This window comes from Ischnura elegans, chromosome 4 (genome assembly GCF_921293095.1).
Source record: "Ischnura elegans chromosome 4, ioIscEleg1.1, whole genome shotgun sequence".
NCBI lineage: Eukaryota > Metazoa > Arthropoda > Insecta > Odonata > Coenagrionidae > Ischnura > Ischnura elegans.
The window spans coordinates 18062833-18121236 of record NC_060249.1 but is presented as its reverse complement, the minus strand read 5'-3'; the positions used below and the strand labels follow the sequence as shown (position 1 = coordinate 18121236).

General features: G+C 39.5%; 1 protein-coding gene and 2 long non-coding RNA genes across 4 annotated transcripts; 2 read left to right on the top strand and 1 right to left on the bottom strand.

Annotated features, from left to right (window-relative positions):
- Positions 1 to 17749: 17749 nt before the first annotated feature.
- LOC124156836 lies at positions 17750 to 18878 on the bottom strand. Its single transcript, XR_006864399.1, has 3 exons — positions 18758 to 18878; positions 17944 to 18015; positions 17750 to 17783 (listed from the first exon to the last, which is right to left on the bottom strand). It is a non-coding gene; the product is annotated as an uncharacterized LOC124156836 (long non-coding RNA).
- A 50-nt stretch (positions 18879 to 18928) lies between these two features.
- LOC124156837 lies at positions 18929 to 19707 on the top strand. Its single transcript, XR_006864400.1, has 3 exons — positions 18929 to 19299; positions 19415 to 19486; positions 19647 to 19707. It is a non-coding gene; the product is annotated as an uncharacterized LOC124156837 (long non-coding RNA).
- A 5882-nt stretch (positions 19708 to 25589) lies between these two features.
- Positions 25590 to 55927, top strand: LOC124157109 (mitochondrial basic amino acids transporter-like). Of its 2 annotated transcripts, none has more exons than XM_046531603.1 (6): positions 25590 to 26011; positions 38469 to 38659; positions 52073 to 52116; positions 53213 to 53296; positions 53548 to 53856; positions 54558 to 55927. In XM_046531603.1, exons 2-6 carry the CDS (start codon positions 38626 to 38628, stop codon positions 55488 to 55490), a joined length of 1404 nt encoding a protein of 467 aa, XP_046387559.1. In that variant the 5' UTR covers positions 25590 to 26011; positions 38469 to 38625; the 3' UTR covers positions 55491 to 55927. The 2 variants fall into 2 exon arrangements, with proteins under 2 accessions (XP_046387559.1, XP_046387560.1); XM_046531604.1 differs by lacking the exon at positions 25590 to 26011 and adding an exon at positions 35146 to 35438.
- The last annotated feature ends 2477 nt before the right edge of the window (positions 55928 to 58404 follow it).

The window sequence follows — 58404 nt, the reverse complement described above, 5'->3', positions numbered from 1 at the left end:
TTTGTACAACAAAACATCATACGTATGTTTGAAAAATTACCCTGATGTAAGGATAATTGCCTTTTGAAAGCGAAATTTCCACTTGCATAAGATTACTGAAAATTTTATTAAAGAATTTGCTCTGAAATGTTGGAAAGTGAAAATTTAACCTATGGAAATGGGAAAGCGAAAAAAATATCCGAAACTCTGATAGAATGGAAGTTTCTTGAGAATATTCTTGACCCGAAAATATTTAACAGCTGTATATCGTAGGGAAATTCAATTACTTGAACTAGAAATGGTCACCTACGTGTTCTGCACCCACGTTGATCTCACTGGACTACCGTTTTGTTACCTTGCAGCTTGTCATGACCCAATCATGAGAATCATTGCCCAATCGCGAGAATCATGGACAATTACGAGAAATGGTCACGGGGATTTGGGGGACATGAAATTAATTGTGGCATGCCAGTGCCTGGCTCTCCTTTGCTAGAGTTTTGCAAAGGAGAGTCACTGCAGTAGAGATGCAGAAATAAATTGTGGCTTGCCACTGTTTGTCTCCAGTGGCGAGGACTCCATGGGGCCTGAGGTGGCCCGAGCCCCCTCAAAAATTCGTTATGGGTGTGAGGAAAAAATGTTTCAGGCTTGTCGATTTTCCCCGGAGTCTCCAGATATCGAGATTCGAGTTATCAGGGTTCTAATGTTGATCATATGACTCTTCTAAAATGCTTAAAAAACTTAAAACTCACTACTTATAAAATTTCCCGTGGCAAGACCACCGGTTTGAGCCCCCCAATATATTTTGTAAGTCGGCATCCCTGTTTGTCTCCCGTTTTGTGGGCCGGCTGTTTTTGCATGTTTTTTGTCCACAATTTAACGCTATGTCGATCCACAGCGCGGGACAAAGTCTAAATTGTGCTCGCAGAAATTCTCCGTCGAACGCAAATGACGCGATGCATTTTCGAAATCATGCATCGTGTCATGCTAGAATAAAGTCGGTTCTCACACGACCTGCACCGATGGGGGAGAAGTTGAATTCAATGCCAGCGGACCACTTCGACTCCAACCACGAATCACCTTCCCGTCGCTGTGATGTGGTGAACGTCCGTCGCCCAGCCGTCGTTGTTTTATCTTCCTTCGGCGGACCGCATTTTATTTTCCCATTGAATTCGAGCGGACTACTTCGACTCCAATCCACGAATTCACTTCCTGCCGCTTTCGATACTCGCCATCGCGGGTGCGAGGCAGGAGGCCACAAAGTTTACCTTCAGCGCAGGCAGACTGAAACAATACAAAGTTAATACAGTGGATTTCGGTTAATTGTGACATATCGGGACTTGTGATTTATGCCCCAATTAGACGAACTCTCTTGTATATGGGTATAAAAAAACGTTGAAATGATAGAAAGAAGACTAAAGAATGTTTATAATGCAACATAAGTTTATTAAAATATTAATTTGATAAATAAATCAGCGAGTTTAGTTAATTTATTATCATTTTAAAGAATTTTAAAGAAGAAAAGAAAGAATAGTCTTATCCTCTTGCGGATAGTATAACAGCAAGAGCTTTCAAAATAGGGCAAGAATAGGAAAATTTGTGAAAAATAAGAGTAAATCAAAGGAGGAAAATATAAAAAATAGTATTCTGAAAACAAAAAAATTTAATTTCGTCGCTAGTATAGAGTCTATGTCGCAGACTCATGACCCATTAAAGCGGCATGCTGTCCCAATTAAGCGGAGAATACTCTGGGATATTCCTCTATTGGGTTCTGTTCTTCAAGATCTGCCCCAATTAAGCGGCTGCCCCAAGTAACCGGTGGACCCATTAAACGGAATCTTCTGTATTAATGGATTAATAGTCCTGCAATATTAAACATTCTATTTTCCGACTTCTGATGAGCTGATTACACACGGACACGAAAAAATAGACGAATGGGGATCGTTAGTGGAAAGAATCACTCTTATCACGTCCTCGGACAGGTAGAGATACATTTCCCTCCCCTATGATGGTTGCCTAACCAACAGAAAAACCGGCTTCGGAGATTTCTATTTTAATTGGCTTCATGTGACACTATTCTAAATTCAATTAAAATCGCTGCGCTACTTAATTTTGTGTAGGAATCGTAATCACCCGCGTGCCTAGGTGGCTCTAAATTCTGCTTTTACTTTGCTCTGCCTAACCTTATGGAAATGCCCCTGGAAAAGGAATAGGGCATCGTCGACGAAAAAAGGCTCATGAATAGAGTGCGGAAAAAAAGTCTCCAATTTTTCGAAAAAAGTCGCCTAAAAAGTCGTCAATATTTTAGAAAAAAGTCTCTTTAAAAGTCTGAGTTTTTTCCTAGAGAAAGTGACTGAATTTAACTTAATTGATGGAGAAAAGAGGGTAGAGAGGCGGATTCGTGGGTTTGCGTGTTATTTTATGGACTTTTAAGACAAGAGATCACCATAATTTACAAAATATTTTTTTAAATTCTGAATTACGCTTTCTTTGATGATCAGCAACTGTTTAAGAATATAGTTGACCCCTGTAATTATTTTAGCTGATCAATATCTATCTTTATTTTAAAATAGGGAAATTAAAGTCAAATTACAGGCTATGTATAACAGAATTTATTTATTAATTGCATGATATAAAATAAAGGAAAAAAACGTATTTTCATTCACTTTGAGTTGTATTGCCAAAAAATTATTTAAGTAGTGACAAATAAGGTATTTTTCTATGTTTTCCATGGTAAATGTTGTGTGACGTTCGGTCAAACAAGTTTATACGTCGAAAACGATCGCTCAACTTCACATGTTGTAATAGGAGCATATCGCAGTGTAGCCACTTCACTTACGGTGAGTTTTTGTAAAACATTAGATGTCTGCCCCTTGACCTCTCTGTTGAGAATCTGAGCTATACCAGTCATTAACTTGAAGCCTTCGTTTTTATCCAAAACTTTGCACAATTTGCCATTAACACTTACGGCTTGTTCGCACTTTACACATTCAAGTTTCTTCTTCACATCCATTATTGTCACACCGAATCACTGAGGCTCAGGATGGAAGATTCAAGATTTTTTGATTTTTTCTACCAAAAACCCGAAGGATGCTGAAATGCATATAATTTCCAGTGGGAGTGTGCTATCTTCTAAGAGTTCTCGAGCATTTTCTATATATTCTGCATCGTCTTCAGGGTCAATATTCTGTATAACCTGAAGTAAAAAATTAAAATACAGTTTTCCTCTTTAATTTAGAACGTGCAGTTATAGTTATTTTTAACTTTGCAAAATTGCAGGAATTCTATTTCATATAATGAAATTGATTCATCAGTTAAAATCATATCTGCAAATAATTACTTACATTCTTAATTTTCTCGAAATGTTGTGCATTGAACACGCAAGCTTCCGGCCATGTTCCAAATTTTGTGAGGACTGGATCCGGAGGCAATGGCAGATCACAGAAAAATGTTTTGTATATTTCCATGCGCGATGGTGCTTTCAAAAATACCTAGGAAAATATTAAATATTAGTTCTGCAGTAATATATTGGAAAATTTATTTTTAGTTTTATTAACGGCAAGTACCTACCTTCTTAATGGTAGATACCCGCTTATTTGCAGTGGGAAATCTTCTGCGAATTTCTTCGCATACTCTGTGAAGAGCCTGCACTGTCCTTCTTAAATATTTACCCATAAACGATGTGAATAGAGGGTGTTTTGATTTGTGAGTAGGAATGTTCAATGCCAAAAATATCTCGCACAAGTCCAAAGCAAACTCATCGCCGGTGGCTGCAAATGATAGCTGGCTCTGTCGTGAACTCTGTAAGCTCACGGTCTCCTTTAATTTCACTTGAGATAGATGCAATAAGCTGTCAATATGCTGTTTCTCATGTGACTTTTTGTCCGATGATATCTTGAAAAATAATGAGAAAGATAAATTATCATAAGAATTACTTTTAAAGTTAATTATTCAGCATAGCTCAAAAAAGGTCTTTGTATTTTTATAAAGAATTATACCTAATTAAAAACACACAAAATGTACAGTTAAAGGTTTATCTCACAATTTTGACTTATTCGGGAATGCCAAAAAATTCTTAAGATAATAATTATAATTATTAAAGTCGTCAGATACAAAAGTTGTATTGATACTCACGGTTTTTTCACAAGCATTGCAGTAAATACTGTTGCTCAGTACTTGCAGGTACTTGCATAGTGAAGCATACGCAGTCAGCTTGGCTTCTGAAGACGCCTGTCCTTTCACCTTGTAAATTTTCTTGGGCTGAGCTGCACAAACGAGCGGACGATGGTCTTGCGACGCTTGGGGACCACAGCAAATGACTGAAACTTACGCGGCTTACTCGAATATATAGAATTGTGTTCATGCAATGTGTATGCATTCACCAGTCCTTGTTGAGCCTTCATTTTTCCTCTTCGACCGAGTGCCAAGAGCGAATTGTTTGCCTCTCTACAATGTAGGCTCATTTCGTAACCATCTACACTCAACGTGAGACAGTCACTTCGTCGGAAATTCTAGATAACCTTTCATATATTTGTATCTTTTTTCCACTAATCTCCTGCAAAAAAGCAGAGTGCTAGCATAAGGTGTAGCGGGGTCCCCTTGTCAGCAGACCACTCGGGTTCAAATAAGTTGGTTCATAATGTCCCTTTGTGAAGTCTTTGGACACCCTTAGCAAAAAAGGGTGAGGTGGCCCAGGGAAAGAAACTATGTGAATTTAACATGCAATTGGATAAGTACGTGGTGAGCCCTCATATATCCAAACCACCTTCGAGTCGAAGCACTGCACTTTTTCTTCATGAACGGTGGAGTAATCGAAAGAATTCATTGCAGTTTCCGAAGATATTAATAACATTCCGCATTAGCAATTGTTAGTAGCTTACATTTTAGGGTAAATATCTACTCCGTGTATTCACCGCATAAAAAAAACAAGATTTGCCCGACACAAAGTTGAACAAGTGTGGTCACAACAGCCAAATATTAACTTAGGCAGGTATTTTCCATTAAAAGTCCCAGAAAAGTCGCTTATAATCGAAAAAGTCCCGCCACAGCAAAAAAGTCCCAAAAAGTCTCTAATTAAGTCATTAAAAACGGTTTTATTTTATGAGATTGGTGAAGATTTGTATTTAAAACCACTAAAGTCCCACTTTTACAAAAAGTCGAAAGACTTTTTTTCCGCGCTCTACTCATGAAGCTAAGAGTTTTGAGGACTGAATTGGGGCTGTCAGGACAGAGAACCCCATTCAAAGTGAGAAGTGGGAACAGGCGTAGTGCGAAAAACTTGGAGGAAGAACCAAGGCCGTAGCCAGGGGGGTATCAAGGGGGATTGATCCCCTCCCCGCCCCCCCCCCCGGAATTAAAAAAAAGAAATAGATACTTTATGCTCGCTTGGTGCTCACACGACGATATTAAATAGCGGCGCAGGGACATATAGTAGTCCAATGCGACTTAAGTCAAAAATTATTTTAGCGAATTTGTAGGTGCAGTGAGTGAAATAATAGTGCTGTGAATTAGTTGAGAGGTGAGTGACTTATGAGCCTCCTGAGGGACCGCAGAATTGACATCGACACCGAGGAGTTAATTCATTTGGTCGCTGCAAAGAAAGCTAGAAGGCTAAATTCAATTTTATAATAATATTTTTATATTTTACTTTAAGGGTTTATAATAAATCTGTATATTTAACCGTATACACTATTTTATTTATCTTATAAAAATAATTTTATGTTTGTCTACTATTCCATAAACCCGCCCCGCCCCGGAAATATTTCCTGGCTACGGCCTTGGGAAGAACCTACGATGGGGTATTTTGCAGGTCGTTTATACGTGGCGATGAATTTGAATGAACTTTAGTTTCACAAAAAAGTATAAAGTTTGAAATTACCAGCTGCATGTGAACCTTTCAAGAGCAAATTTTCTATTTTTCAACTTTTTCCTTAAGTTCCCATGCTCACCGTATTCAAACGCCATTGAGCTTCGAGCTAATTTTTTTTCCATCACGGTACTACTCTCCCGCAGGCCAGGCCGTCAGTCTAATCATGCGTCTGTGTCTTTCTTCGCTACAAACATAATGATGGCATTTCCCTCTGTTACTTCGATTGATCAGTTTTTGCACTGAAACATTCCGAGTACACATCATTAAAATTATTCTATGGTAAAGGAGATTGAATAATCGACATTTTCTTCAAAGTGAATCGGTGGCAAACTTGTTAAAGTCCATTGAAAAACGAGGTCTTTACGATAGGTTCCCCTGAACTGGTGATGTCCTCAGCAGAAGTATCGCGGGCAGTCGGCACAAAGGAATAACTTCCCCCAAAATGAAGCCCCCCAAAGCCTATCTACATGTCTCATTTTGACATTAACTTATATGAGTCAATGCACGACGTAACTTGAAATTAAAAGATAAATGGCAGTGAAAATAGTGTTACAAGTTCAATTTTAAATCCAGCCTTTTCTCACAGTTAGAGCCAGAAGTATTCGTGTTCCGTATTGATGCGTGGGACCGTCGATGTGTGGTTGAATAAAAGTTCCTCGATAAATTTGATGTAAACATTCTGCACGTGGCGCTGCGCATAAAGGGTCAATGGTATCGTAGCCGTGCGGGAATTGCGAATGTGGGAATAGCGAGGAAGAAATCAGTCGAAAGTAAACGTTGACTCGGCAAATAATAATACTATTTTGAGCACGAGGAGTGGGAATTGATGATGAGTGGAGGAAAATTCGAGGGAAGGGGGGGGGGGGTTTGAGTTTTGTCGCGCCAACTCAGCAGCGGATTCCAGCAAACAAATATGGCGAATTATTGCAATGGATTATGGACTCGATCCTTTGGGAGCAAATCCCTGTCTTACCGATGCCGGCGTCTTTTGAAGCTCTTCTCTCTTATCTCTCTGCTTTTCTGCATATGCGTCATCGCGGATGACTGACCTTCTAATTGAGTTGTGCGCATAAACGAAAAAGATAGTTTTGTAAGATTGAATGAGATGCTCAGGTTCCGGGAATGCCCTTAGCCGAATTTTTCGTTTTCTTCCCTCTAATTCACAGACTGTTTTTACGAAATTTAATTAATATTTCAGCTCAGCGAACGAATGATTACATTACAAGGAATTAAAAGGAAGGACTCTGTAATACATGGGAATTATTTAGAAATTCACAATGCATCATACATCTGAGCTTTAGTTTTTGCAGTCTGTTGTAAACAGTTTATTAATTATCATAGCCACAAAAGAGCAGAGTTCCAAGTGGGGAACACATCAATTATGTTCGAGGAAATTCATATTGGGTGCTTTCCATTCATCGACACACGTCGACACAATCGACTTTTGTCGCGGTTTTCGTGTTCCATTCTGTGTGTGTCGCCGACTGTTGTGACACAAGTCAACAAACGATTGCGCGCAGGAATTGGAGAGTTATAAACAGTTTTTGTGTGTCGACTCTAGTCGACGCGTGAGTCGCATGAATGAAAAGCAGCCATTGCAACCACAGGAATGGGTTACACTACAACTGCCAATAGGGATGAAAATTGAAGCCAAAATGCCGTGCGCACTTCCTGGAGCCGCCATTTTGAGTATCGATACAATGGTGATTGTTGGTGATTAGTAGTACCCATCATACGTGTGTATGCGCCGGTGATGGCTTTAATATTTTGCACTTAGATCTTTCTATTATTGATTTAAGTTATAGCTGTGTAAAAGGCATCTCCAGAATACTTCACAGTACAGGTAATGCTTAAATCAGCGTTTTTGACCGCAACGTGGTGAATTACAACGGTTGCCTATTCATACAGTCATTACGGCATCGTACTTCGGTTAATTGATACACTGTCGTAGGTGAGGGAATTTAAAACATTTTTATTAATATAACTTAATTTGTTAGTGACAAGGATTAGGCATCAATTGTATTTATGTCGTCCCTCCAGAGTGTTTTCAATTCTGCTAATCTACGGACAAAGGAGAAAGGCTTTATCCGGAGCAGGGGGTTTAGGCGCAGAGATTAAATTTATTTTTTTGAGTCTTTCTCATCTTTTATTGTGATTTTATAATTGAGTCCTATTTATTTCTCCCTTAATGTAGTGGACGTGTGTTGCTTCCTCATATGAGTAGCACTGCTTTTTGATTCTGTGAATATTTTAACTTCATTTTATTCCTCCTATAAATCCTTTAATGTTATTTTAGTGCATCATTTTTATTGTTTTTATCTTTTTTATCCTTTATCTCAAAATATTTTTAATTCCGTGCATGAGAGCACACAATATATCTATATACACCAAAGGTTATACCTGTACACCTATTTATGCAGCGATCAATTTATGTATTTATCGACGTATTAATTAATATTAATTTCTTCATTTCTAATACTTGTTGCATATTTACTATCGGGTGAGTGAAAAGGGCGGTTGAGGGAAGATTTCCCGCCGGATGACCTCCTGGCTTGACGCTCAACGGCTGTGGAAGCCAGATATTTGGCCTGCGTGCCATTGATACATATACTTATTCCACTCTGTACTTAGTCTGAAACACGTGTCTAAGCTGTGGGTAAACTCTTCTCGGGATTCCCACCGGGTTAATTTATTCATAACGGCCAACGTTCCAAGCTCCGACTCGGGGGGTCATACTCAGGTCTGAATGTTGTTTTATTTGTTCGTGGTTGCTAAGTCTCATTGTTACAATAAATTTATTCAATTAAAATATATTAAAAAAAAACTAAAAAAGTATGATGCCAGTTTTTTTATCGCACCTGTATTTAACTTACGAAACAATGTATTTCCCTATGTGAACTTTTGTAAAATTATGTTCTTTAACTATAATACCTAATGAGGAAATTTGGTCAAGTGCATCATGGTTGGCTAGCTCTGTGACCCTAGATGGCGTGTCTCGGATTTTCGTCTCCGCGAACTTACCTTCACTTCTAATATCTTATGTAGAACGGGTTTCCAGGTATTGCTGATGAAGTACCCAGAATCGCCATGGAAGTTATTTCCCTCCTGCTTTATTTCTATATATTCCTTCGTAAGGTGGGAATCCCGAGAAGAGTTTACCCTCATTATTAGCCGGGAAAGCATCAAATCCTTTTTTTACGTCTCTAAGCTGTTTAAAAGATCTCTGGCACAAGGGAAGAGAGGGCCGGATTGTGGTCTCACCTAGGCTAGCTTAAATAAACCATAAGTTAAGCCAATTCTCTCATATTGCATCCGTAAATGCACAGAAAAATTGCCCGACAGACATAAAAAATTTCGAATTCTTTTACTGGTCCACACCGATCAAAGCTACAAGTGGCAGGGGCGCACCTAGGAATTAAGGCTGGGGGGGGGGGGGTTAGGTGCAACTAATACCAGGGTGTGTGGGGGTATGGACTACCCACCAGTATAAGCGGTATGTCTGAGATTAATAAATTACGGAATTTTAAGAAAAACGGTTCAAAATGGTGAGTTTTACGGCTTTCTGAGGGATATTTTATTAATCATTACACTATTCTATTAGTAATATCAACCCAATTAAGTAAAATGGATTAAACTTAAAAATTTCTCTGAGCTCTGAGGGGGGGGGGGTTTAACCCCCAACCCCCCCCCCCCCCCCCCCCCCACTGCCCCACTGCCACTGCCACTGCGCCACTGACAAGTAGTATACCGGCAACTATAGAAGCGAGTGCTATGGAAAAGACAGCGCTGAGGTCAAATCACCCAATATAGTATTCGAATGATTTCATTTCATCAGCGTATTCCCCCGAGCAAAAGTTGAATCAACTGGGTCAATGGCGAGCGTTCCGTATCGAAATGTTTTGCAAACGACGTCCGCCCTTTCCGCATCGGAGGAGATGCCTACGTCGCGATGACTTTGAAATCTCAAGAATGAATACCACCCAACTGCCAAGTTGTACAAGATGAGATAAAGTTTTTCCCTACTGTTTTGCAGGAAAGTTTGTTTCTCGTGAAAAACATTATCATCAATAGTCAACTATCCGTAGATTGATGCGTAGTTTTCCGCGGCGTTGTCTAGATGATGTCTCCATGTTTCTGGGTTTCACCGCGTGGATTTTCTTTGTGACGACAGTTTCGACCTGAAGACGCCGGTTGGAATACCGGTGAAACTGTCGTCACAAAGAAAATCCACGCGGTGAAACCCAGAAACATGGAGACATTATCCGTAGATTGGCTTCACGCAGCTTTCCGCTCAATTCTACCATCAGCTAATCTTTTGACACCTACACAGCAGGGTAGTTTCCTTCATCAAAGAAAAGGAAAGGCATTGATTGCGATTCGTTACCAACCATTAGTGTATTCATAATATACAAATTATTTGGTTTTAGAAATACCGGTTTAGACGAATGGCAATGGTCAATTTTATCCTCATTTGAAAAAGGCCAGATTGGCGCCCATGCGATGCCACTCCACGTGACGTCACAGGGATCTAGTTTCTATACGAGTGGATAGGAGTTTTACATAGTCTGAGATTACCAATGCATGCATGAGGCACAGAGCTCAGGGAAACATCTCTTAATAATCACACATTAAAAATACCTTAGTTCGGAAAGTTTCCTTCGTTTGATAGGGGAATAATAATCCTTATTTAAGCCAAGCGCTACCAGCTAGCATGGTACTCTACTACCTGCTAGCGTCCTGCGTCGTATCAGCGCTCAAAGCCTCGCCCCAACGTCACCTCACTTGCGGCAGCGGGTATCAGAACGACGTCACACGGGGTTTTCCCAGCATTCATAGTTAGCCGTCTTGTTTTCGCGCGCTTGAAAATGTTCACTTTTCATTTAATCGCGAAAAATAGATATCGTCATTTAGCAATCTAAAAGCGTGAAATACGTACTTCAAGAGTAATAATCTTTCGATTTGGGCAATAAAAAAATAATATGAAACCACCTTATTCTTTTGCAGCACACCTTTGATCGCCTGCTCTAAGGGCCGTAGAACTTGTCTTTATCTTGAGTCCTCATTCTACCTCGGCAGTTCAGATTTCGGAATCATAAAAAATGAATCAGTTGAAATATTCAGAAAAAAATTTCGATGCTGAGATCGATATTTTCTCTCTAGTGTCCAATAGATTATTTTCGTGATCGCATCCATTTTTATATAAAAAGCAAATTTCCATTTTTCCACGCCAAATTAGTGATTTTACCGGCTCAGTCGCTGCAAATATACTTTGTAATATCAACCGCGGGATTTGATTTCACATTTTACTCGATAAAAATTTCAGTAGAGGGTTCTCAAGTCGTCGACTAGAGGCGTTACCACCCATCGTGCAATAAAATGGGTTAAAAAAAAGCCACCTCCCTCGTTGATGAAGGCAAAGCGATCCGAATTTCGCGAACATTTTATGCCCTTGATAGGAGCAATATACCCATGTAGGACTCGAACCCGCGACCTTTAGTGTGGCAGGCAAGGACATTACCGCGCCGCCGCCGAGGCCGAGGAGAATTTATATGAATAAATTAAAGCAAGTAACCGAAATCGATATTCGTGACGATATAATCCATCCGTGCTTTGGAAAATCATCATCATCTGTTATTCTGCCGATCGGCAGGTCTTTTGCGCCAACGCTATCTCTATTCTTTCCTGTTTCTGGCCTTTTATTTTGAGTATCTATATTTTCCCGTATTTAAATTGTCAATTAACTTCAGCCTTCTCCTTCCACTTCTTCTGGTCCCTTCCACCGTTCCCTCCGAGACTGCCTTCAGAATGCCATTACCTCTGATCACATGTCTCAGCCAGATACCCTACCTTTCAATTATTATTTATTTTGTAAATTTATATCCTCATCTACCCTGCTCAACAATTGCTTATTCTCCATACTCCATTGCAAATATTGAGCAAAAAATTGATCACTTTGCACTTATCGCCACCCTAAAAACATCTCTGAAAACCGAGAAAAATGCGCCTGAGTGACTACATACATTAAGCTTCTATGGGGCGTACAGATTGTGACAATTCTTATTATGTGTGATATTTGGGAATAAAGGTGCAACGTGAAATTTTGCACGAAACTGGGAAAAACTCTCCAAGTAATATAGCAAAATTTGAAATAGTTTATGAAGATCGTTCTTTGAGTTATACAAAATGTTATTAATGGCTTTATTGATTTAAAAGTGGTCGTCAGGCAATGAGGATGACCCTTGACCAAGAAGGCCTTCGACTTAAACTGATGGCACCCACGTTGGGAAAGTCAATGGTCTAATGCGTGGAAATAGCTCGTAAAGCAGTACCCTCGGCCGCTATAATGTAGCACATGCCCAATTTGCGCAAAATTGTATTCGGAGATCAACGCGTAATAGATGATGCGTGGACGACGTCAGTTGTGCTTCAGGCGCCACCGCTGGCGCTGCAAAGACGCAATGCAGCACGCTGACCCTCGTGGCTTGCCCAATACTACGAACACAGGGGCAGCAGGGTCGCCACGGAGATAGTAAGTAATTAATGCGTAACATTGATTGCATTGTGAACACTTCGCAAACAAACATTAGAATGAATTCATGGTTTCAAAACAAGGAAGTGGAAGTTTACCAAGCTATTAACTGAGGTCGAGGAAGAAAATTCAATGCTAATTTAACTGGTGAGCAAAGTAATCTTTTCTCTCAAGGATGCGAGAACCAGAATAATCACAGAAGCACGATGAGGCTTTATTAAACAGATTCTTCGTCTCTAAGATCCCAGACATTTAATGACGCGCGTACAGAGGCACGATGTTTTTCGTTAAAAAAAACTTGTTTAAAATATCGCTCTTTGTGAAATTCTCGTCCAAGAAGAGCAATTCGAACTAATAGATAATGCGTAGAAAATTGAGGTTTAATTACTGGTGTAGAATACTGAATGAACTTGCTATGTATACGACTGTTATGGCAGAAAATTATTAGGTTTAAAATGCGCGAAGAATCCACAGAAAAAAATCATCCGCCTTAACCGGAAATCGAATCCCGATTCCCCGATTTCCGGTCGAGTAATATAGCCAGTTAAGCTACCGAGGCGTTGCGACGCGTCGTGATGGTGACAATTCTAATTATGTGAGATATTTGGGAGTAAAGTTGCAACGTGAAATTTTGCGCGAAACTGGGAAAAACTCTCAAAGAAAAATGATAAAATTTGAAATAGTTTATGAAGATGGTTCTCTGAGCCATACACAATACTATTAATGGCTTTATCGTTTTAAAAGTGGTCGTCAAGCAATGAAGATGACCCTCGACCGAGACGGCCTTCGACTTAAACTGATGGCACCCACGCTGGGAAAGTCAATGAAATAATGCCTGGAAATAGCGGATCTACTCTTATGAAACTTTATAAAGAGATGTGGATTTCAATTGCATTGTGCCATGATGTTTTGGCTGAAAAATCCATCGAGTTGCAGCAAAGTATGTTCCCCGTTTGATGACCGATCAGGAAAAAGAACATTGCGGGAAATTTGTTCGAGGATTCTTGAACTATGGTGATGCAAAGGTTCACGGGTTCGGGTTTGCGATTACCTTCGTCAACGAGATGGAGGTACAATCTTCACGACGGATTGGCAACGAATATCCACGCTCCAAGAAAGAGATTTCGACGGAATTATGCTTTTTGAATACCTGCCTCGAGGCGAAACGGTGAATCGTGTGTACTATCAAAGCGTTTTACAACCGTTGCGTGAACAAATCGCAAGAAGCGACCAAAGTTTTGGCGTGACAACTTATGTTTCCTCCTCCGCGACAATGCCCCCGCATATTCAGCTTTGTCAATTCATCAGTTTTGTGTCAAAATTAAAATAAGTGTCTTCCCTCAGCCTTCGTTTTCACCATATCCCTTTGCATTTTTTTAAAATTTCCGAAATAGAATTCGGTGACGTGAAAAGGGTAGCTGAGTTCTTTCAATGGGACAATGATAAATAATATGTGAAGTTAATTATAAAGATTTAAAAACAAAAGTTCGCCTATTATTTTTAAAGACCTCGTAAGGAGATGATCCAAAACAAACGCTTTTATCCTACTTTATTGATAAAAAAGTTATGACATTATAGACCACATCCATGTTAGTTAAAAAACGAACTCTCTCACTTGTTTTCTTTTATTGTCGTAGGTGATATAGTTGAAAAAATGAAAAGACCTACATTTTTCCGAGCTAGGATCCGTCGTCTTCTTCTCGTGCTGTTCGCGTCGAAAAATCGACGGCTCTGATCAGTTCGCACAAGATGAGTTGATGACGTCACCGACTCATGCCGAGGAGGTCGCCACGTTTTAGCAGTCCTCGGTCTTAGCTACCGTTTCGATCTAATGACGGCAACGACTCATGATAATAATGGGCAATAACCTACTCGTCTATTTAATACGTGAGAATAGATAACTGTTAGTACTGCCCACAGAATTGGTCCGCTAACGGATTTCAATATGACCCACAAATAGTTTTTTTTGGTCATCATGTGACACAGTTTCATAGAATATCGCCAGATACTTATAAGTTAGGGAGTGTTTTGTTTCGCCGTAACTTATCTTTCTCTTCAATATACCGAAGAATTTAAATTAAATGCGACTTCGGTTTTAGGTGAACGACCCTATTAGGGGGCACAAAATGTGGATTGATCAATTGTTAAGTTTTTTATGCTTAGCTATTTGAGCCGATCGTAGCCGCTAAAGAAATAAATAATAGGAGATCCGCGAGTACCACCCAGGATTCATTTAAGTCATTTATTGTTGGGGATAAATCAAATTTCTATATCCATCCGCTGGGCAAAATACGAGTAGCTTTCTTATTTTGTATTTTCTGGAAGACAGAAAATTTTAAGTTTCCAAGATGATGTTCTCCGCGTTACTCTTAAAGATATCTGTTCTCAACTGCTCAAGCCCGAGCCTCTAAGGGCTTCCAGCCCAATTCGTTTAAAAGCTGTATAATGCCGGCCTTGGTGGCGGCGAGGTGAAGTCCTCGCCAAGCAAACCGAAGGTCGCGGGCTCGAGTCCCGCCTCGGTAGAATGCCCCTATCCAGGGCGTGGGTGGGGGCAATCATTGCACGTTAGCAGAAATACTCTACCCTCTATCTATAGTAATCTTCTATGTTATTTCTACTGTATAGATACCTTTTTCTCAATTTATACGCAACCAAACTCTACAAATGAGGTACCAAAATGCACAGAATTTATCAGAGAACATGCGACGGCATACCTTACTTCCTAAATATTGCTATTGTTTCCTAAAATTGGTTTTTAAATAATTAAAAAAAACAAAAAAACAAAAAAAAAACAAAAACCGGTAAATATTCCTGACGTTAACGACGCACAAACTGAAACATTTGTTCATTTGCAACAATATCTCGCATTCTTTAAATAAATTTTATCAAAATACGGCTGATTCCACATTCAAGTCTCCTGTTGATATGTAAGTATGAGTCATCATGTGCGTTTAACAGAGGATAGTGTAATTACTTCCAATGTTCTGTTTAAAGAGGTCCTCTGACCTCAATTTGTACATGAACATTCCAATTAAATTTGTACATAAGACCCTGCCTTTTTTTCTAGATTTTAAAATTAGAAACGCGCCTATCCCTCTGTGGACCTGCATTGAAAAGAGCGGGGGAAGCGAAGGGAAGGGGAAAGCTTTCGCTGGTCATTGCAGCTGTATTTGATGTTTTCGGGTGTTCCACGCATACTGACTAGGTTTTGCTCAAAGTTTCGTGGCCGTAGCTGGTAGATTTTTCTGAAGGAATTCAGCTAAATTTACAGTGTAAGATATTTTCAATGGTTCATGCAGAGTATGATGCAGCAAAGTGAGAGCTACGAGTATTTTTAATTTTATTAGACTTGAAAGTAGGATCCTATGCGTAGCTGATTAGGGACAGTGGTTCTAATAGGCACATAATAGGTTCACACACCAATTCAACAACACGAAAGATCCTGGTTTGATGAACTTGATTTCTAAAATAAAATTATAAATATTTTCTTCCTCTCCTACCTCTTCTTCTACCGATATATGTTAATACCTTTCAATGGAATGTAGGCACATTCCTGAGAAAAAAGTCACCTGCAACGGCCGCGAAACTTCGGATAATAACAGATTCACAACGCGGTCATACCAGAAAAAATACGTGCACTCCATTGAACTAAGAGGATGATAATTTTTTTGTCATAATTTGTGACAGAAATGTCATTTGAAATTTATTGATTACTAGCAGGCCACCCGGTGTTGCTCAGGAAGTATAGTGCCCAGAGAAGGGGGAAAATTGGAACTGGAAATTCATGGTCACATGGTAGAATTTTTAGGTAAAAGAACATAGCATATCTGATGATGGTAAACATATATAACTGCAAACAATGGAAACAATGATTTCTGTATATCGCGCACGGGATGAACTTACGCATACCCCCGAAGAAATTTTTGCACCAAGAGTATTAATAGGGATGAGTAGCATCCTTTTAGTTACGCTTTACTTGAGAGTGTAAATAAGCATCGGGGCAGATATTTCAGATGAAGAGGGAAGGATTTTTTTATCCATGCGATGTTATTTAGTAACATACGATTTCTTTCAATTTTTATTTTTATAATTTTTTAGGGTACTCGCGGCGTAGAAGTTAGCTTTGAAGGTAGAGAAGAACATTTAAAGATCGCCGGTGAGATATCATATTCTGTGTTTACATATTGAGGGATAATATGGGACGGAACGCTTGGTGTGTGGATGGCTGCTGGTGTAGAGGACTCAGTGTAATTTTTGCGGCCGCAATATGATCATAGATATTGTACACTTTATGGCTTCATATATAAATGTCTACGCATATAATGATGAAGTTGGTGATGAAATGGAAGAGAAGAATTATAAGATAAGAGGCAAACGAGTTAGATGAAGAGAGAAGGCTATTTAGGGAGACGTCGTGAGACTAAGAGAAGGAATTTATCGTCAATATATCTAAGGTAAAGAAGGGTCTTTTGAGGGTAATCCTAAAATAAATTTTATTCAATCACGCATTGCAAAAGATTTGTGTAAGAAAGCCTAACCCTAGCCCGAAAAGACATGCCGACACATTCCGGTAGCTTTTTTGTTAAAAAGGGATGACATTAAGGTTTAGAATAAATAGGAGAGATCAAAAAGAGATTCGGTGCTGGGCATTTAAAATGATGATCCTAGTCAGAGGCAGAAATTGAAAGGAGCGATTCACTCGAATATGGAATAGGGGTATAAAATAAACTTACATCCTTGGTGTCAATGATAGTAAGATAATTGGGATGGAGGGAAATAGATTAGAGCTTAGAAAGAAAGTAATGGGAGGCTATGACGTATGATGGAAGAGACTTAACGAAAAATGGAGATAGGCATCTACGAATATATTGATACGTCCCATTGGAGAGTTTTGTAAGGATACGTTTAGAGGGATTAGGTTTTTTTCTTTAAGAGTAGTAAGAATGATATTGGTACGTGGCAAAGATATGTGAGACGGTGAAAGAAGGTAATGCTCGACTGGCTTAGACCCTAAAAGGGACATTATGTTTTCCGTAGGGCGTTCAATTCGCTCTTGAAATCAGAGTTCAGGTCAGACAGTTAAGGTGATGTAGACCGTTAGTTAAATTTATAAATAAAAAAATGAAATTACTTTTTAAGATTTTTAACCGGGTATCATTAGACATGGATACAATGTGGGCCTTTATGGACAATTATGATTTCAGTTGTGAACATCGATTACAGTTCCCCTGCCTATACGCTTCTGTTTATTATTGGCACCAGCGTCCCATGCACCAACACCTTCTGCGGCTGGTGCAGGGTGATCTGTATCTTCAAAGTCTGCGACCCGCGCACCACGTTCATTAGTTTTGTCATCGTGTACATCAAAATCCTCATCTCTTGCGTCTTGGATAATACCTTCTGCCATCCCTTAAGAAAAGATCGAGAATGTTTTACTGCATCAAACATTGATAAGGCGTGGGAATTATTTATATACATACCATTTAATATTAATACCACAAGATCCCTTTTAGTACGGGTACACGATAAAAATTTAATTATTCCGTATCGGCGATACAGAAAATCTTACCATCAAAAGCTTTATGGTGAACAGGTGTAATGGCTGGATCTTTGACAGGAGCGGCGTCGGTCAGTCCTCGTTCTGTTTAGAAAGGATAATATTGATTCAGATTTAATGTGAAATTTGACAATAAATTAAGAAAAAAAAATTAGTTTCCAATTTGACACTAGCAACAGCTTTGAATGAATGGCTTAAATAGTAAAGAATACGCATTTCTTACATTATTACAGTCACAAACAGTTATTTTTCAATTAAAAAATTGATGCATCGAAAACCAATTTAATTTGCTTTAACATAGGTCATGATTTTCCATTTTTTCAGTATTCCTCCATATCTATCCCACCATACAAAACATTCGCCTAAATCACAAACTTTAAATTCACTCTTTTAATGGTTTTCGTATTAAAAAACTCAAACGCAACAAATGAAGTACGACTAAAACGAGCCAATCTCCATTTATAGAACCCAATTTGCTAATAACTATTTTGAGTTTGGATATAACGGAAACAAGTTGATTGAAAGAAAATCGTATCAAGAAAAACTTTATTGCAAAGGAAAAGAAGTTTGGGATAATTTGCGTTATATCTATTCTTCATGTATTAAGGAGGACAAGGCAACAAGAAGAAATGAATATAGGGTTAGTTGCGGCAATTTTCCAATGGTAGTAAATATAAATTTTTGAATAGTCCAAAACTGGTTGTTACTTGTGCAGTTGATAGATTTAAAAAATATTAAACAATTTTAAAAGATGATTCCTTATCAAAAGGTCTAGGAATGAGATGGAGAAACATTCCGCAGTTAATTTTGATATATAGCAACTCACCCAATGGGAAAAAGTTGATGCCGATGACCAAGATTCCAACGAGGAGGAAGACTTTTGCGTTGCCCACCATCTTGTCTGCAACACGGAATACACTTTCGCTTGATCTCGAAGATCGAAAGCTAGGAGCCCTGTGAAAGCTCTCGGCTTATATGGGATGGGGATCACCGTAGACCTATATCGCCCACGCTGATGACTTTTTGTCCTCAATTTGATCATGTGATTTCTGTGATTCATTGCCGTGCTGATCATGACGCTCATTTCCGCTAGTTAGTTTGCTGCCGTTGAGTGAACCAATGAATCGCACGCCGATGAATCACCGAAATCACGTGATCAAATTGAGGACAAAAAGTCGTCAACGTGGGCGATATGGGTCTACGGTGATCCTCAGTGAATATAGGCTGAGGGCTTTCACAGTGCTCCTCGCATTCGATCTTCAAGATCAAGCCAAAGCGTATTCCGTGTTGCAGACAAGATGGTTGTCAACGCAAAAGCCTTCCTCCTCGTAGGAATCTTGGTCATCGGCATCACCTTTTTCCGATCGGGTGAGTTGCTATATATACACATTTAACTGCGGAATGTTCATCCATATCAACTTTTTTCTTAATATATTATCGAATTTCGCATCAAATCTAAATCAATATTATCCTTTCTAAACAGAACGAGGACTAACCGACGCCGCTCCCGTCAAAGATCCAGCCATTACTTCAGCTCACCATAAGGCCTTTGATGGTAAGATTTTCTGTATCGCCGATACGGAATAATTAAATTTTTATCGTGTACCCGTACTAAAAGGGATCTTGTGGTATTAATATTAAATGGTATGTATATAAATAATTCCCACACCTTATCAATGTTTGATGCAGTAAAACATTCTCGATCTTTTCTTAAGGGATGGCAGAAGGTATTATCGAAGACGCAAGAGGAATGGAAGACGATGAGGATTTTGATGTACGCGACACCGATGACCCTAAAAGACCTTTTCCCCATCCTCTCTGACAATGCAACCACTTCCAGATTCTTCCCGCGATACCCTTCACTCGTCTTTAAAAGACCTCCAAATCTGGCCAACATTTTAAATATAACAAAACCGCTGCCCGAGCAAATTACACATGCTAAACCACAACCCTCGCCATGCAACCGTGCAAGATGCAAGACTTGTCGCATCCTCATCACCGAACCTCTTCCCGATCAATTCCTTGCCTTCCCTCTCCCCTCAATGTCTGACATTTCCTGCACAACAAAAAACATTGTATATATACTGTTATGCCAGAAATGCCCCGCCTTTTACATCGGCTTATCCACCACTCCCCTTTGCATCCGAATGAACGGGCATCGCTCCTCGTGCAATAGCGTTTCTTCTGTTTCTGCTTCCCTTCCAGTTGCCGTTCATGCCTCCTCCCATAAATCATTATTTGACGAGTGCTACAAAGTAGGAATATGGGCATCCCTCCCCCGTCCACCACCCCCCTAGAGCTGAAGGATCTGGAGCAGGCATGTATTTGGGCTTTCCGTGCGTTATCTGAATCAGGAATCAACCGCGCACATTAGAAAAAACACGACCAATCCCCGTCCACCGTTTTTCCTCCCTCCATCTTTGCCCTCTGCTTTGCACCCTTCCTTGTGCCCTTTCCTCACTTTCCCTCCTCTTCTCACTTGAGAAAGATGGGCTGCGTCCCATCGAAAATTTGTAGAAACAACCTTTCCCCGTAAGTTCCTCACTTTTATTTTATTTTTCGTTTTTCTATCAATCTTTAAGTTTTATAAATATATATATGCGTGCGTTTTCTGGACCAGGAATCAACCGCGCCCACTAGAACACAATAATTCCCCGTCAACCGTTTTTCCTCCCTCCATCTTTGCCCTCTGCTTTGCACCCTTCCTCATGCCCTCACTTTCCCTCCTCTTCTCACTTGAGAAAGATGGTCATCGTCCCATCGAAAATTCGTGAGTAACAACCTTTCCCCGAAAGTTCCCCACTTTTATTTTTCGTTTTGCTATCCATCTCTAAGTTTTTCTGAGTGCCCACCCTAGGGCAAGAAGAAGTTTAAAAGTTTCCCTCCTAAACCACTTAATTTCATTGATTCCTAGGACGCCGAAATTCAATGTTTTGGATTACCTTCTTAGCTTTTCTTGCTTATAGGAGGCCCTTAATGATCTCACGTTGCATGTTCCTATCCTCTCGCACACACCTTGTGCACAATTCTTTACGTTATGATTTGGTATTAAATTAAGGAATCCTATTTACTTGAAAATTAACGGTGTAATTTAAGTTTGTTTGAAAAAGCTCAGAACGGTGGCACTAAAGATATTGTAAGTTAAATGTCACAGAAACGTATTTTAAATTGCGAAGGGTGTGCGGTTTTAATCAACTTAACTAATGTCATCATTTCGGGAACTCTACTCTCGGAGATACATGAAGTTATTATACAGGGGTGATTACCCTTTCATTAGTACAAGACATAAGGAGTGTCAAGATATCCATGTGTTTATCTCGCGATTGAAATTTTCATTTTAAAATTATCAGGAAACATAATAACGGCAAAAATAATCAAACGACGTCAAATAAATACTCTTGGCTTATGAACTTTTGAAATAGACAAGAAATGATTTGGAAACAGCCCTTTTGCTTCGAGCTTTATTGTTTATATCTGTTTATATTATGGATTTATATTGATTCAAATATTTATATGAAAAATGATCATCCATACGGTAAATTTCCTCTGGTAACTTAAAAATAACGAAAAATTATCTGAAAGTGGTTTGGAAATAGAGAGTATAGTAAAAAGTGCATTTCATGATTTCACCCTAGAAACCCAACGTAAATAAATAGTTTTTTCTAATAAGTTTCGCCATTGAACAAAGTTTGAGTCCTGGCCACTCACCCATATCTTCACAGTAAACACTGCTTTGGAAAGCATCCCAGCTGTTTTCGCAATAGTCTTACTCCAACGCAGTGATCTCACGGGTTTTCATAAAGGAAACTCCCAGTTAGTAACTTTTCGACGCGAAACAGTCCGTTTATCACGAGCTCTAAGGCTGAGGTTACCAACATAACTGCGCTATTTAATACACATTCGTATTTTATACCAATATTCCCTAAAAGTATTAATAATCGTGAATTCGTGCGTTGTACGTATTTCTCGTGATAGCTTGGCTGAATTCGACCAATGCTCGGTTCTCTTTCAGGTTTCAATTTTCAATTATAAATTCTTTAAATACGGGCATTATTTTCATTTATGCGGAGTCGATGTTTCGTTGAAAACTTTGGTGTGCGAGAGTTACGACATAAATGTTTATTCGTGACATCTTTTGCGATAGTTTATTTTTATTAATGCGATGATAAAATCAAAATGCAATTAAAAGTCATGTGAAGTTTGCATATGAAGGTACCAAATTTCCTTCGACAGCTTTTCAGCGAAAGATTAGGTCACTGATAGCTAACTAAAAAATCGGATAGTATTAATATTACGGGGTTAGAAATGAAGAATTTCAAGTTCATGTATTTACATGTACTACATTAATGCCAAACCGAACTCGTTCTAATGTATCCCCCAAAACTTATCTTTATACCGTGATCACTATATTGGCTCAATGCTAAAGGTTGAAGATGAGTAAGGTTGAAGCTGATTTTGTATTTAAATATATTTTATCTCCGTGGATAATATCCTCTAAATCATTGTTTCGCTCTAAATGCTACACATACACTTTCCCTACTACTGCCTCCTCATCTGAACATAAACGCCCTAAGAGATTTTATTCAGTTTTATCAATCTGTTTATTTGAGTTCCATGGGATTTTAAAATAACTTATCTAGTTGACGATGTTTACACGAATTTTAATTGAGAGAATACCCCTTGTCACGCATGCAAACCTTTAGCTAATGACCCGGTGAAATTCCTCTGAAGCGTTAATATCCACTCTTTATCCATTCTTAATGATCTGCTAGGACAAAAACATGTTTCCTTGAATCACTGAAGGCCGTTGTACACGGTATACGGAAATGCGCAATGTGAAGTACGTGCGAAGGCGCAGTCAAAATTACGTCGTGTAAAGCGGTGAATTGCTGGAACACATGCGAGAATGCGTGGATGCGAGACGGCAAAATAGCCCCTGTTCTAATTTCGTTCATGCATTCGCGCAATTCCACGCCATTTTAGAAATTAATGCATCTCTAACCCGTGCAATTCCGTGCCCCGTGTAAAACGGCCTTGAGAATCACTAAGAAGGCACATTCGGCTAGTAAGGAGGTAGAGGGATGCTTCGAAACCTAAACCAACTCAAACTATGCAATGGAACGCGTTTGGCGATAAAAAACACTAAATATTCAATGTGATTGAAGCTACTATACTCAAAGGAAAATTCAAATAAGAGGAAGTTAATATTCAGAGGATTTCCATGATCCCAACCGATATGCCCTTTGAGTTTGAACGAACTCAATTTCCGATTCGAGTTGCATTCGCGATGACAATTAACGAAACACATGGTGAGTGTTTGTGGTCTTAATATAAAAAAACCCATATTTTTCTAATGGTAAAATATATGTGGCATGTTCACGTGCTGGTAAACCATCCACTTTATTTGTTCTTGCGCCTGATAATGAAATAAAAACTGTTGTTAGAAGATAGTTGAGTCAAGAGAACAATGCCGGATGTGTTGGAGATACCGGGGAACGTTTATGGATTGCACTTTTCCGAGCCGAGTTAAAACTATAGCGCGCCACAAGTCATGATATATTGATGCTGCTCCATAGAGGCTATTATCAAGAGATTTTAAGCGTCAGTCAAGCATCGTTCGAGCGTTGCGTAAACTTGCACCAAGAACGGGTCAAGTTTACGCTACAGACTTAGGTCTAAAATCTTTTTTTGCGTTTAAAAAGCAAATAGGCCAAAAACTGAATGCATAAAATTTTGACTTTATTAAATGCTTGATAAGACCACAGTCTAAAATTTCCTAAGTTAAAACATGAAAATTAGAAATTTCCTTATAAAAACATCCTCATATAGGTGCCCCTGTCAACCCTATATAGATTGAACAAAGAAAATTGTCTTTCTAACAAACCATTGTAAGCCTTACTTATTTTTGTAGTTTTGTGAATTCTTTTCTTATATTATTATAATAAGTCAAAAATCATTAATTATTGCAGCCGCTCTTGATTTATAAATGGTGTGACTAAACTTTTCATCGATTATTAGGCTGTACGAAGTTCGCAGGGTTAGCGAGTAATGTATGCAAAGTAATAATACAAGAATATTACATCAAAATTGGAGCTTTTTGTCGACACATTTCATCCTCCATCCCGCTGCCCAATTGATTCCTTCAACCTTCCTGCAGGCTGAAAGATTTTCAAGGAAAGCTTAAAAGTTACTAAAACGGTTAGTTTTGGAAAATAAATATTTTTATGCTTAAATTTTAGGCATATCCCTCAGCATAATGCAGCAATGAGCGATATGTTTTGGTTTGTAGTTCGTACTCGGTCGCATCAAAGGACGAGCCCTTTGGTCGTACGTAGGTAGCACGTTCCGGCAAGCTATTACGTCGCTAAGATGTCCTTTAGTGAATAAATGTTTTATTCGTAAATACTGTAGTGTTTCACTTTGATTGGAATTCAGCATATGCATTATGCCGATGAAATTCATAATTATAGAGTACCTTCTGAATGCTTCGGCAACCTCAGAGTACAGCAAATTGAAGACTTATTAAATAAGCACTCCGGAGGGAAACACAAAAAAGCGGTAGATTACTATATGGTGGCCGCATAGGTAAACAGGCTTCTGCTAGCTTCAATTTTAAACATTGAAAACGTCTTTGAAACTATCCACTAGTTGATTTTTTTACTCTTTTCACTCTCTCTAGATGTCTACTATGCTCCGATAAATTCGTTTGAATGGGAATAATAGAATGAAACACTTCCGTATTGGCAAGGTATCCAGTTTCTCCGGAAGGTAATCCCGAATCTTTTGGTATCTCAATCAAATTTCACACCAGAATTACTTTCCGATATTATCAATCTCAACTCTTGACTGCCAAAGATCTGCACGTCAGCCGCAATAGTGAACTCTCTTCAATGTAGGAGAGACGGAGTGATAAGGATTATAACTAGATTCATGATATTCTCAATTCCATTGTAACTATGTTGTGTGACCATTATGGGAATAAATGCTGAGGTAGCACCAAATTTATGATATCACTGAAGTTGAATTTCATTGGATGAATATTGAGGAACCGCAGTGGACTTCAACTACCAGTAAAAGTGGGAACAGAAATATTTATTAAAGGAATAATTTTCATGCGAATAATTTTCATGCGTTTTGTCTTTGATTGCGAAATAGTTAGATAGAATTCTGATTGCGAAATAGTGTCTGGTTAATACCTCTTAATGGAAATTACTCTATGATGTAAATTAGATCGGATTGGAATTTTGGATCATGGCCCCAGCACTTTCAAATGAGTGCAGATTCCAGTTTATCTGAACGGCAATCGTAAACAATCGGTATGAAATAAAATAATGTGACTTGAACGGGACTCAAACCTGCCACTCCAAATTGCTTCCATGATTTAATACCGATCATCAAAGTTCGAAGTGAGTTTTCGGTACCTCAACCCAATTCACGTCAGAATGTCTTCCCGATATTCTCAGCCTCAACTCTTGACCGCCAAAGATCAGCTCATCAGCTGCAATAGTGAGTGAACTCGTCCTATGTCGGTGGGACAACGAGATAAGAACTATTGCTAGCCTCAAGTCTCGCAAGGTCAGGTCACCCACAGCGCTTTTTTCCCAATGGATAGTGGGGCATCATGGGGGAATAAGGAAGAGTGGGGGGGAGATGTTGGTCAGTGTCCTCATCTGAAGTCAAACGCATCGTGCTCCGCGACGAACGCGGGCCGCAGCACAAGTGAGCAAGAACAGAAGAGCGCCAGTTCCCGCGAATACCCTGTTTTGGAGAACTGTTATTCGACTGTTGTGCTTTGTGTGCTGCGCGTACCGCTAAGTTCGCGCCTCGCTCTCTACTCCGATTGTTGTGTGATTGTCGGCAGTCGTGTTCGTCAACGAACGGTCGGCCATATTTACTCTACAACTTCCTGAAACGAAAATTTTCAATCATCCGCATCGTCAGACAGCCGTAATCCTCTTGCCTCCGTGGTGTGGAGGGTCGAGGAAGGGAGGCTGAAAGCTTGTCGGTGTTGAGGAGTGGAAAAGGGGAACCCGTGGTTGTAGAGGAGTTCTCCGTTTCCAGAAATGCCTTCTGGCATGAGGTGAGCTTTATCCTGCCGCATCTCAGTATGCCATAGCTTATGATAGATACACATATTCCACGATGAAGTGAAGAAAATGGCATTATAAAAATCCTAAATAATGATCTAATAAATATCAAAGCGGGTCATGCATAAGTAAAAATTGGTGGAAAATATGCTTATACCATGAAAGACATCACCATGAAAATCTGGTGGATTTACGTGATGTCTTTTTACTTTATGTCACCTACTACAGTTACTTTTATCTGAAAAACCTATCAAGGTAATCTACTCTTCGAGGCTGAATTTCACGAAAGTGATAGTTCAACTCAAGTTCCAAGCAACCCAAGTTTCATTAATGCAATACCATATTACATGAGTATTTAAGAAATGATGGAAACCGATGTATTTTTACCGAGTTTAAAAAATAATTACTCTGAAGAGTCTCTTTGAATTTGTGGTTACCTTCAGAGTAACTTTGAATTTGTAGTTACGTTCACTTATTATTAGGAAAACTCAAATGTTATGGCCACAATATACCGACCGCACTTTTCGCTACCGACTGCGCTTTTCCAAATAAGAATCAATTAATTAGGCTTTTTCAAACACAGATTTACGTTAGCTAAAACGATAGCAGGCACTAGAAGAAAAATTCGGATTTGTAGTAAAATAATATATTCCGGCAGGTATATAAATACCGTTTTGAAGAAAAACGATACGCATGGATGACATGTGTCATCACTCAAAATTTGAAGTATGACCGAGATATTGAGAAACCTATGCTGTTACTTAAGTCAATTTACTCTGAGTGAATTTAAATGAATCTGAGTGAATGGGGCTACAGTGGACACGAAACTTCGGAAAAATCTATAAGTAATACAATGCAATTTGCGTAGGTGAATTTTTCATCACATGTCCCCCTTTTTTGACGTCAAAGCTCAAGGCAGAGAGAAAGAGATACGAAAGTGAGGCGAAGTAAATGCTTTTTTTCAAAATATATCCTTGTTATCGTGCTCTAACCATTTGATATTCAATGAAAAGACTTTCCTATAAATATTTATTTTGGAAATGAACTCTATAAGGCCACATATTTCAGCGAGAAATAATGATGATGCGTGGAGAATAATTCAGATCTGTGGAAAACTGAAGTATTATAGATGAAAAATACATGCCACTTTTGAAATCGTTTGGTCTTCATGTAGTGTTTTAATGAGTGGTTATTGAATACTTAATCTTATCGTACCATGTTTTCTGGAAACTGAATATAAAAAACCAATGATTCCAGTTATCTATAATTGAGTTGCTTCGAGAATTATTCAGGTTTGTAGTCAAATTTTCGATCACAATACGAATACACATGCCGTTTAAAAAAATATACATACATCCATATGAGCGTAATAACTCAAAAGTCACAAAAAAACTTGGATGCTTAACAATTGTAACTTTTATGGTGGTTGAAGAAGACACAAAATTTTGTATTCTTCACAATAAAATCAAACTCACGCTGACCTAGGTTTCAACGGGTAACCGTCATTCTCAAGGTATGAAGTATGATTCTCAAGGACCTTGAAAATTGTAACTATACTTAGAAGCCTAGGTCGATGTAAGTTTGATTGCGGGGAAAACTACAAAAGTTTGCGTGTACCTCTACCATCATGATTTAAAAAATCTACCAAATAAAACCTGTGCATATTGTTTACATGTGCAACATTTTATGCTATTTTTACAGGAATATTTAATGAATATACTTATTAGAAAATTAACGCTTTTCGTCTTTTTGCCTTGCTAGTGTATTGACTATCTTGCATTGCCCATCGCAGGTAATACGACTTCTTGGTATTAAAATTCTTTGACCACTTCAATTTTTTTACTTTCCTAGTTTAATGCTGGTTCTGGTCTATTCTCTCTTGGTGTATACTAACATATTAGTTTTCTTTGTATTTATTTTTAGCCGATATTTTCATTCACATGCGTATAATCAGAGAATTCTGGGCCACAATCAACAAAAATGGGAGGTATTTTTGTGAGTGTGAAAGTCTGACGATAAGACTGTAACTTTTGAGTTCTCATTTCGGCGTTTTTGCTCATTGCACCCAAAGCTGCAAAAGGGAGGCTGGAAATTGCAATTCTGGATCATACCAGAATTGGAATATCACTTGCGAAGTAACGATGACGTTATATGGGATCGGGTAGAGATCGGTTGGAGTGATGACTTCCCACCCCGTGAGCCTGGGCTCAAATCCCGGTGGTGATTGAATTTTTCAGTGAAGCTTCCCGATCTCTAGTTGGGTATTATGTAGAGGGGACATCAAGTCCGCAGGATGGGATGCTGTGCTGTGGCCAACTTGGCGCCATCTGTTCAGAGCAGGCTAATGTTGACGCCGGGTTTCTCTCCACACTGATTTCCCCTGCTTTCCCTATGGCGAAAATAGCCTCAGCTGTCGGACGTCTCCTCGAAATACATCCCTACCTCCAGCACTACATATCGACTCAATTATAGGGATTACAGAAGCGTTTCTTTATTAGAGTGAAAATTGACCTCTTAGTGTTCAGGTCCAATGTTACCTTTAGGGGCAGTCCGAGAAAAAAATACAACTTAGTTCCATGTATTAAAACTTAAAATTATTTTATATTTGTGCAGTTTAAAACTAGCAGCATTTAATTTCCTTTTCTTTCATATTTTATCGGAAAAGTCTGATTTTTACATTAAAATTTTTTTAACATAAATAAAGAATACATGCTTCAAACACGTAAAATTGATCTATACACGCCCGAAAACAGTGTATAGGGACAAGAAGAGAAAATACGAAGCGTATTCCAAGTGTATGAACTGAAGTGATTAGGCATTTAGGCTTATTAATCGAAGGGTCTCGGGTTCAAATGTCTGCATAGGCATGCGGAGCAAGAACAAATACTCGGAGAGTAAGCCGGCGATGGAAACGAACTGGTCCTCCTATCATGACTGTGTAATGTTACACGTCTTTGGCTCATATCAGAGGTGAACTCTGCTCTCGCTTATCCAAACCAACCTGCGGATTGAATTACTGAGTTAGTGCGTCATGTTTCATTTATGTACCGTAGACGATTTCGTGACATTTATTTATATGCCATCAACCCAGTGGCAATAGGGTAGTTTCCTTCATCAAAGAAAACGAAAGTCTTTGATTGCGATTCGTTACCCACCATTACTGTATTCATAATATACAAATTATTTGGTTTTAGAAATACCGGTTTAGACGAATGGCAATGGTCCATTTTTATCCTCATTTGAAAAGGGCCAGATTGGCGCCCATGCGATGCCACTCCACGTGACGTCACAGGGACCTAGTTTCTATACGAGAAGATAGGAGTTATACGTCGTCTGAGGTTACCAATGCATGCATGAGGCGCAGAGCTCAGGGAAACATGTCTTAATAATCACTTATTAAAACTGGCTAAGGTCGGAAAGTTTTCTTCATTTGATAAGGTATTAATAATCCTTATTTAAGCCAAGCGCTTCCAGCCAGCAGGGTACTCAGCTACCCGCTAGCAGTCTGCGTCGTATCAGCGCTCAACTCGCCTCAAGGTCACCTCATAGGGCGGCAGCGGTAACCAGAAATACGCCACACGGAGACATTTCCCGGCATTCATACTTACGCGTAGCGTTTTCGCGCGCTTGAAAATTTTCACTTTTCATTTAATCGCGAAAAATAGATATCGTCATGTAAAAATCTAAAATCGTGAAATACGTACTCCAGGAGTAATAATCTTTCGATTTAGGCAATAAAAAAATAATAGGAAACCACCCTATTATTAGAGAGAGGGTGATAAACTAAATTAAATAGACAGGGAACTGGGGTGTGATATCGTAGGGGAACCAATGGTAAGGGTGTGAGGATGGGGTTGCCATTGACGTACATGAAACGATACACAAATATATTGCACTTATTTAATTCCAAAACTCTCCAACAAGTCTTTGACTGGATAAAAATCTCAGACACAACCCCACCAAATAAGTAAATAAAAATAGGCCCTACTTATTACTGAAAAGTCTTTCATTTTAAGCTGACAATATTTTTTAAGCCGATCGAATTTCGCCAGCCCCGTAAACCATATTACTGGACGAGTCGGATTACCACAAGGCCGTATTCAGAAATTATTCTGCCAAAAGAAAAAAAAAATACAATTTTGAAATAATTAGTTATCGGTTGTATTTGGACTTATTTTCGTTATTTGTACATAGGATTGTATCAGTTCTATTCTGAAATAATTTCTTTTTTGAACATAAATACAATAAGAGCTAAAGTATGCATTTTGATTTTGAGCGAGAGTAGTTTGATATCACATATTCATGGTAATAGGACCAGTTCGTTTCCCTAGCCACCTCGCACTCCGAGTATCCGCAGGTTTCAGAAGGTATTTGATGCCGAGACCCTTGGATATATAACCCAAGACAACAATCTACGTGAAGAAACAGTTTTAAACTTTCCAGCATAAAAAATCACTAACTTATTTTTAACTGCGTGGTATTCCATAATAAGGTTTATTGGTTAGTTAATTTTTACTTTTACCACTTATTTTTTTAACATAAAGTGACCCGGGTTTCGATGAGTAATTTTCATAAGAAAGGGTTAATTATTATGTGTTTACCTTTTTATTGTAACCTAGTTAACAAAAGCAGGAAGAGAAATATTTTGAAACGGACGCCAGAATTGGGGAAAAGGATGGGTAAAGTATTCATGAGAATGTTGACTTGGTTATTACATTTTTTTTAATTTCTAACTGGTCGAAACTAACCAAGAAACCTTTTCTCCGCAAATCAATGGGTGTTATCTGTGAGAGAAAAACTACAAATGAGGATATATTTATATGATGAGGAAATATAAAAATAATGAATAATGAGCAAATTTGTTTTAGTTCGTTCATCCCCGGCGATATATCCTTTAACAAAATCGGATACGTTGCCATTAGTCAGAGATACCACCGTTTACAGTCCCCCTGACACCTCATCGTAGCCGAAAGCTTAGAGAGGAAGGTTAGACGAAGCCGCAGACAGCTGGATAACGCCGGATGTGGGGCCACTTCGAAAAGCGGTCTCCTGATGCAGCGTGGTGTACTACGAGTCTCCCTTATGAACCCACTCTCCACTATTTCCTCTTACTACGGCTCTTCTCTCCGACGCCATGCGAACGGCATGCGGTTAGGGGAGATTGAAAAATAACGTGACATATATTTCAGGCAGTGGGCTTGAGAAATGAAGAAAGGATATCTTACAGTGTAACAAAAACGAAGTCATATTGGAACCTCAATTATTTCAAGATCTTACAGAAAATATAAAAATTGATATAAAATAGAAATACACATATTTGAATAAATAATGATCGTGATGAGTTGTAGATGCTCTCGTGTTTTCCGGGTTTCCACCGCGTAAATTATGCCTTTAATGAGCCATCTGACATGATGATGCTGACGGAATTGCCAGCCAAACTGTCGTTATGACACATGAAACTACGCGAAGGAAACCATGACAAAACGGAGATAATTTGCCGTTCTGACATTTATCGTCAGGCCCAGGACTAGGGCGGGGCGGAGGGGGCGCGTGCCCCGGGCAGCATAGTTGGAAAAGTTTATTTAAAAAGTTCTTTCAATTTTCTATTAAATTATTATTAAATTATAAATAATTAAACATTAATATCAATAGTATCTTTTAATAGCAAACACACGGTGGGTAATTTCTACTATTGCATCTCGAGAAACTTGCTTGCGGTATTTTAGTGGTGTGGGAGAGGGAGGAAGAGAACGAGGGGATCAGAGAAGGGGGGCGGGAGACTCATATCTCCCCGTGGACAGAATTCCTAGTTCCGGCCCTGAGTAGATTTATTTTTTCCCTGAATTATGAAGGACTTAAATTAATAATAAGTGGGACTCAGTAGTCAAACTACTACAAAGGGAAGTTTTTCTATTTTTTCGGTTTTATTTACTGCTGGTGTCCTTATACATCCCCCGCCACGCGCCTATTTAGATGGCTTTCGGGGTAGTGCGGTGCTATATTCCGTCGTAGTTATGTTTGGTCATTAGAATCCACTCATACGGGAGTTCCTTGCTCAATTTTTATGCGAACTCAATCGTGTATCGCGGAGGATAACATTTACATGCGGAGCAAAAATCAGAAAATACGAATTTCGCCGCAAATATTTCAATTAATTCGTAGTATTTTTTTCCCTTAACATACATTACTTAACATACACAACAATATACATTAATTTTTATTCTCTTTTCTGTCATAGCTGATGAATCTAAAATTAATTGGCCAAATGCTTACAAATTTACGTTTGAAATGGGTTGTGCCTTGCAAAGTACCTAGCAAACTGCGGTAAAGCCAAAGGCAATCTTACTGCATGGTTATAATGCCTGTAGTACCTACTACTGTATACCGCCCTTTACAACAAAGAGTTGCGACGTAATTTTTATCTATCTCCATTTATAGGGTGTGGCTTTCATAGAATCCTTGAAATCTACTCTTTTGAAAAATAATAATTGGAGGAACATCTTTTATTTGAAATGCTGTGTTGATGAGTTACCATACGTATAATTATTTCTATAATATAATAATTTCGGGATTAAAATTATGTAATTCATTATTTTAATCCAGAAATGAAAATATTTAAACGCTAAAGATGTGATTGCTGCTCGGTTAGAGTTGAAAACTGTCTGTAAACCAGCGACAGCGATTATAATGTTAAAGAGGGCTTAATACTAGATTATTGGTAATCTTGAAGCTTGATTGTACCAAATTTGTAGGCTTAAATTGTGTGTGTGTTGTTTACTCTGTTTATGATGATGATAAGCTTGCTGAAAGCTATCAAAAAGCCCGATCAACGGAAGTAGTAAGTATGAGGCATACCTGCAACATGATTTAGCTCTACGATAAAGCCATGCAATCGAATGCGTATCGCATTCGTTCAGCCTTTCAATGAACATATTTAGACATTCCTACAGCGGGATCGATTTACGGGCATTAGAATGTTTACGGGAATAAGTACTGTAACAAAGTTATGGTATCATTTTCAAGCTTATTGCGAGCTTTCAGCCTTTTCTTGCTACCCCTACCGATAGTATTAAGTATTTGTATTATATTTTGTTTAAGTCCCTCCTTATGTACAGATAGTGAGTATAAAGCGTACAATATAAGATTCATAGCTGTAAGCCACGTGGGGGTTACCAGGTTACAACCCCCTCCTTGACCCTTTAAAAAAGACGCCAAAAACGATTGAGATGGCCTCAATAAATAAAGCGATAACATACATACTGTTTTTGAGTCCTAAAAATCACGTTTTCAGCATCAAAAATCCCAACTTTCTCGGGGGAGAACTCCCGGACCACTCTTTGCCCTGGGGTATTTTCCACCCCCCGGAAAGGGGCCCGAAATCTTCGATAAACCCCTCCCCCAATACAAAATCCTGGCTACGCCGCTGGGTACACCTAGAGTATTACTCTATACATTTTATGCCAGGGACGACGTAAAAATATACGTCTCGTTCATGCATGAGTACTTTTCGTGTACTTTTTCTAATTTTCCATTATTAAACACTTAAGACAAATTAGTCTACTCTTTATGCACATTTGCTGGAAGCTTAGTGCATGCATGCTTCGTATACTCTTACCTTACAGCTCTAAACCTCATGCAGAACGCATCTTTTACGCTACTTGCACATTAGGAGGAACACGAAAAGTCTACCTTTCATTTTTAGTTTAGAAGGAACAATTTTTGGTAGGGACAAGTTGGGAGGGTAGTTTTATTTACGGTCATGGATATGCCTTCGAAGCAAATATATTCAAGGATTCAATTGTAAGCTTAGGCAGGCTGCAACAGTGTTTAGGAATTTAAATGCAAGTTAATTGAAAGCTTTCAAACTTTAAATGCTAACCTTGCACCTGGCTTGATTTACGGGCATTAGCAAGCCTACATCAAGGCTGCAACAAGGTTGAAGATACAAATTTTCAAATAATAGGATTCTCCAGACGGTCACTTAACGTGCTGTCACCTACCGCGCAAATAGATGGCCTCATATTATTCTCCCCTCGCATTACTGGCAGTACAGCAAAACGAATTTCGTGAGAAATAATTATAATTAGGCTAGTAATTGATTTTTTGGATGGATTATAATATATCGTATCCATTTCGACGTTATACCTCGCGGGTATTGGGGATAAATGGTTCGCGTTGCCCTCATGGCTGCGTTGCAGGTGTTTTTGGAAACCAATCAACATGAGCACTTACTGGGAACATAATTCAAGCTTCTACTAAAGGAACTGGGTACCTAATTTAGGTAGAAGTTCAGGACCGAAATCGGAAAACGGTAATATTATGATGGCAGTTCTTGAGATATTTTGGAAAAAAGTTATGTTGTACCTAAATTGGTCCAGCTGAGTTCGAATTTTCTTATAGCCAATTTGAATTTTGGAATTTCAGACCCATAAACAAAATGGCTACCAAGATGGCGACGTTTTTATCATCCAATTTGGATTTTCGAATTCATCAGGACACCGTGGCTCATATGGATATTTCAATCAATAAAACACATTTGAAAATGTAACCTCTATCGCTATGGACAAATTACACATGTTCAAATGGCCCTCGCTTGCCAAATCCGAGGCCGCGGGTTCGAGTCCCGCCTAGGTAAGTTTTACTTTCTATGATGCACTCATGGGTGTGAGTGACTTTTCAACTTGTCACATGTAAGAGAGGGTTCTTCAGGACATAATTATAAGGAGGAGAAGCTTGATGAAGGCCGTTTTGCCTCACGTGTTTCTTCTCCTTTTGCTCCTCCTTTTTTTCCGACGGACGGTTTTTTTCCCGCGATTCCAGCTCCTTCATTCCTGAGCAAATTCCTTCGGAATCCGCGAGTTCGAAGATCTCTCCGCCCTCGCTCACTATCTTGGTGGGCTGAGGAAAAGGATTTCCATGAGTTTGAAGCATTATGTGGAGGGAGCGGGGTAGGAATCTTAGAGGAAACAAAAACAAGGTGGCAAGAGTGGGAAAAGAGCGTAAGCAAACAGGCAAGTAAACAGAAGAGGAGGGAGGACTGGAAAAAGTGTCGCCTCCCCCCATCCGTCCCTCTCCAGCAGTCCTCTTATCGGGACCTCCTGGATTTGCACCGCCTGGAATAAAAAGGGGCCCGGTTCAAAGACGAGCCAATCAGTGAGTGCTTCAGACCGTCTCGGCATATTACTAACGCCGCTGTCGCCTTCTTCGGAAGGCTATCGTCTTCTGACGGAAGCAAGAGGGTGGGAGTTGCGACAATTTGAGAGGACCTGCAGCGCTTTCCGATCGTCATACGCATGCAGTTTATCTCTGTTGTGCTCGGGAGATAGTCGCGAATAGTAGTTTCAATTGTTTTTCTTTTCACTCGAGAGAAATGGAAGTTACTTCTTTCGTGATTTTCGTTGCCCCGTGCCAATTTGAGAGGTGAGTATGTGACATTGTGTTCTTATTTGTTTTTCTTATTCCATTTAAAGGTACGTAGTAAGGGGTATAAATATGGGTGGTCAAGAGTCGTTCCATAAAGGCTTCATTCGTGCATTTTCTTAGGGAGCATTTTAGTCGGATTCATTTTTGCATTATCATCGAGAAAAGAGGCCCTAGTTTTAACTCTGTGGTGAAATCTGAAGCTTTGGTGACTTTTTCGTTAATTGAAATCTCATTTGATGAAAAATCCAGCGTTTTTAATTTTTTATAAGTATTTGTAATGGAATAACAAAGTTTAAAACTTAAATTTTCAATATTTTTTTTGGTTTCAAAAAATTAGAAAAGCAATACGCCGGTAAGAGTTGACCGATTTTGGATATTTATCCCAGAAAAACCAATTCAGTCAATTCTGGATTTATTAATTTTTTTAAACTGCCACCTGCCGAGGCAGAAAGCTTTTATTATTGCCGACGGATTTTTTTTCGTGGCGGTAGACTGACCAGGTACGATGAAATTTAGTTTTTCTAATTTTTTTAATACCTAGTGAATTATAAAAAAATTAATTTAAAACTTTGTCATTTTATTAATAGTATAGTGATGCTTTTTGATAGAAAATAATTTCATATCACACGAAATGACAATAGAGTTACGCGCCATAAAATTTACATCCTCCACCGCGGAGTGATAAAAACGCGGGACTTTTTTTTCGATGATTACGCAAATAAATAAGCTATCATTAAAGTATTCTACCGATTGAGGTAGGTTTGCGTGGAGCTTCACGAAGCATTCTGGCAGTCTTCCCTACCCTCATGGACATCCCTCTTCAATTTGAAATAAGGCCTTCTCTCTTTCATTCTATGTAAAAATTCTATTCTTTTCCTACCTTTCCCTCGTTTACCCAAAATTTTACCCTCTAACAGTTTTTCAACATGCCCTCCCCGCTAAGTACTCGCTCCAATGATATCCTCTGTTTCCTCCATGTTTCCTCTAGAAGCTGCCTCCTCTCACCCACCATATCCAGCACTTCCTCGTTCCTCTTCCTTTCCATCCCCTTCACCATCTCCATTTTTCTCCACACCAACATCTCGAACGCCTCATGTCTTTTCTCGTCCTCCTTCCTGAGTGTCCATTTTTCCATTCCTGACCATACTCTTCAGTGGCCTTTTCTTTAAACTCTGGCATAAAGATCCTGTCATGATCTCCTTGCAAATTTAGCTTAGGTTGCGAAAATGAAATACTTACGGTAATTATCTCGTGTAAAACAAAACCAACTTTACATTGAATTATGGGCTCTTTACATGGCTTTCGGCACGGGAGGGTCTTTTTTCCTGCGGCGGAAACCGGGAACGATCGTGCTCTATTTGCTGAGGTGACTTGCATGCATGGACATCTCCTAACCGCAGAATTAATTTTTTTGCTGCACAACCGGATGCTGTCGAATGGTCCGAGGGATCATGAGACGGATATGGGTTGGGGGAACGCGTGCAGGGTGCGCAGACAATCAGCGCAGTCTAATTAGCTGGAGGGGCAAAAATTCCACTGCGGAGTAATACATATGTGGATTGACATTGCGCGCGCATCCATCAGCAACCTTCCACGTATCTTACTTATCTTCTAGTGCATTAACCCTTCCTAACCCAGAGCTAATTCTGGGAGAAATTATATTCCAAGACTACTCATTTTTAAAATTTGTGTAAATTTTCTACTCGATCATTATTATTGTGGCAGCTACATATCTCGCCATTAAACTTTATAGTACACAAGAACTCGCAGTCTAATTTTTCCCTGAATAGAAATGAAAATGCATACATTTTTGACGTTGCTTAGAAGCAACATTGAGTAATTATGGGTTACCAGGTAAGAGGAGACGCATCACTAATGCGCAATTGATATTTGTCGTGATGAATGACTGACATAAAACTTATGCCACCATGTTGAAATTTTCAAAGTAAAGCGAGTGGAACCTTTTCAAAATCGCTGTTATGTGCGAAAAAAGACAAAATGTGATGGTTTCGTGAGTACGATTCTTCTTTAGCTCCAAAAGTTTCTTCTTCCTCTGTGAATACCTCAATTAGCGCAAATAAGTTGAAAAGGTTTTATTCAGCCTCCTGGATCATATTCTCTTAGTTTTGACTATTATCGACTCATAATTTTACGATAAGTTTACGCTGCAATGTAAAGAAAGTTCATCGATGTACTCGTAGGCCAAATTAATGTTTTTTCGAGATAATATTTCACACGTGGTTCTAAACGTGCGCTCAAGCGTCTGCGGTTGTTGTGGTTACTGCGAGCTCCCATAAAATTACGCACGAGTTTGTTTTGATCAGCTTGGAATAGTTGAAGAGTGCTAATTTAAAGAGTAGGTACCTACAACTGACCATACACATTTATCACGTTTTAAATATTATATTGGACTGGATGTGAAAAACGTAGTTGACCCGGTAAATAGTATGCGGCGCCTCCTGATATTTCTGCCGTTGCAATTTAAAGAAAGATCTTCGATAAAGGTAGCCGAAACGAATGATTATATTTGGGGTTCATATTCCGCACGTGGTTCCACGCAATGCATGCGAGGAACTACTTGCGAAACACGTACTCCGATCATAATCATTTATTTTGGCTACTCACATCAGTGCATGACCTTAAAATTGCAGCAGCAACTTTATTGAAAAAACGTAGACATTTTCTGTGGCCTCCATGGTCACCTACACCAAATTTATCCAACTCAATATCCCATGGTAAGTTGTTTCCGCAATTTAAGTAATCTTCATCGGTCTTTACTTGGCCGACATGGATGGTTATGCTAGGATTTAAGATTTCGCACGTAGTTATACACATGCATTCTAGCGCCTGGTGTAGTTGCGGGTAAACCCTTAGCAACACGAAACAGTGATTTTCTATCCCCTCCACTCGTCTGCGGTTTCTCCGACATCGTTCAGAGAGTGTTTGTTCGTGGTTTTATATCCGCTGCCTCCCTCGATATTTTCGCCTCCTCCTAATTTCCCCCTTTTCTCACTTCCGACCCTGCAGATCACAAAAAGCCGTGGAGAGGTCGCTTATTCATGGAGTCTACGCGTGCAGCTCATAAGTGTGCCTGCATCTGCCGGAATTCTGATTGTTCGACTGATCTTCCCGACGACGGCCGCTCGCAAATTGTCGCCACGACCTGCTTTTCGAAGACGTCACCATGGCGTTGGACTTCGCCGCTGGTTGCTTGGGAGGTGAGTACCGACAGCTTTTCTCTGTTTATATTTTTGCTACCAATAAGAGAGTGCTTTACTTGACGCTGCAAAAAATATAGGCTGAACCTAATCAGTAGTAATAGAAGTGGAATTTAGTTAAGCTACTAATAGGTTATTGTGAATTAGTTCGAAAACAAGAAATCGATGTGCCAATTTAAACTTGAAGGAAAAACCAGTTTTTCGATTGTGTTAAGCATCATTATAGTGTAGAAGAAAATGTTTAACCCGCCTATGGCTAGGCTAAAAGTTCTTCGATAGTTCCTCGGATACATCTCAGAGGTTATTGCAAGCTTCAACAACATATACGTGACAAAATAGAGTCAAATGTTTGCGGAGAGATTTCGAGGAAAAACATGTCTAATGATCAACGAAGATACCGTATGGCGCACAAATTTTATTAACAGCGTAGTACACGTATATCAAGTACCTGATGATGATTGTGTATAAATTGAAACACGAGTTGTACGCTGTTAATAAAATTTGTTGGCAATACGATATCTTCGTTGGTAATTAGATATGCGACGGTTAGATATCAAAAATGAGAGCGGATTTTCTTCAAGAGCCTCAAATGATCAGAATATTAGGATGTAGCCATATGGCTATGATGGGCAACAGTGAGTTAGCCCGCCGAGCCATTGGCCAAAAGCTGGAAAGGTTCGATTCCCTTTTGTCGGAATTATGATGACATCTCGTTACAGGGAGGTTGCGCATAAATGAAGGATTTGGGTTTGCTGGAGTCGGGAGCGAGATGCGGGAAATTTCTCAAAGGTTCGGATTTGAAATTTTCATTTTTTAAAACATATTATTTTTAGCCTGACGAAAGCTTAGACTTAAAATTTTACCATCACCGCAACTTAGGGAAATGTGGAACTGAACGCATTTAGTGTTGATGCAGGCATAAACTGATGGAATTCCGATTCGTTTTAAATTGAAACTTACTTGCAATTTTCCACACACTATTTCATTCACACGGCCGGTTTCGATATATTTGGTGTTATCTTCAGGTATTGACAAAATGTATTGAAACCGATCGCGTGAATAAAATTATTTGCGGAATATTGATGGAAAGTTTTAATTTGCATTACGTGGTGTAGAGGGATACGAAACGATAGCGCCTCCTCCATAGCACAGTGAGACGAATATTTAGGACCATTCAAATACCTTTGAGACAATCGATAAATTTTGCGAAAATCATAAGCCCGAATATTACAGTTGAGGATTCTATAACAAGCTACTATATGTGCTGTCATCCCCTCTGCATTTAAATCGGTTTAAAAAAGTCGCCGCTTGCGTTACTGGCGGCGACTCGAGCGATCGGAGTTTCAAGGGGAAATTAGCTGGGATTACGACTGTTAAGCGAAATTTATATTCATGATTATATGATCAATCAAAATCGTGGTAGGTATTACAAAAGCATTCCTCGTGAGTGCAAATACACTGTTGACAATAAATCGATCTCTTTTCTCTCATCGCCTTAAATTTTCGAAAACTGATTAATTGAATCTAAACGGGCAACAAGAATCAACATCCTACCGGACGAAATGCAGTCACGCGATTGCTATCCAGGGGAGTTTTCAATGCGACCCAGGGTTTGTAAATTGCTACCCGAGGGCTTAAAAACTAAAAATTATACAATAAGTAATCTACTCCTACTGATAACGGAATGACTACTAACACATAAAAGTGCTAACCATTTCTTTTATATTACTGTATTCGATTTGGTTGCTTGTACAAATATTGTAAAAATAATTTATTATTATAACTGTTTTTTTAAACAGTTCCGTTAAAAATAAATAAGCAGCTTTAAATTCTGGGATGGTAGCCTCAGCATAGATATTTCTTAGAGGTTACGTCAACCTTCTCTTATACATAATACAGCCTGAATATTATTAGTAAAGGTTGTTTTTCTGTTTTGGGAAGTTATAAAACTTATATTATTGCTGCACAGAGGAGGCTTCATTCCATCCCATTGAAGGTTGACTTCTTCTGCCACTTTGGTCCCCTTTTCTAAAAATGCCCGCAGCCCGAAGATGAGTGCAGAACGACCCACAAAAATGCATTACAGTATTTTTAATTGCGAGGAATCCATTAAAAAGTTATAAATTTGACAGATCACGCAATCACGAAGATAAATTTTGGTTTAGAGATTAGTCGATTTCTCCTTGAAATTCGGACCGCTTTGCCCGTCAGCGCCGCGAGTGGCGGACTTTAATAAATGTAAGTATGTTTAAATAATCGGGGGGTGACAACATGTTTACCTAGTGATTTGTGATTTTGCTTCTCGATCATTTGGCCCCATTGTGCGGTGCGTAATAGTAGGAGTGAAAACTGGTGGTCAAATTGCATTAGTATCACGCCGCCGGACTTTGCAAATCACATAAAAAAGCGGTTCGTATCGTTACGTATCCGCTATATGCATGCGCTCGGGACGGTCGTATGGCCAGTTCAAAACCGCAACTTCCTGATTCCTTTCTAGAGCTTTTGGATGGTTGATAGGGCTGATGCAACGATCTTCACAGGATGTACTCGGAGAATTTCAATGAGCAAAATTAAGGTAATATTCTTAAACCTTTCGTCATACCGGGAGTTGCCACAGCTTCCAAACTATTTTGGGAAACATATTTAAGAAAAATGTTTGTCTCATGAAGAAGCTACGATTTGTCAAACACATTGCGAGTTAGTTTGTGGGTTTAAAATAGGTGCTTCTTCTCACTGGTCAGGTCGCATCGTGAATTCGCGGCCAGAAAATAGGATCCGGTACAGAAAAATTTAATTTTGAACTTGATAAATACAAAGTAAAGCTGCATATTTCTTTTAAAAAACTGCTACCAGCGTACAGATAGCGTTTCAAAGCTTCCTCACCTAATGGGCTACGAGAAACTTGACTAGGAGGCTGCATGCCAGGCCTAGATATTTTGGGATATAAGTCTTTAAGAGGGACAAGGGGAACGTCACCTTAAAACCTCGCAATGCTTCCAGGTACTACATAAGCAATGAGATCATGGAGATATTTTTCCGAACGGATTGGTATAAGAATTGTATTTATCATTCGAACAATTAAGGAGTTATATAAATGCTAGGTTGGACTCACTCAATTAGGTGGTAGCCAAATATCCGTCTATTTCCTCTTATCTCTACTTTTTCGTGATCGACTTGAGTCCCAACATTGCCCTGCACACGCCTATCGGGGTGAATTTTGGGGTACAATGCTGATTATCAATCGCAATCCTCTGCGTTATTAACTTAACCATATTTCAAGATGAAAGGTAGCTAATGCCAAGCTTGTGGATTAATAGGGCTTTAAACCTGCATGCTACCCCGCAAGCGGCCATAACAGACGAGTGGTAAAACAACTAGATGGGCAAAATATCCCTTCTAATTTATAAAATCTAGCAGACCCTCCGGCGTTGCTCGGGAAGGATAGTATTCACAGAAGTGGGAAACTTGGAGCCTGGATTTCATGACTATAAAGGACTTATATGTTTTTCCTATGATCGCGTCAAGAGGTATGCCTACCCGGCAGGATGTTCATTCGCAGAAGTTGTATGACGTGACGTAACAAACGATTTTGAGAAAATGACGTAAAGGACTGATTGGACATGACCACAAAATAGCACTGCGGGGTTTAACAGAATGAGATGCACCAACGTACCAACTTTGTTCGCAATCCATGCAGCCGTGTGGAAATTTATAGCGGACGGACACGCAACATCCGCTTTTGTATCTATATAAAGATCACTTCAGATTTGAATTTTAAGATGTTTTTAATATTCATGATTAATCACTGCGGTTAACCCCACAATTTATTTATTGTGGATCGGCCCGGGTTTCGGCAGTCCAATTCCTTTCTCTAGCTGTAGAAAAAGGACTGATGAGATGGTAGGGTATGATTAAGTTAAATAGTAGAATTTGGAGGTGACGTTAGAGAGAGGGAAAGTATTGGGTTTGGGAAAACAGGGAACTGGAGAGTAACTTATTACGAAGTTTATTTGCTGAGTATGAGCAGCCAAAGTAAGATCGGCCTAAAGGCCTAGTTACACGCACGGTACATTAGCCCGTGCGAGTTGATGTCTGTTTGCATGAACGATTTTTGTTGACGGAAACGGAAAATGTCCGAATGCACGAAGCAAATGAGATCAGGATTTATTTAACAGAAGATTATTTTATGTTTATGCATTGGCACAAGTTTGGTGGTAACGTGGTGCATTTTCTTGTTCATTCACGCGTTCACACATTTAGAAATCCACTAGTGCGTGTAAATGTATCGTGTGACCAGGCCTCAAGAGCGAGTTTAGATATTGCAGAAATGGGAAAAAGTGATTTATTGGAGTGGAATGGGTGGAAATAATTTCAGGGACATTGCAGAAAATATTTTTCAATGCAAGATTTTCAAGTTTTCGTTTCTGAAAATTACAACTTATAGCCGTTTTCAGAAACAGTGTGAAAAATTTAGTAATATTAATAACGAAAATGTTTGTTAAGCAAAAATTTTCTGCAAATTTATGGTCGACCTTTCAAAGTACAAATAGAATCTTATATGATCTTCCATTTGGTCTCTGAATTTCCATACCGTTTGGCCAATATGTTTCACAAATACCACAGAGCTCTCATTTCAGTTCGTACTCTTCAATTTGGTCTTCCTTCATGTATCTGTCTTTGGAGCGAAAAAGTATTTTCTCTGCAGTGCCTGTATAATAAAAGTGACACTTAGTGGTTCATTGGAAATGAGCCTCTCTATTTTATGTGCCGTGCCTTGGAACAAGTAATATATATAGACTTTATTCCTCCATGTATCATATTAGAACATTACTCAGTGTTTTATGAGAAATAAGGTCCTCCATAAAATGTTCTATTTTGATGTGACCATCCATGACAGTACAAATGCAAATATCCATTATATGTTTAAAAAATTTCGCAGGAAAGCGCGAGTAGCAATGAATAAAATTTCTTTACTTCACTTTCCGAGGGATGGAGATGGAGACAGCTAACAGTTGCATAGCTTTTGATTATTAACACATATTTTATCGTTCCAAATGACACTTACTTTTCCTCCGTGTCGTTCCGCCATTGGTTCTTACAATTAGTGATCTAGAAATTTAAGCCTAGTCTGTAGCCTCTAAGTTTCTAGTAGCCCCTAGACTAATTCATGTGAAGGCTGTCTTTTTCTTTGTAGCAGTTTTCGACGAAAAGAGAGGTAAAGGTGAAACTAGTGACTAAAATCTGAGACTACCGTTGAGCCTCAATAACGTTGAGCGACGATATTTTTTACCAGTGAGTGAGAAATCGATTTCCAGTTGTCTAGAAGAGTATGTAATTAATAAAGTCCATATATTCCTGAGACGGACTATCAAAATGTGTATTCATGCTGAAAGATTGATTAATAAAGATATCTGGCCAATAAAAACGTGTAGTTTAATAATTATATCACATTTCATACGGTTCTGCAAAATATCGCTCTTAAGTTGGAAACAATATGCAAATATAGGTACGCTACGATCCGATCAGCCAATCACTTCCATCGGTGATGATACTTTTCGCAGGGAAATTATAATTAATCTCACTCAATAACTATAACTACAATATTAAATTTAGTAGGGCTAACTAACAAAGAGTGTATACAGAGAGGGCAAAAGCCGCGAATATATTACAAAAGAGGTTCATCAAGTGCGCCTCTAATTGTGTTTTCTACCATCGCGCATGTAAATTGGTTTACAAAAGTCGCCAGTCGCGACGCTGAAGGACAAAGTGATCCGAATTTCACGGGGAAATAAGGTGTAATTAGGGGTATTAACCGAAATTCATATACATGATGATGTGACCTACAAATTCAAATATTTTTCAATGCCTTTCTTCGCAATTACTAACACTATACTGCAAAATATTGGAAACTAAGTAGATCATATTGCACTCATCATCACGCTGCGGTTATTTTTGAAAGCCGATTAAAATGCAACCGAAGTGGCAGCAGAAATCTGCCTTCTGTGGAATGGAATTGGGCCTCCTATATGCAGCCCCCTTGACAAAATCGCTCGCTTCCATTGAAATGTTGCAATCGGGAATGCGCGCGGCGGCCATGTTATCAGTTAAGTTAAAACGGGTGGTATTTCAAAAACGCGTCATGAGTAGGTGACTTTAAGATATTCGCCAATTGTTTTTTAACATTGCATATGAAGCTGATGAAATAAAACTTTCATCTGAGAGCCACCTTAAAAATTACCATATTTTCAATTTTTCCAGCAATTACGGGTGGGAGGGGCCTTCTGACCCCCCCTCCAACTCGGCCTCTGGTGTCTCATGTGCTTGTGGCGCGTGCATCAGTCAAAAGTCTCGACGGTATTTAGGTCACATCCGTCTTCCGCACACTTCATGGGCGTCAGAAATAATAATCTAAAGATGGCCCTCCATCCGTTTGGTTTGTCTATGGTTGACTAACGATCGGCAAAAATGCGGCGTGAAATTATATTTATTCAGATCAGAAGGTAGATTATTTCAAAAGATTTATTCAGGTGCCAGCCTAAATTTTTAGTTCAATGATTTAATTTTAAGAATTTCGGAAGATTTCAACAGCAAAATTTCCTATTTTGGAGTCAATTCTTCTCAGTATGTGGTGAAATTTAGTGCTAGGCAAACTTGTAACGTACTGTTCTGTTAGAATTTGATTGCTTATTGACATGGTAGGATAAGAACTCATTCGGGCAGCTGAGCTATAATATAAATTTCGTCCCAATTGTGAGTCTTTTATTCGGAGCAGCAAAGGACTGTGTCTGGCTAACCATCATGAAGATCATCAAAGTGAAACGATACGTATTAATGTGATAAGTTACTTCAAAGAGCGTACTTGTCTCCTAATGCCAAGGAGTAGAACTATTTTGTCGGAGAACTAAGTTCCTTTGCCCCGTGGGTTATCGTCGGTTGGTTGTCGCTGTTGAACGTCGTCGGATTTGCCGATTCAGAGGGCATTCAGAGGAGTTGAGTTTCAAAACATGCCACGGGATGTCGCTGACGAGGGCGGGTTGCCACGGAGACATCTAGGAAGTCCTTGAAAGCACTGAAAGGAGTCAGAGGTCAAGAAGAGGCTGCAAGTGCTTCCTCGTGTGACGCCACTCTCATCTATTTACGCATTCGCTATTTTCACATAGATGCGCTGTTAATCGTATTCCTACTGCGCTAAATGAAAACCAGTGAATTTGTACGTGATTACGCCCAAGGGTTCTAATTGTTTGGCACTACCCGAGTCCGAATACAGATCTTTCGATAGCCAGTCATTTAAGCACCCGCTGGCTTAACAAGTAGCGTACCTGAACGGCAATCGGGATATCCAGCTTCCTATCTCGGCAAAGCCACATGCTTTTTTTCGTGGGTGGTTTCACCCTTGGTCATAGCTTATTTCACCCTTGAATATTTACTTCGTTATATTGCCAGTTTGTGAAAAAAAAATTACACGGCGATGAGCGCGGTGCCAACCAAATATTATTATTTTTTTCAATAGAGTATTTGCACACGCGAGGAAGAGCATTTAAAAAGTATGATGTAATTCTGTTGATTGATTCGATTTTTACTCCGATTGAAAGGCTTACACTCGGGATGAGTTTTGTATTTCAGCTTCCCGTATGAGTTCTTATCCTGCCCAGTCAATTTACAATCAAAGTGTAACAGAACAGCATATTACAATGGCGTGGTTTAAATACCTTGGCCTCTTAATATTTGTCTCTTTTCCTCTTTGATACCGCAACTCACACATCAAATTTACCACAGTCACATCATATGATTTGAGATGGTAATTTGTTATTCCATATTGCGTAAGTAAGGGCGACGAAGCCCAGTGGGTAGAAAACTTTAGTACAAACCAAAGGGTGTCGTATTCAGATCCGTGGTCTAGTCTTTGCATAACCTCGTCAAAATATGGTATGGTCTGGATTATGGAGGAGGCAACCGACAGCCAAGGTCGTTTGCGCTATTAGGAATGGGTATGGAAGGTAGTGTGGAGAAAAACCCAGTGCCGGCGTTATATGTGCTCTTATCGAACCCACCTAGGTGACAACGACTAAGCATCCTATCCGACGGCCTGAGCGCTGCCCTTAAAGTGCCCTCCAAATGCAAAGAAGCAGGGTTCGGGCATTCTACGAAAGTTCTCCACTACCGCCGGTATTTGAATCCTGACCCACAGGGTTGGAAGCCACCATTCTTGCCACAACACCAAAACGATCCCCTCCTCAACGAAATCCTCACAGCTCGAACTGATCTGGAGTAAGATACTGGGTTCCAATCCGTTAATTTTGAATCTGATAGTTCACTCACCTCTGCCTTAGTCCGGAGTGAGCTCTGTCTTCTCGTATTCAAACCAACCAACGGATTGAACCACTGATTGAAATGTAATGTTATACACCAAGGTTAAAATTCACCATGAAGAAATCATTTGGCATAGCCGGGATCGAACCCGTCTTCCGATTACTGGCCGATGACTTGGTGGTGTAACTTTTACCATTTCTGGAGTCCTATCCACTAAGGAAATCTCACGTATAGTTCGTGGTTGGTTCTCGGAAAGCCGTATAATTTCGGAATAGCTATCCATGAAGGTTTATCCGAACTTACCGTCACGAAAACTCATCCTAGAGCGACCAAAATGACGGAGGGTCTCGGAATATGACTTTCCGTTTATCGGAATCGGAAAGTGATGTGCCAGCTGCTAAGTTATGCAACACTTACGCGAAAGTGGTGCTGCAGAAGCTGGTAAGAAACTAGAAGTTATTTGCAATACTGTCCCGGTATGTGCACTAAATATTAGGTGAAATAAATAATTATGTACGTAGTAAGGAATTAACTAAAGCCACAGGCGAAACCAGTTGAAAGCGTCATGCAGTTGCTTTAGCTTAGTGAACAGCATAAAAGCGCTTCCGAGTGAGGGAAACGGAATCGGAGACGGCAACGGAAAGTTCGATTCCGAAACCTCGGAAACGAGGAGACGTAGTTACTGGGTAGGGGAGGAAAAAAGGTTGGGAACCGCTGCCTTAGGCCATCGCGGAAAATAAGCTCGTAAAATTGTAATTTTCAGCTAGCATTGGACCAATCACCGGATCTCTCGCTCGAAAATGGTGGAAAAAATATCGTGTGATAGGGGATTAAATGAAACATTTGTCAGACTTTATTTACGCGCAGTCAGTGTCGAGCGTAGGCGCTGCTAATCTGTGTGCATCAACGCAGAATATGCGCGGCATGGAAACTTTGGAAAGTTGTTCCCGGGCCAAGCTAATCTTTACACTTTGAACTATACTGCTTATTTCTATCCTCTGCCTGATAGAGATTTTGCAAAATAATATTGATGAATAATATGAAATACAGCTTATTCCTATTACTCAAAACTGTTGCGACAATTATGTAGAAATGCTAAAAATAAAGGAGAGGTTTTAAAAAAATATTTTACTTTGATCGGTAAACCATTAAGATTTTTCTTTTCTCAATCTATTTGCTAAAATTTAAAAAATATGCATGTTACCACTAAAGATATTTTTTGAGTATCAATCGACACCTTAATGAGGCTTAATTTAACTTGACATATTTTCAAAAAAGCTTCAATTTTCGTTAAAAACCATGGAAACGATTTTATTTGCGATTGAAGGCCATAGTGAAGATGATATGAGAGGCTAATCCACGGTTCAAAGAGTGAGCGCCTGATATTCAATAAACTATGAACTGCTCTTTCCCTTGCATGAATTAATTAAAATGTCGTACTTGATAATTGTCAGGTAGGCACAACTTATCGCGGTAAATGTGCTGTCAATTTCATTGCATATCCTGGGCCTTTTCACGACTTAGGGGCGAAACGCTTATCAATATTTAGTGTTTATGCATATTATTGGTAACTAGCTCGTAATAGTGACATTGTCTCGTAGGATATTGCCCTCCGTAATTTTCAATGTGTAAGTACTTTGAGAAAGATGTCAGTGAAATAAAAGAAAGCGCTAGAAGTACACATGGTATAAAATTCGCATGCTGCGACGCCAATGACATAGTTGTCATTGCAGGGACAGAGAGAGATTTAAAGAAAATTCTGTTCGCTACGGAAAACGTAATTATTAGATGCATGCTGAAAAATAACGCAAATAAAAAAAAGGTTGGTTTGATGCACGTGAGTAGAGGCAAAGTCCAACCTGAAACTAAGAAACCTTAAGCTTGAGGAGTATTCTTACGGATGATAATACAAAGCGTTGAAATTTATGATTAGTTTTATTAGGACTTACATTTGGAGCATGCTTATTTATTGTAGTGAAGTACGGACGATAACAGAAGCGGAAAAATCACGGCTGGAAGCTTTCGCAATGCGGTGTTATAGAAGAGTGATGATTATCGAATGAATATATCATATGAGTAATGGGGAAATTCCAAAAAAAATAAGGAGAAAAGAGAAGTTTCTTGAAAACCTCGAGTAGAGGACGGGACAACTTAATTGGCCACATCATCTAAATATACATTACCCAGCAAGCCAGCTTTCCCTATTCTACCAAATAAGACAGTTTGAAGAGATATTTTGGTTTGTGACCTCACAAAGTTTATAGAAGTGTTTCTCTTCTTTTGAACTCTGATTTAGCAACAGTGACTTTAATGACAATTGAAATGATAAAGGTCAGTTCGACATTTACGAGAAAAATTATTTTATTTAGATTAATGATGACTTCAGCAATTACTTTTTTTGCTGATTGACTGATCTGAGAGCATAATAGGGAAGTGCACTAATTTTTTTTTATTGCTGAATTTGAAAGTTTAGCCTAAAAAAGAAACATTAGTATAGTCACTTTTATTTTCTGCATCTGGGATATGCACTTTAAAACGTTTTGAAAGTCGGAAAATTTCATGTTGCGCTGAAACACAGTGCCTCCATCTTGATTGAGATGTGACGTCACAAGGCAGTAGTCACCAGTGGAGTATCGCTGAATTCCGTCGCCTTCTTTAGCGCGGCGAGAGTTTCCGGAAATCGGTGGAGTTTGCTTCCTAAAAATGTCGTCAGGTACCGAAAACATGAATTCAAAATAGAATTATAAATGATTTTTTGTTCCAAATTTCATCTCGACGTCGAAGCAAAAGCCTGGAGAAGATATTAATTCCCGTGCCTTAAGCACAAGCTATACGGAATAAATGGTTCAAGGCTGCTCCTGACTCTTACCTATCGATGATATTCTGTTTTGAAGATCATTTGAAGGTATTGTAAGATCAAATTCATATTTATATTATAATAATTTACTTAATAGGTACCTCAGTCACATCAGAAAGTGTGTTGAGTCAAAATATAGCATCTTCCGCGTAGACCTACGTAATTTATAAACTGAAAGTAGTTTGGTTAAAGAATTATGGCGCGACTGTTTTTTTTACACGACCGGGCAAAATGCGTACTTTGCCCATGATATGTGCATATATGATAACAAACGATTTTTGTTAAAGTTTATCTTTATTTGTTGAAATTAGTACATTTATAGGTGATACAGATATTAAGGTACACGGCAGGTCGCGCGGCGTAATTTATACTCCACTGGTGACGGGTTCATCTTGCCGATCCAAAAAATTAGCTACAATACCTCGAACTTTGAAAACTCGCAATATAGGCAGTCAAAGTACATTGTAAGAATACACGAGACCATTATAGCCCAGAATGTACGTACAATGTCGAAATCCTTGGTTTTCAAAGATTGACGTATTTTATACGCCAGCGCGCCCGGTCCAGGGTTATCAACTTTTATTTCATCCTATTTGTTAGTTGAAATTATATTTCAGAATGGTTCTTTTAGCACTGCTACTGAGGTAAACTGGTAGGTACTGAGGTATGCACTGAGTAAGTAAACTCCCTTTGGAGTTATGTGAATTACAAGTGTTCGAGATATATGGCATTTTATATTCGCTTTGGGTTCTTATTAATTATGCCTGTACGCATATTGTTGCTTGCCGCGAGCCTTTAATGGTATGTGCTCTTGCAAGAGTGGTTTTCATTTTTAATGTGGAAGTTGGTCAGTATAAGCAAAGAAAAAAATTAACATTTTAGCGCACACCAACCCTTGTAGTCATCGTATCTCTGCGTTTGTAATGACACTGCCAAAATACCTAAACGCCATAGTGATGATAAAAAAATTGTCTCATGTCAATGATTGCTGCAATTATAATTAATGATAAACTTGATGCCGTATAATCACAATGAAGACAACAAAAAAAATGTCAAGACGCAGTCGTGAACCACCGTCCTTCGGGTGAAATCTGTCCTTAGAATCGTGCACGCTACCACTACCCCAACCGACCCATCGGGTAAATAGTGGACATTTTGAATTTATATATATAACTTGTAAAAAGTAACGAATGAAAATTAATTAATTACAGCCTAACTAACGCCCTAATTGAAAAAGATGCAGCAAGGTACGCGGTCTAACCTTGTTAGCCTTAACGTCTCGCATTTCTATGGAGCGTTGAACCTGTCCTCCTTATTCAAAAATTCAGTAACCATAAATACATCAAAGTTTGGTATACCATTTATAAATCGTTGGAATTTTCCTTCTCCCAACCAAGATTATATTTTCTTGAACCCATCCTGGACAGCGAACCATTGCAACAACCAGCCAGCTCGGAAATAAGGCTAACATCCCATGATTCTAGTTGCGAAGGGCGAACGTTCCGGCCGGCGTGAATACACACGCAACAAATAAGTCTTGCAGCAAACGTCTGAAATAGGTTTATTAGTTTGACTCGGTTCTTACAAAAAAAGTTTTGGCATGATAAACGGCATTGTGTCAAAATATACCCAGCGAAAAATAAATGCCATCATGCATTTATTAAAGATTCAATATGCTATTCGTACCACTCTTTCCAAACCTGAAGTTGACACGTAAATGAATATTAATATATTACGCACTGATGAAGTCGTTTACTCAAAAGAGAAGCAGCCACATATATATTCTGAAGATATTTTATGACAGCAAAAAACGGATACCCTCAAATTCTGTAATTTTTCTATGCAATAATAGTGGTAGAACTATACGGTGTAGAAGCTGCCTTCTGCTACTGCCTTGTGACGTCACGGCCAATATTCAACATGGACACCCGTTTTCGCGGCCTTTGAATTTTTCCATATTTCAGACGGTCATCTCGAATAAAGTATTCACTATTAGGATTTAAACTGTGGTTTTACGACATTATGTTATTCTGAACTCTAATTTTAAAAATGTGTTTGGTGCATTTGAAACACTAGTGCACTTCCCTATTAAACAAAATAAAGTTTAAATATTAATTTTGTTTCTTATCCATTGTTATTTTGAACAAATAAACCGATCTGATAACTGGAGATGAAAAATACATTTAAACTGTATTTATTTCGTTTTAAAAATCATAACTTGACGATTTTTTTTACTTTCCTTTCAGGATGCGCTGGAGTATTGGTGGGGCATCCTCTGGATACTATTAAAGTGAGTATTTATTGACATAATTTCTAAGTTTCATAATTCCATTAAATGTCTAGCTGGTCGACTGTTTCACCTACCGCATCTTCCGTTGAATAAACATTCCGTCATACCGTAATCACATGCACATTTGACTGTGTGGAAATGATTGTGTATATTTTAACAATGGATGGTATGTTTGTAAACTGCGTTTTTTAACTGGGGAATGCATTCCTAAAGAATAATGTTTAAAACGTTAAAAAAATTTACAAAGGTTGAAGCGACGAAGAATGGCTGTAAAACATATGGGTTATCTAGACTCCTGATAGGATTATCTGACCTTTCTGTGGGAACTTCAAATCTATTTTCGCTACTTTTTACTTGCGCAGGCTTGATGACGATGGAGAGTTTTCCTCACCTCTCTCATCCTCTCCTATCCCTACCCTAAGGGTGTTGTCGGGCTCAAAATCGCGACGGGGTCTTTTTCCTTTTTTTCTTCCTCCCTCCCCCCACCTCAGATGCAAGGTGGAAAAGAATAAGACTTTCTTTGTAATCTTAAACAAGGATTATGGCAGGACCCTGATGCAAATGATACATACATGGATATTAAACTGTGGTATTAAGGGCTGTAAAGAATGAGGGAGGAAGCTTGAATCTCACGATGACCTCACACGCAGGGAAAATTTGAGTTAAACTATTCATTGATCGAGGAAAATAATTATTTCAGCCATCATTTATCGGGTGTAATGTAGTAATTTGGGTCGTAATTATATTCACGATTTCCACAAACTCGCTCTTAAAATTGTTGCAATATGTAATATTTATATCACATTGAAAACATAATATTTCATATTCATTTATTACACTGATTAATTGCTTGGAGTACAGCTAGGTGTTCCGGGATGGGACACGTAACGGATGGGGGTATATGTTAGAAAAGAGACAGTCATCGCCATATCATAACACCTACATAAAATAATCATTGAAACTCTAATAAATGTAAGGAAGCAAAAAAAAACCTTTAAGAGTCGGTTAGTAAAATCGGTTAATCAGAGAGTAATTATAAAATATAATAGGCGCTCCGTTAATATAAATATTAATATTTTTATCTTATCCCCTGCAGGTACGGCTTCAAACACAAGATTTCAGAAACCCACAGTACAAAGGAACCTATGATTGCTTCAAAACTATTTTACGGACTGAAAAGGTAGGTATTAATGGCTTAGATAAGAGTTTACTTTGTGTCTACAGCACTTGCAAGTTCTTTAACAATCACTTAAATGGTACTTTCTTGAAATTTTTTTTCCTGATAAAGAAAAAAATTTCAGGTCATTTTGATACCCGCATAATTTATTCGGTGTTGTCATCATTAAGATATCTAAACTAACCTTCGGGATGAGCATTTTGGTAAAGTGAAGTGGCCTTTAATCACGCGTATCTTTCTCTCCCTTTCGTCAGGTGGCGGGTTTATACAAGGGCATGAGTTCTCCCATGGCGGGAGTGGCTTTCGTGAATGCCATCGTGTTCGGCGTGTACGGCAACGTGCAGCGGAAACTGCCGAACCCGGACGCCGTGTCCTCACACTTCGTGGCCGGCGCATCGGCCGGATTCGCGCAGAGCTTCATCTGCAGTCCGATGGAGTTGGCCAAGACTAGGCTGCAGCTACAGGGCCAGGGACAAACCAACTCACCCTACGGCATCGCCTCGTCCGCTTCCGGCCCACGCGCCGTGCTCCGCTACAAGAACCCCTTGGACTGCCTCGTGCAGGTCAGCATGTTCATACTTAAACTCCATCACCCTGGGAATGGGCATAGAATTTAGGGGGGACGAGAGTTTCACTTAAAAATCAACTTAGAACCTCACTGTTTCTAGACCCAACAGATACGAATAATTCAGAGAGACATTTTGATGAGGGAAATGAAATTCATTTTTTAGGTTCCTCACTAAATATTACTACTAGGTCAATAACCTACCAGAGAATGAAGCGCTTTCCGGCTTTCCGCTAGATGAGTTTCCCATTACTGTCGAAGTTTCGACTATAGACTTGCTAATCGTCATCAGGAGTACTTCGATGTCATGCGTTGGGCTTAAGAACTTATAGGCATTCCGTCTGGATTCAGGTGCCATGGACCTCCGTATTTAAGGCAAACAAGTCAAACGCATGGCATCGCAGTATTCCAGATGATGACTAAAGAGTCGCTGGTCGAAATTTTCAAAGGGGAGGAGAAACTCACCCGGTGGAAGACCCGAGAGCATTTCATTCAATTGGCGCGTACATTTTCCCCAATGACGTTTGCCTTCCCATCGACCATGCACCATTTCCCTTCCTCATCCTTGAACGGACCGCAGGGGAAGGGTTGCCTTCCTCCGCAAGATTCCTTCCGCAAGTGTACTCTCCTCTGAACTCGTAGCATTTAGGTGCAACGACTAAAGATACAGACTCTAATAGCATCTTCATTTCCGTGCAGGTGGCAAAGAAGGAGGGTTGGCGCCGGGGCGTCTTCCGTGGTCTGGGCATGACGCTTACCCGCGAGATCCCCGGATGCGGTACTTATTTCCTTTCCTACGAGATGTTGACGCGCGGCGTCAACACTTGGAGCGGCAGCAAGGAGCTGTCCACCTTCCAGATGGCCATGGCGGGCGGCATCGCCGGTACCATCTCCTGGGTGCTCACCTACCCAGTCGACGTGCTCAAGTCCCGCTTGCAAGCGGACGGTGTTGACGGCGTCAGGCGATACGAGGGCGTCGCAGACTGTCTCCGCAAGAGCATCAAGGAGGAAGGCCGAGGCTTTCTCGTGCGCGGACTCAACTCCACAATCATTCGCGCCTTCCCCGTCAACGCGGCCTGCTTTACCGTCGTCACCTGGGTCTTCCGGCTTTGCGGAGTCTCCAGCACGGAGGAAGACACCTCGTCGGCGGCTATCGCGACGGCGCCCGTGGTCGAGAGAGTGGGCAAGGCATTGGAGGAGCCTGTCGGGCGGTGGTTGCCTGAGCTGGCCATGAGCAAGAACACTCAGGTGGCGCAGGCATCTTCCCAGTTCGGCCTCAACGACTTCCTTCAGATGACCAAGGGAGTCAGCTCGGCTCTGGGGCTGAGCGGTGACGCATTGCCCGTGGCTCTCATCGACACATCCGTGCAGACGAGGGTCGACCCCGCGTTGAAATCTCCAAGCTCGGAGAGCGACGTCTGCAAGATGGGGGAACCAAGTGCTGGAAAAGTGAGTTCTACTACGAAGCAGGATCCCTCGCCGCCGTTCAGGGAGAGGTCGTACAGCTTGTCGAGGGGTTCATGGGTCACGCATGACTCCAACATTCTCGTGAAGCTGGGACACCTTAGCGAGGAGAAGATAGCAAGTCACATCCACCTGGACAAGGAGTATTCCTGCGTTGAACTCTTCTGAAGCGTTCTCTGAAAGTGCCTTGAAATATTGGGACCTATACCAAAATGAGTTGAAATATCCATTGGAGTATGTGCAATGCCTCCCCGCCCCTTTTTAACTTATACTTAATATATAAATAATATTTTCCCCATACCAATTGTACCTGGTGCTATTGAGTTGTGATTATTAGGCGTTACACGTCGTCTAGAGTGATTAATGGTTGTTAAATGAATCCCAACCAAGTTGGGAGAGCTTTAAAAATGATGACGTTACCTTTTTGGGACCTAATAATTATGCAATGAAATGGCTGTGGCTGTAAGCTCCGTAGCACCGTTGTTAGGTGTGACTTGAGGTTCCTTTTCTATTAGTGCCATTGACAGCTACCCTGTGTGGTTTCTGTACAGATATTTTGTATATAAGCCTTAAATATATATTACATAAGTTTTTATAGTCCATTATACCGACTATGTCTGATTATTTTACAACCACTTTGCTTGAACACTACCTTGTCCGATCCTGTAATGAGAATGGGTATTGTTGGGAAAATTTAGACTTGGTAACTGGGAGATATATATTGTAGATGATAGTCAAACTGTAGTCACTGGAATTAACTAACGTATTATAGTATGGATGAATCCTAAAATTGCATTTCTACATATTAAACTGTCATAATACCTCAAACTATCGTTTATTTTTGAGTCTGATACTTACAAGACACCTTATTATCCACTCCATGAAATTCAGCCGAAAATGTTAAATTTAAGCACTCTTGAATGCGTTGGTGATCTGCAGTTTCTTAATGATGCGAGAATTAGCGAGATCAAAAGGGGAATCAAAATTATGGCATAGTATTTTTATTGCAAAAAAGCAAATAACGATGTCGGTGGTCTCCGGCTATACTTGGTGGAATTTGATTAACATTTTCAATGAATAACTAAAACTTTGTTTTTCCACAGAATTATTTTTATTAAAACACGACCACGGCTGCGACGGTTAAAGTCATCTTCTTGGTAAGAACCAGACGATGATCCAGATGAATCAGAAGATGATGTTAATCATCGAAACCATGGTCGTGTTTTAATAAAAATGATTCTGTGGCAAAACAAAGTTAAAGTTATAAATTTAAAATTCAAATAACGATCATCGCAATTTAAAAAGATACCATTGGCGTTGAAATAAGTATTTTGAAATCACTTGAAAAACGCTCTTATATTCGTGTGTCTCAATTATTTTGAAATGAAAGTTATTCGTAGCCTCTTTGATGTAATGCTAAAAAATAATGTGACCAAAACAACTGAAATATAAATGCCCATGATTAAGAGAAACAAGAGTTACTTTTGTCAGGATTTCCGCTTGAGTATTGGGCACTTATGTGTATGTCATACCCGGAGTATTTTACATACATAATGTACTGTAGATATCTTTGTTTTGTTGGCGAGAGTGTTAGCCCCCTATGCAGTGGATACGAGTTCAAATTTCGGCTTTAAATATTTTCAGAGACCCTCCATCATCCCTGATTGAGTGCTTCGAGGTAGTCAATCAAAGTGCAGCACTATGTCCGTCGGTTTGGACGTTCAGCCGTGTTCTCTTTGGTGCGTTTGATAAGCTACCGGCGACGCCGGGTTTCTCTCCACCATTCCTAACCTTCCTTCGGGGCGTAACATACCTCAGCTGCAGGTCGCCTCCTCCAATTATCTTAAAATATTATTTTTTATATACACTTACTTTCTTTCAATATGAACGTATTACGCAAATTTGGTTACTACTCTATATTCTACTACACCGAAAATGAGTGAGGCGAGTGAGACGATGATTTCAGAGCTCCTCTGAGATCTCCAATGCCTCGGGGCCCATTAGGGAACTATCTCGAGTCAGGTCAGAACTTGGTGGCCCCTGGATGTGCAGGACTCCCGCGAGTGGAAGGGAAAGTGGCGGTGGTGGGGAGGCGAATAACTGCCACCTTAGTCAAGCGGTGACCTTGAATCTACATGTACATAATACCCTGCGAGCCACCTCTTGGATTTTATCAGGGGTGATCAATCAGCATCATGCAGTACGCAGGAGGACCGCCACATGCACAACACACGGCTATAAAATATTACGAATAATGATAAAAAGTTCGTGCACATTCATGAAATGGCAAAACTCTTCGACGGCTAGTAATTCCTAAAACCAATCCATGCAACATAGAAAAATATAAGCATGCAATGAGTAGACCTAGAGAGTGGCGCCATTAAATACATTAACCGAGTCACCGTTGCTATTCCTGATTGTGCGAGAAAAGAATGACATTTTAAATCTCTGTGTTTCAGTCTTAATTTTCTTCTTGTGATTGCGTATACCATAGTATAACGGTAAACAGAGCATATGGTTCACATTCTCTGTGAAAAAATCTTATCCGAAGTTGCCAAGTAAATACTTTTTTACCTTTATTTTTGTACAATGCTAAACTTGCTCTACCCTCCTGTAAAGATTCCCATCCTCGCTCGCCTAAAATATTGGAAGCGTTACCCTTTTTGTCATATCAACTAATCACGAATCCGGCGCCCTACTCTTTACTCTATTGATATTTGCTATCAGCCCTATAAGTGTTCGACATGCTAGCAGCATATTCCAAATAACTCTCTGTTTGCAATGATTTAAGAATTCCTTGACCCAATCTATAACGTGCTTGTCTGTACCGTAGCATCCAAATTTTGAATCAGCTTTAAATGCGGAACCTTATCGAATGCCTTTCTGAAGTATAAAAATATGAGTTCGAATATAATGAACTCAAGTTCCAAGCAAAAGTGGAACTTTTTAACCCTAACCCCCGCGTGACGATAGTTCTTCAAAATACACTCGCCCATGACCGAAACCGACGCCCGCGCAGGGGCCACCAAATTTAAAAAAGACTGCACTTTGCTTTGTTGGTGATGTCCGCCTTGTGAAGGTC

Bases quoted from the DNA above. Each gene is read 5' to 3' on its own strand.
- LOC124157109 (XM_046531603.1), top strand. From the start codon at position 38,626: ATGGCGTTGGACTTCGCCGCTGGTTGCTTGGGAG. The intron at 38,660-52,072 runs GTGAGTACCGAC...CTTTCCTTTCAG, and splicing joins CGCCGCTGGTTGCTTGGGAG to GATGCGCTGGAGTATTGGTG. The intron at 52,117-53,212 runs GTGAGTATTTAT...TATCCCCTGCAG, and splicing joins ATCCTCTGGATACTATTAAA to GTACGGCTTCAAACACAAGA.